Source organism: Juglans microcarpa x Juglans regia, chromosome 8D, assembly GCF_004785595.1.
Source record: "Juglans microcarpa x Juglans regia isolate MS1-56 chromosome 8D, Jm3101_v1.0, whole genome shotgun sequence".
Lineage (NCBI taxonomy): Eukaryota > Viridiplantae > Streptophyta > Magnoliopsida > Fagales > Juglandaceae > Juglans > Juglans microcarpa x Juglans regia.
In genome coordinates this window covers 35,805,392-35,870,200 of record NC_054608.1, presented here as the reverse complement: position 1 = coordinate 35,870,200, position 64,809 = coordinate 35,805,392, and the positions used below count along the sequence as shown (strand labels likewise).

At 37.5% G+C, this 64,809-nt stretch overlaps 3 protein-coding genes across 6 annotated transcripts; 1 reads left to right on the top strand and 2 right to left on the bottom strand.

Moving 5' to 3' along the window:
• Positions 1-10,191: 10,191 nt before the first annotated feature.
• LOC121243216 (calcium-dependent protein kinase SK5) lies at positions 10,192-15,654 on the bottom strand. Its single transcript, XM_041141298.1, has 7 exons — positions 14,704-15,654; positions 13,237-13,380; positions 12,958-13,110; positions 12,746-12,858; positions 11,235-11,402; positions 10,927-11,151; positions 10,192-10,573 (listed from the first exon to the last, which is right to left on the bottom strand). Exons 1-7 carry the CDS (start codon positions 15,254-15,256, stop codon positions 10,421-10,423), a joined length of 1,509 nt encoding a protein of 502 aa, XP_040997232.1. The 5' UTR covers positions 15,257-15,654; the 3' UTR covers positions 10,192-10,420.
• Positions 15,655-19,485: 3,831 nt separating this feature from the next.
• LOC121242764 (tetratricopeptide repeat protein 27 homolog) lies at positions 19,486-40,557 on the top strand. 2 transcript variants are annotated; one of them, XM_041140715.1, is made up of 20 exons: positions 19,487-19,977; positions 20,092-20,227; positions 20,599-20,930; positions 21,187-21,268; positions 21,352-21,676; positions 22,390-22,448; positions 29,172-29,261; positions 29,409-29,500; positions 29,671-29,769; positions 29,878-29,955; positions 31,079-31,163; positions 31,247-31,305; positions 31,453-31,522; positions 31,680-31,771; positions 33,129-33,191; positions 33,318-33,384; positions 38,452-38,727; positions 39,142-39,258; positions 39,926-40,078; positions 40,219-40,557. In XM_041140715.1, the coding sequence occupies exons 1-20, from the start codon at positions 19,544-19,546 to the stop codon at positions 40,312-40,314; spliced, it is 2,805 nt and encodes a 934-aa protein (XP_040996649.1). In that variant the 5' UTR covers positions 19,487-19,543; the 3' UTR covers positions 40,315-40,557. The 2 variants fall into 2 exon arrangements, with proteins under 2 accessions (XP_040996650.1, XP_040996649.1); XM_041140716.1 differs by lacking the exons at positions 39,926-40,078; positions 40,219-40,557 and adding an exon at positions 39,510-39,872 and having other exon boundaries at positions 19,486-19,977; positions 39,142-39,313.
• A 798-nt stretch (positions 40,558-41,355) lies between these two features.
• Positions 41,356-47,180, bottom strand: LOC121243221 (protein DYAD). Of its 3 annotated transcripts, XM_041141309.1 has the most exons (9): positions 47,008-47,171; positions 46,455-46,461; positions 43,498-43,863; positions 43,028-43,402; positions 42,886-42,934; positions 42,729-42,812; positions 42,201-42,577; positions 41,992-42,109; positions 41,356-41,900 (listed from the first exon to the last, which is right to left on the bottom strand). In XM_041141309.1, exons 3-9 carry the CDS (start codon positions 43,797-43,799, stop codon positions 41,775-41,777), a joined length of 1,431 nt encoding a protein of 476 aa, XP_040997243.1. In that variant the 5' UTR covers positions 43,800-43,863; positions 46,455-46,461; positions 47,008-47,171; the 3' UTR covers positions 41,356-41,774. The 3 variants fall into 3 exon arrangements, with proteins under 3 accessions (XP_040997243.1, XP_040997242.1, XP_040997244.1); XM_041141308.1 differs by lacking the exon at positions 46,455-46,461 and having other exon boundaries at positions 47,008-47,180; XM_041141310.1 differs by lacking the exon at positions 46,455-46,461 and having other exon boundaries at positions 42,741-42,812; positions 47,008-47,180.
• Positions 47,181-64,809: the final 17,629 nt, after the last annotated feature.

Below are 64,809 nucleotides of genomic sequence, written 5' to 3'. Positions count from 1 at the left end.
GATTGAGAGAAGAGATGATGGGGGGAGGGGTTTTGTCGATGAGAGAGAATCACACAATAGGGGGGATTATGGGAAGGAAGGAGAAGGGGTGGGGGAAAAAGAAAAGGAAAAAAGGTTGGGCTGGGTGGGCTGGGCTTTTGGGCTTGGGTTATTACAGCCTAAGTCTTTGAGCTTAAACTGGGAAAGCATAAAAACTTTCAATGCAGAAACAACAACATCATCATTACTTGCAATAACAATGTCATCAAAATATACTAAAAGACAATGAATGAAGAACCCTGAGTTCGTGTAAACAAGGAATAATCATTCCTGGACTGAGAAAAATCATAACGGAGCAAGGTAGCAAAAAACTTTGAAAACCATTGTTAAGAGGCTTGTTTCAAGCTATAAAGAGACTTGTTAAGTTTATAAACACGGGACTCCCCCTTACAAGTAAATTCGGCAGGAAAAGTCATGTAAACTTCTTCATATAAAGAACCATGTAAAAATGCATTGTTAACATCCAATTGGACTAAAGATCAACCATGGATGGTAGCAAGTGCAAGTAAACAGTAAACAATAACCATCTTGGCTACAAGAGAGAAAGTTCAAAGACAATCTAAACCTTTGTGCTATGTATAACCTTTTGCAACAAACCTCACCTTATACTGTTCAATAGAACCATTTGACTTATATTTGATCTTATAGACCCATTTATAGCCAATAGGGTGCTTATCAGCAGACAAAGAAGTAATAGACCAAGTATTATTTTCTTTTAAAGCTGCTATTTCAACTGTCATTGCCTCTTTCCAATGAGAAATTTTCATTGCTTGAATAAAAGAAGTAGGTCCTAAATTACTAGAGATAGTGAAAACAAAGGAGTTGTGAGTAGGTGAAAGCTTGGAATAATAAATAGAATAGAGATAGGATATGGTTTACCTGATCCAGCATACAAAGAAGGAAAATAACTTGGGATAGAACTAGAGACATTATGGCAATATGCAGATAGCCAGGTGGATGATGTAACCTAGAGGATCTTCGAGATGGTGATGGCAGAGTAGATGGAGAAAGATTAGAACTGGAAGAAGGAATAAGACTGTAAGTAACTTGAACATCAATAAGAGGATGAGGCAAAACAGAATGTCCAGAAGAATGAGCAGAAATATGAGTGTGAAAATTATGATTAGGAAAGATGTATTCATGAAAAATGACATCTCAAGATATGAAAACATAGTTATGAACCAGATCAAATAACTTGTATCATTTGACACTCTAAGGATATCCAATGAAAAGACAAGGTGCAGCTCGTGCATCAAACTTAGATCAAAGATAAGAAATAGTAGATGCATAGCCCAAACACCTTGTGATGTGAATAAAAAAGAAGTTTATTGTATAAAAGTTCATATGGAGATTTGTTAGACAAAGTAGGAGTTAAAAGATGATTGATTAAGTGAGCAGTAGTTAAAATACACTCACCCCAGAAAGAAAGAGGTAGATTAGCTTGAAATCTCAATGATCTAGCAACATTGAGAAGATGTTGATGCTTCTTTTCTACCGCAGAATTTTGTTGAGAGGTAAAAACACAACTACGATGATGAATTATACCCTTAAGAGTAAAGAAATCAGACGTCTCAAATTCTTTACCATTATTTGTCTGAATGATTTGGATTTTGGTGTGAAACTGAGTCTCAACAAAGGCAAAGAAGGACCAAAGTAAAGGTCTAGTATCTTATTTAGTTTTCATCAGATAAACCCAAGTAGTCCGTGAATAATCATCAAAGATTGACAAAAAATAATGAAAACCATCAAATGTAAGAGTGGAGAATGGACCCTAAATATCACAGTGGACTAAGGTAAAAATGGAAAGAGCAGTATGATCACTGTGAGGAAAAGGTAATCGTTTTTGTTTAGCAACATGACATATATGACAATGAACTATTTTATTACATGATGAAGGAATATCATAAATAAGTTTATGTAAAACATCCAACTTAGAGTAAAAAGGATGACTCAATCTAATATGACAAAGATCGACATGATTTTTTTATTAATGGAAACATAGTATTAGAGACGGTAGAAACAACAGGTGGAAAGAAAGAAGAAGGCTGTTGTAGAACATACAAATTGCCTCATTTTATACCCAAGTCAATCGTCCTCCAATGGATGAGGTCTTGAAGAAAATAATAATCGGAAAGAAAAAGGAAAAAGCAAGAAAATGAAGAAGTAAGTAAGTTTGCTAACAGATAGTAAATTGAATCGAAAGGATGGTACACATAAAATATCTGTAAGAATTAAAGATTCTGAGAGTTTTACAATTCCAACATGAGTAACATTTATAGTAGAACCATAGGCAATGTAAAAGTAATATAGACTGCATAAGTAATTGTAGTGAAAAAATAAATGGAAGAAATGATATGGTCGGTAGCACCTGTACCAATGATCCAAGTACTAGAAGGAAGTTTAGTGTCAAAAAATTGATTTAAACAAAACACAGAGTGAGATATACCTGAAAGAGGTTGAGAGGAAGTAGAATCAGATACTACATTAGCAGCATGTAGACTAGAAGATTCAGAATTAAGCAATGATTTGTTGGAATTGAGAAATGGTAACAGTTGTTGACATTGCTTTGGAGAAATAGGCAATTGAGGTATAACTGTTGTTGAAGAGAAAGATCTAGGCTCTTGAGACTCTTAAACAACCTGATTTGCAGCTAGTGAGTTCTTGAACTTTGAGTGAAAACTGGGAGGCTAGCCATGCAATTTGTAGTACTTATCAACAGTATGACCAACAATACCAGAACAAAGTGGTCGATCTTTACGAGTATAATATTTACCATAAACAAATTTGGAAACATTTGCTTAGTGAATATAACAGCAGACTCAAAAGTAGGAGTCGAAATAAAGAGTTGTTGTTTTTCTTCTTGTAAAACAAGAGAAAAAACCTTGTTAATTGGTGGTAAAGGATCCATTAACAAGATCTAATATTGATTGTGTTATTCACTAATTACAACACATGTCCACTATATATATGTACTGGAGAGTAAACAAACTAAATAATTTGTACACGTGGATAACAAACAAGCTAACCCAGTCATAAACTTAAAACATGCAATTTTATCTTTGATAATAGAGAAAATGTGAATATTCAAGATAACACAAAGAGCACAAGGTCAAGAATTCAAAACAAACAATATCTCCACACTCATCCATGCACATTGTAAGCACAGTCAAAGGAGTCACTTACCTTGAGCACAAGGTTTGATCTTTGGTGCGTTGGCTTCAAGTAGTTCAATGATGACCTCGAGCACCTAGGTGCGAGAGTTTAAAGCTTTAAAGATCTATGATTTCCCTTTCTGGAAAGTAAGTTAGAACTTAGAGAGAGAGAGAGAGTTAGCTTTGGGTAACTTTGAGAGGAAGAGAGAGCTTCGAAGACCATAAGTGAAAGAAAAATGATGGCAAGTGAGATAAATAAAAGGGAATTAGCATTGACATGGGTTCCCTATCACGAGTCACGAGGATTGGTCCCTTGATTAGCAAGTTTCCAACTGCCCAAGTGTATGACAGATTGAGGGGGTGGCAGTAATCATAATGGTACACCTTGCTACGCAAGCTTAGACAAGGAGAGATGAGCTCATCGAGTAGGATTGGTCCTCCAGTCTACTGCTTGTGACTGTTGTACATGTGGTGGTAAAGTTACTGACACTAGCTACGCATGGTCGGGCGGCATGTGAGTTCTTGAGTCTTCTCGAAACGGTGTCGTGTTAGCAGGGATTGAGGGTTCCTTGAGAGTGCTTGCACATTTTCAAGTACTTGGTCAGGTTTCGAGAACTTGCTCAAGCCTTTCCCAAATGGTATGGTGAAGCAAATTCTGAGCACTTGCTCAACTTCACATCATAGCACGGGAATGAATTCTGAACTTCAGCTTGGATAGGACGTACAACAGGAATGTGTTCCAAGTAATTGTTAGGACTCATATCGCTTTGCTAGTAAAGCGTGTTTTGAATACCAACTCGCCTATGTTTACATGCCCATTACTTCACTTACCCAAATTTGCTCGCTCGATACTTTGCTCACACTCTTTCGTGTATTGCTTGCCTCATGCTAATCCTGCCTATTATTTGCTTTTCCAAATGCTTTGCTTGCCTTCTTAGTTTGCCTAGTACTTGCTTGTTCGTTCCTTGCTTGACTAGCACCGTGCTTGCCTACCCATAGCTCACCCTTTGTTTTGTTCATATTCCTAGCTTGTTCTCACCATGCTCGCCCGATTTCTCTTTCCCTCAAAATGTGACCCCAAGGAACATATGTCATCACTATGCGGGGATATTCCCGCCTATATGTAATGTGGTTTCTCACAAGAATCAGTGTGAAAAACACATTATCCATATCATTGATGTGACACGATTTGATTTGCAAAATTTAAACTTCTAAATTATTCTTACAAATTAAATTCTACCATATCAATAGTGTGCATTATGTGTACTCCACACCGGCTTATTAATAGAATTTTTCAAAACAAAATTCTATAGTGATTTTTAGTACCTTGAAATTTTCACTTAACATTTAGATACAAGTTATAGGTTATTTTTTATTCTTAACATTTAGATATAACTTATTGAAGTGTTGAATTGTGTAACATGTTTTTTACAAAAAAAAAACGTACTTACCAACCAAGGTCGCGATGTAAAATTAATACCTTGATAGCATCAAATCTTCTCATGGAGAAAATTATTGGTCAATGCTTTTTCATCTGTGTCTTTGCTTGTTTATCTACTTGCCATTCGAGTTTTGCCCCTATTATGTATTGTAAAGAACGAAATCCTAGAGAGGAGATGAAAGGGCAGAGCCCTAAGGGGAGAAGAAGAGTCTCAAAGCTTGAGGGAAAAGAGAAAATATTATTTCTGTAAAATTTATAGTCCGAATAGAATGAATTGAAATAATAATACAAGTCCTATTTATACTATGTACAAAAAGCAATCAGCATTACACTTGTACAAATAGTCGAAAATACACATACAAAAGAGAATACTACAAGTTACATTGACACGTGTAAAAGGACTATAAAGTATAAAATATATATGTAATACCCCCCTTCAAGATTGAGAGTAGATGGAATGAACTCCCATCTTGGTGACTAAATTCTGAAACTGTTGGAGGCCAAGTGGTTTGGTTAAGACATTAGCAAGTTGATGATGAGAAGCCAGATGGAAGGTCTTGATAATTCCAGCTTGGATTTGTCAGGGATGAAGTGGCAGTCTATTTCTATATGCTTCGTCCGTTCATGAAAAACAGGGTTTGGAGCAATGTGTAAAGCAACCTGACTATCACAAAAAAGTTGAACATTGTTAGAATGTGACTGCCAAAATCATAAAGAAGTGTAAGAAACCAAATGATTTCACAAGTGGTGGATGCCATTGAACGATATTCAGTTTCTACTGAAGAATAAGAAACAGTTGATTGTTTCTTGGTCTTCCAGGAAACTAGAGTCTCCAAGAAAAACACAATAACCATCGGTAGAACGTCGAGTGTTAGGGCAAGAAGCCCAATCTAAATCTTCAAAGGCTTTGAGGGAGAATTAACAACTGAAAAGAAGAGACCATGACCAAGGGTGCTCTTAACATACTGCAAAACTCTATAAGCTGCTGTAAGATGAGGCTCCCTGGGCTAAGCCATATATTGACTCAACCTATACACTGAGTAAGATAAATCAAGTCAAGTCAATGTAAGGTAAAGAAGTCTCCCAATAAGTCTACGATAGACAGTTGGATCAGGGAGTAAAACTTCATCATCTTTACCTAATTTAATATTTTGCTCCATGGGAAAAGAGGCTGATTTAGAAACAAGCAAACCAACATATTGAAGAATTTCTAAAGAATACTTTCTTTGGCATAAAGAAATGCCTGCAAGAGATCTAGCCACTTCCAAACTAAGAAAATATTTGAGTTGGTCAAGGTCCTTAAGCTTGAATTTATCATTAAGCAAGAACTTCAAATGCTCCATAGAATTCACATCATTTCTAGCTATGAGAATATCATCAACATAAACAATAAGTGCAATAAAGGAAGAACTCGAGGACTTGGTGAAGAGAAAATAATCAACATTGGATTATACAAAGCCCAAATCAAGAATAGAAGAGGAGAACTTGGAAAACCATTGTCTGGAAGTTTGTTTCAAACCATAAAGAGATTTTGTTGAGCTTACAAACTTTGGACCCCCCTTTAATATGAAAATCAGGAGGCAATTTCATATACACTCCTTCAGATAAATTTCCATGTAAAAAAGTATTATCGACATCAAGTAGAGTAAGATATCATCCTTTGACAGTAGCAATAGCTAGTAGAGTTCAAATAGTAACCATTTTAGCTACAGGAGAGAAGGTCTCGGAACATTCCAAACCTTCTTGCTGAGTATAACCCTTAGCAACCAACCTTGTCTTGTATCTTTCAATTGAACCATCAGCACGATACTTAATTTTGTAGACCTATTTATAGCCTATGGGTTTTTTATCGGGAGGTAATGAAGTAACAACCCATGTGTTATTAGTTTCCAAGGCTGAGATCTCAACAGTCATTGCATTTCTCTAATGAGATTGCTTGACTGCTTGATGATGGAACTCAGGTTCAGTATGAGTAATGATGGACAAAACAAAGGATTTATGAGCAAAAGAAAGGAATTATGAGATATCATATTTGGTGTGTAATAAAGAAGGGAAAGAAGAACTTGCTGGAGAAACTGATGAAGAGTGGGCAAAGGTAGAGGACTGACATTCAAAATTCTACAAGTAACTAGGAAGTCTTCTGATTCTATTGGATCTTCGAGGGGTTGAAATTATTGGTGAATGTGGAGTTGGAATTTCGGTAGTAGAAGGGAGAGAAGTTAATGAAGAATTATCAAGTGAAGTAGAAGAAGAATCAATAAAGGAAGACACTGTTGAAGACACAAGAGAAAAAGAGTCTAATGTTGAAGATGCACAAGGAAAAATTGATTTGTAGAAGAAATTGATGAAAAAGTTTCAAAAATGAAAGGAAAAACATGTTCATGAAAAACAACATGTCTAGAAGTAAAATACTAATTTGTTTTAAGATCAAAGAGTTTATATCCTTTGATTCCAAACGGATATCCAAGGAAAACACAAGCATGAGCTTTAGAATCAAATTTGATTCGAGATCTTTGTAGAGTAGAAGCAAAACATAAGCAACCAAAAGTCCTTAAATGAGTATAAGATGAAGATGTTTTAAACAAAATCTCAAAATGAGACTTATTGTTTAAAAGAGGAGTATGTAGTCTATTAATAATGTAGGTGGCTGTTAAAATAACATCACCCCAAAATTGAATAGGCAAGTGAGATTAATACATTAAGGCTTGAGCTACATTATGTATGTGCTGATGTTTTCTCTTCACAACAGAATTTGGAGTTTCAACACAGCTGTGTTGATGTATATTCCCTTAGAATGAAAAAAATTAAAAAGTGAAAACTTTGTACCATGATCAGTGTGACATGTTTTTATTTTAAGATTGAATTGATTTTTGATCATCTTAAAAAAAAATTAATAAGAAGAGAAATCTCAGATTTATTTTTAATAAGGTAAACTCATGTAGCATGAGATGAATCATCAACAATAGTTAAAAAAAAATAAAAAATTGTAACCTTCAACCTTACACACATAATATGTTCCCCAAACATCACAATGTACAAGATCAAATGGAGCAGCAGATAACTGAGCAGTATAAGAAAAAGACAACTTTTTTTGTTTGGCTAAGGGACAAATCGTATAAGGATTATTTGAAACAACCATATTTGGAATAAAAGTATTCACAAACAATATCCTTGAATTTGAAGGATGACCCAGTATGTTATGCCAAAACTCAAACAATGAACACTTGAAAGATGCAGAACAAGTATGTATTGGTAAATGTTTAAGAAAACAGGCAGTATATGAAGTAGGTAAAGCATGAGTTTTAGAAAAAAAATAGCTTGGTTGTTGCAGTATATAAAGGCCTCCTTGCTATTTACCTACTCCAATCAGCCTCCAATGAATCAGATCCTGGATGAAACAATAGTCAGCAGAAAACAAAAAGCAACAAATGAGTGATTAAGTAAGCTTACTAATAGAAATCAATTTGAAAGTAAAGGAAGGTATACATAGAACATCATTTAAAATGAGATTTTCAGAAAATCGAATGGAACCAATATGTGTGATAGACACAGATTGGCCATTTGGAAGTTTAACAAAGGAATGTACAACATTGGTGATGGATGTAAAACAATCAATAAAAGGAACCATATGATCTGTGGCTTTCATGTCAAGAATCCAAGAATTGGAATAAAAAACAATGGATGTACTGGAAGAAAAAACAGAGTGAGAATTATGGAAGAAAAATATGTACTAGAAAAGGATGAATTCGAAGTTACTGCATTAACAACATGAGAAGATTCATCAGAGGGATTTTGAGGATGAAGTAGGGACAGTAATTGCTGATACTGAGCCTCAGTCAAAGAGAAAGGAGAAACAATTGAGGAATGGTTGTCAGAATTGGCAACCTGATTGACCATAGATTGTTGCTTAGGTTTTAGTTTGTATCTTGGTGGGAAACCATAGAGTTTATAACATTTTTCAATAACATGACTAGGGGTGAAAGCTGGTCGATCCGGACCGAATAAACCGACCGGATCGATCGTTTCGATCTGGACTGGACCAGATAGAAGCTTGGACCAGTCGGTCTCGATCCAAGGATTTCTCAACTTTCGGTCTTTGGTGCAGTCCCGAGATGAGGTTTCCTAGGACCGGACCGGACCGGATCGACCGAATTGGGAAAATATATATTTTTAATTTTTAAATATATTTTATATCTATTATTCTATATAAGAATTGTATAATTAATTATGTAAATCTCATCTAATTTATTATCATTGAACATATAAAATATTTTTTTAATGAGTTAGTTATATGATCCACATTAATAATCCACTTAATTTTAATTTAGTAATTTAAATAAAAAAAATTTATTAATTTATTTAAAAAAAGAATAAAAAAAGAATAAATAATAATTGGACCAGACCGATAACTACCAGTCCGGTCCGGTCCCTATGGATGTTCGGTCCGATCCGATCCGGTCTGGAAAAAATGATGGACTTGTCCATCACCCAGATCGACCAATTTACACCCCTAAACATGACCAGTAATTCCACAATGTCTATATACTGGCCTTTCCTTCTTAGAGAATGACTTTACATATCTGGATCCATCATTTTTAGAAACAAAAACATGAGAATGAAAAGTTGAAGAGGATCAACAGAAATTTCTCATTGTTGTTCTTATTGTAAAACAAGTGAAAAACCTTATTCAAAGGAGACAAATGCTCCATAAGTAATATCTGAGCACGAGCAAATGCAAAAAATTTATTCAATCCCATCAAAAACTGTAAAGCATGCTCTTGCTGAACATGGTAGTTCAACGTACGCATGGCTCCACAAGAACAAGCAGGAACAAGCTTGTAATTAGCTAACTCATCCCAAAGATCTTTTAGGGGAGTAAAATAAATGCTAATAGATAGTGGCTCTTGAGATAGGGCAGAAATCGATTTCTGTAACTAAAAAAAATGAGGACTATTTTTTTGACAGAAACCTTCCTTCAAATCTAACTAGATCTCATGTGCAGTAGTAATATACAAAATACTAACAGAGATATCAGGAGAAACAGAGTTTAAAAGCCAAAATATCACCATATTGTTGCAACAAAGCCATGGAGAGAGAAGAGGATCATTCGAATTGGAGGGTTTGATGATGGAACCATCAACAAAACCGAGCTTATTCTTCGCAAATAAGGCCATAGCCATGGAACGACACCAGGTATGGTAGTTGTCGTCGACGAGTGGCTGAGTGACCAGAAGAATGCCAGGGCTACCGCTGGGATGGAGAAAGAAAGGACTCGCAGAATCCTCAAAGACGGAATTGTGGCTTGGCGCCATAGAAGCAAAACGTCAGATAACCATGTAAAGAACGAAACCCTAGAGAGGAGATGAAAGGGCAGAGCCCTAAGGGGAGAAGAAGAGTCTCGAAGTCTGAGGGAAAAAAGAAAATATTATTTCTATAAAATGTACAGTCTAAATGGAATGAATTGAAAATAATAATACAAAAAGCAATCAACATTACACTCATACAAATAGTAGAAAATACAATTATACAAAAGAGAATACTACAAATTACATTGACACGTGTAAAAGGACTATAAAGTATAAAATATATATGTAATATGTATATTACAATGAAAATATAATGCTTGGAATAAGAAAAAGCTGTCTGGCATATAATTTTGCCTCACAAATACCTTACAATGGAAGAAAGATGAGGTTGCCTTCATGGCAACACCACTCTAAGATTTAATCAGTGTTTTTCTTCCCATAAGGATGCTTGCATAAGAATAAATTGCCAAAAGTTTAGTTACTTAAGGTGGACAATCAATCAGCTCATTAGACCTATTGTTCACCAGTCCGAGGGCGCTTCCCAAATTTAATTTGCTTCTCATGGTTCTCCTCCCCACTCCTCCATTGCCCTTCCTCATCATTGCAGCAAACTCCCCATAATCTATTTGTCCATCCTGCAACAAAGGATTTTAATTAGTGCAAAGTTCCAAAAGTAGAGAAAGGGATTCTTGACTCATAACACAGATTGTCGGTCCAGCTCTTCATTTACAAAAGAACAGATGCATGGTTCAGTTCATCTTCTACACAACACAAGTTATGTTTTGATGAATTCCTTCCACATAATACTACTCCTAGTCATAACATTTTCTAATTTTTTAATAGTCGCCACTTAAAAGGAATGTCCTTTCAATTTTGTTATGGCTATTGCCGCACCATGTAGCATATAAGTATAGTAAAGATTGCTTAATGAAATTTCATATGAAACTAAAACTATCTTATCATGGTCAGATAAAATGAACAAACTTACATTATCTTGATCAATTTCTTTAATCATTTCATCAAGTTGGACTTCACCTAAACCAAACTCTTTGCAGGCTTGTTGAAGCTCATCAATGGTTATGTAACCACTGCCATCCTTGTCAAAAAAGGAGAAGGCCAACAATAAATTCTCCTCTCTCTCCAGCTTATTCAAGTGCAGGGTAGCAGCAAGAAATTCACCATAGTCAATTGTTCCACTGCAGTTAATATCTGCCTACCAAACACCCACAAATAAGATTCTTATCCGGCATAAAAAATACAGCAGATTATATTGACTATGGAGATTGGTTTTCTTACTGCATCCATAAGATCCTTGATCTCGGACTCCATAAGTTCAGAGCCCACTCGCTTCAATTCATCTTTCAGTTCATCAAATGTTATTGTTCCGCTGTTGTCCGTATCTATCATTTTGAACAACTCTTTCAAACCACCAATTTCTTCTTCAGAAAGCTTCTCAGCTATGACCTATATAATACAATAGAGTTCAAAATTAATTCACATACCAATAAAACAGGCCACCCCTTCTAGGAGTGCAATCCAACGTAAGGCTTACATACATGATACATAACTATTCGTGTCATATTTATCAAAGTATTATGCATGGAAATAAAATTACTCATAATATAAAGACAAGTGCTAGGTCTACAAAAAAATGTAAAAAAGTAAGTTTATAAACTGACAAGGGTTAACATGATATGTTATATCTACTTTACAACAAAAAGTACTTAATCTACATTACTTTGTAAATTTCTTTTTCTTATATTTTTGTGTAGACTAAACATTTCTCTAATATAAAATTGGAGAACACGAAATTGACCACTGGGACATGCATGAATGTTTTAGTAATAGATGATCTCTCTACACCACATCTGTTTCAATAACTGGCCAACATCTTTGAATCTGTTATGATGGCTTTGAAAAATTGAGCGGATATTTCAAGTCTATAATAAAACCCTAATAAAAATCCTCTTGATAATTTGTATTATCAGTCTGTAGATAAGCTTGTGGAGCTTCAAAAGAAAAATTAGATATTAACTCAGTTAGAGTTATTCAACTTTCGCAAGTAGGCAGCTTTCCAGCCTAAAACTCTTGAATCAAGCTTGTCTTAGTGCCTCTTTTGCGCACAACAACAATTGGTACATATAGTCTATTCTCAAACTCCAGTTGCTTCAGGTTCCATAAATAGGTAGATGTGTGAGAGTGCATGGCGTGTATGTGAATACCATAATTGAGTTCTTTTTTTTTCCATCAAATCTTGTTCTGACAAGCTCATGAATATGGAGGGAACCTAACAACTAGCTTCATTCATTTGACTCTTGAACCAATGAACTGAGCACTAGATTATGTTTATGACCACAAGTACTGCACAGTGTAGAGAGCAGAATTTCCAATCAGGACTATTTTTCTCAAAAGTTTGTAAGTCAATGTCCCACAACAGGGTCTTGCTACAAAGAATGAAAATGAAGCTGAAGATTTACACAGCATCTCCGACTCCAAAGACTATATCAGGCCAGAAATTAATAATTTTGTACACAGACAGTTGAAACCTCCGCAAACAACATAAACGATGTTAGTTGAGCTATCATTTATAAAATTTTATGAAGCATAGCACCTCATACTAGGAAATTGTAACTTTTGCTCAACAACTTATCAGCATTTGGTTGGAAATTGTTAATTGGTAAAAATAAGTAAGAAAATGGAGTGTGTGCATGCTTTAGAAACTGTAGGGCAGTGCTCAGAAGTTCAAGAAATGAACTTTCAAAGAAATGCAAGTAAAATGTAGTGCTGCACATCTTTTGAAGCCTTACCCGCAAAGCCATCTTCTTAAGTTTGTTCATTGCAGAGAACTTCTTTAGGCGAGATAGCACTGCAGAATCAAGAGGTTTATCTGGAGCAATGTCATCTACAATCCACGGGTGGCCTGCCAAGATCATGTTAGGACTTGTTAAGCCTCACTTTCTTGTGAAACCTTAACACGTCACCTTACTTAAGACAACTATACAAGTGAAAAGAGACCTACAAAGAACTTCATGAGCTGTTAGTCTTTTCTTTGGATTCCGTTCAAGCATTTTCCGTATGAGATCCTTGGCACTTTCGGAGATCCCAGGCCATGGTTCAGACTGAAAATCCAACTTACCTTGTAAAATCTCTCGGAAGATCCCCTTTTCAGATTCTGTAGATAACAAAAGATGAAAAATCCACATTGGTACTATGACTTTGAGGTATACAACATGAATTTTCCAATGGTATATCTATTAATCCTCATTCATTGATCAATTATGAATTCAGAGATGGCTACCAGCCCAGAAAGGTGGCACCCCACTTAACAAGATGTATAATATAATTCCAGCACTCCACACATCCGTTTCAGGTCCATAATGCTTCCGCAACACCTCTGGTGCAACATAATATGGACTCCCAACAACATCACAGAAGGTTTGACCTGGGAAAACCGTAGAAAAATCAGCACTTATTCCAAACAGATAGAAAGCACTATATTAAAATGATAAAGCATTAGGTCATGTCACAAGTACATCAAAACAAGAAAGCATCAACATCCCAAAAAAAGGCCAATTTTTCAATAATCAGCTATGATTTCTAGTAACTTCTTTCCAAAAGACGTGTTGCTTGCAGATAACACTAGTTTCCATGTGTACAGACCACATCATTTCCAAACAACCTGTGAACAACCAGATATAAATTATGTGTTTTATTTTTCAATTTTTTGGGTACTCCAAAACCCCACTATAAATCCATATGAACCCAAAGCCCAGTAGAACATGTGCAAGTTGTACATAGAAATTTACAACTAGAACTACCAATCTGAAAAGAACTTAATAGCTTCAGAAGATTTGGCTACTTCTGTAAAGCATGTTCTCCCAAAAGAAAAAAGGGAGAGAGAATCTTCAATTCCATGTTATTTGGGAATATCCATCACTAGAGACTGCAGGTGGCATTGGTCATTGTGTTCTCATGTTCATGGAACCCAAGTACAGACTGCAAAAGAACAAAATATAGGTCTGTTATATTCTCCTCGGTTTTAATAAGCCATCAGAAACCAATTTCCGATTGTAAAGAGCTCAATTCTCTTTTCTTTCTTCCTCTGTTTTGTTTGGTCCGTTTCCATCAGAACTCATGAGCATCCGTTCTCTTGCTCATTAGCCCTTTTGATACATGCATTCTATTAATGCTCCAAAGCCCATATTCTACGTAGGAGGTGAAAAGAATGAGAAACAACAGGAAACGGCATTTGAAAAATATGCTTCAATCCACTGCCTTCATTGCAAGCAATGCACTAAGAAATCGACAAGAAAGATAAGTATTAGAATCTCAGAATCCCCAAAACACATTTTTCATCCAGAAAATCATAATGTCTGGAGATTTTTTTTTTTTGTGGGGGGGGGGGGGGGGGGGGGGGGGGGGGGGGGGGGGGGAGGGGCGTGAATTTCTAGAAAATCACACCTCAAGTAAGATAAAATCAGGGCAATCGACAGGGAAAGAAGTGGTATTGCAGGAAACATAAAATGCCTGGCAAATGATGGACTGGTTGGTAAATCATGCAAATAAGATGTAGGAGAGGCTGTTGCTGTCGCTAATAAGAAAAACAATTCCTGAAAAAATAATATATCAAGAACCCTATATTGGAAACCATCCACACAAATTCAAAACAACAATTACATCTAAATAAAAGAAGAAAGCCCATAAAAACAGTGCTGAAACACAGAACAGAAGAAAAATTTGAAGAAAAAGAATCCCAAGAAAGAACCTGGCTTGTAGAAGACAGATAGCCCAAAATCGGTGGCTTTAAGAGCAGCATCCTCCTCCGCACTATCAAACAAGAAGTTCTCAGGCTTGAGGTCTCTATGAATAACCCCCAGCGAATGACACGCCTCCACAATCCCAAGGATGGTCTTTATCAACTTGGCAGCCTCTCTCTCACTGAAATGACCCTTCTTCGCTATCCTATCAAAGAGTTCTCCACCCTCACAGAGCTCCATCACCAAGTGCACAGCCACAGAGTCCTCATACGTGCCTCGGATCCTCACCACGTGTGGGTGCTCAGACAAGTGGTGCATTATCTGAATCTCCCTCAAAACATCCTCGTAGTCCTCTGCATAGAGGAGCTTGCGCTTCGGGATTGACTTACAGGCGTACTTGTGGCCTGTGCACATCTCTGTGCAGAGGTATGTGATGCCGAACTGGCCCTGGCCGAGTTCTCGACCTAGTGTGTAGATTTCTCCGAGGTCTTGGGTCCTGTAGGGAAGTACCCATTTAGGCTTCGAATCTTTTGGTGGTGGAGCTGAGGTAGACTCGTTCATGATCTCCAATGTCAAGCTATTAGTAGAAGAGATATAAATAGTCGAGAGGGAAGACCCAGGAGAGACCAAGCTGACCCACCGTTTCTGCTTTTGAAGAGAAAAAATAAAGCTTGCTGTAAAGAGTATAGATTCTCCCCCAAGATCCTGTACAATCTCTCTGATCTGTCTTCTTCTCTTTGGTCTTGTTTTTCAAATTTCTTTTGGGCACTTCTCTGTTCTGTCGTCTTTGGTTTCCTTTATTATTGCCATGATTTGCTGCTCTCTAGGACTAGATTCGTTTTGCTTTGATCATTTCTTATTCTTGAGTGCGATCGCACTATGCATTGAGCTACTTCAATTTCTTCTTGTTTCCAAAGAGGCCAAATCCGAGCTTACTAGCCAAGCCAAGTTGACTGGTGCAACTTTGCCCTGTTTATAAGTGAGAGAGAAATTCTCACAAAATAAGGTAGGCTTTACATACTATCACTTATTTACTAGTTTTTTTTATTTTTTTTATTTTACTTAATAATTAAAAAAATAACTATTAATAAAATTGTATATTTTTTTAATATTTTTTAATGATTAAAGATGTTAAAAAAATATTTAAAACAATAATAAAAAAATAAAAATTTCAAATACACTATAAAATAATAAAAATATGATAAGAAGATAATAAGTCTATCATTATCCTTTTTGAATCTCAATTATTCCTTTATTGTTTCTCAAAAAATAAAAAATAAGAAATATTCCTTGATTGTTTAAACGTTGTATTCAATAATATCCATGTTATATAATGTACCCTTAATGCACGTTCGGACTCATCATCTTGTGTAAAACGTTATGTTCTATTTGTTTATTTTCACAATTTTTATCAGCTCATTTCATTTTATCTTATTATTATAATTTTTTTAAAATTTCACACAAAATAAAATAAACAATTAAATTTTTTCAAATTCAAAAACAAAAATCATATTAAAAAAATATTCTAATAATATTTTATTCAATTTTTAATTTTTATCTTAACTTATCTCATCTTATTTACAAAAACAAACGAGACAATTTGAGAGTGAGAGAGCAAGTAGCCAATGTGATTGTAATTTGCAAATGCAAAACAAAGAGATTTTCAGATTTATAAATAAATAAGAGAAAGTATATTTATAAGCCTTATTTTTTACACATTCAACACACCATTGATGTAGAAACTCATCAGCTATATAAATAAACAAAAATTTTATAGGCAACCGGCCTACGTCCCCGCCACGGCCTCGCAACTGACGTGGGAAAAAAAAAACCCAATGAATCAAAGACAGTTCTTAAAAAGAAAAAAAAAAAAGACAGACAAAAACAAAATGAAAGCGGAGGGAAATGAAATGGGTCAGCTTTGTCTTTGCTTGAGCTGTCGAAGCTCAAGCTGCTTCTTCGAAGCTATCTTCTCCTCGTCTTGGCCCAAGCTTCGTCTTCACCCAAGCTTTGTCTTTTTGGTCTGTGGCTTCTGTGTTCGTGCGAGAGCAAAACCAGAGAGTGGGAGTGAAGCATTCCGTCTGTGGTCACCGTCGAGGGTGAAGGATTTGTTAGGGACTCCAGTCTTGTCCCTAACATTAAGGACCACCACAAGCTCGCCTTGGTGTGAATGATGACCAAGTGACCTTGCCAACTTGCTTGACCTTCAATAAATGGATGGTGTTCGGGTGATGGAATGATGGAGATGATGATGAACTTGGGTAGGCTAAGTGTTTAGAGAAGGCAAATCAATGTAGGGGCTAGAGACTTGTTCTTGAGTAAGGCGTCAAGATGATGGGGCTAGGGTTGAGTGGATGAGATGAGGCTAGGTTTACGGGTTGGAGGCAACTAGGGTTGCTATGGACTATGGGAATGAACTAGGGTTGACGTGGTCTTTGAAGAGTGGCTTAGAATTATGGGTGTTTGATGCAATGTGGATGGCTTGAGGGTTACCCTTGATGTTGAGGCCTCTTGGATGATAATTAGGGCTAGTATAGTGAAGTGTAGCTAGGGTTTTGTGTTGTAGCTAAGGGTGATTTCGAGATTGGGAAGAGATGGACTAGGTTTGGAGTCTTGAATGAGATGCTAGGGTTTGGAAAGTATTTGAATGAGTCTAGGGTTGCTCCTTGACTTTAGGGATTAGGAGATGGAAGATATGATTTGAATATGGCAAGATATGATTGGGATCTTTGGTTGACTTGAGTGATTGTAGGGAATGAGAGATTTGAGGGATTAGATATGGTAGATGAGATGGAGTTTGAATGAGTTAAGGGTTACTCCTTGACTTTAGGGATTGGCTAGGATAAGATAAGGAATATAGGATTTGGTTTTGAATATGGCAAGAGGATGGAGTCTTTAGTTGACTAAGTCTATAGAATGAGTTGAGAGTTTTAAGGAATTGGATGAGTGATTGGAATGAGTCAACTTTCCTTGAATTAAGGAAGTTGCCAAATGGGACTCTTGAGTGATGGCTAGGGTTTGTGGGAGTGGATGGAGGCAAGACTCCTAAAAGGAATAGATTACCTTATAGGGACTTGAGGTGGACGGCTAGGGTTTTATGGTTGGGAAGATTTATGGGCAAGCCAAGTATGGTAAGTATGACTCACGGCTAGGGCTATGTGTTTGAGAGATGAATGGCAATTATGGGAAGTGAACTATTATGGAAAGTAGGACAACACTAGAGTTGGTCGAGTAGTGTATGTGAAAAATATGGGTAGGGTTTTATGAAGGGGGCGGCAAGGTAATTTATGGTAAGTGGACTAGGGCAAACATTATAGTGGGCAAGACTTAGTGTTTTGGTGGATCAAATGAATGCAAGGAAATATATAGATGAACAATATAGATGAACAAGTATGAACATTCAAGAACGCAATGATGAACAACTACACCAACAAGTCAAGAATGCATAAAGATGAATGGATTCAACAAAAGAATATGAAGACTCTTTTTGATTTATATGAATATTTAGATATGCAAGAAAGTATAAATGAACAAGATGGAAAATAAGAACAATGAAGATAATGGATGAACAATGGATGAACAAGATAGCATTTCAACTATTGATTCACGGATTGCACAATAGTTGAATAAATCTCATAGATTGATAAATTTGAAAATAACAAAGATAGCACAACTTGGATTCACGACTTGCACTAAGTTGCAAGAACAATATAAGTTGAATCACACATATTCACGAATTGCAAAGTGATGATTCTCTACTAGGGATTCAAGAATTGCACCCAAGTAGCCCAAGTGCTTAGCATCGAAAGGGTGATCTCAAGAACAAGTCTATCCATTTAAGAAATTTGCCAAAGGTTCAAAGATGTAAACTGAATGCCTAAGGGTCCTATTTATAGAGCTTACAAAGTGGAAACCCTAATTGGTCCCTTGATAAATAAAATAAATAAATAAATAAGTGATAGTGGCGTGGGGCCCACGACATTAGCCCTTGGTGGCCTAAGCTGGCCCATGGCATGAGCAAGTGGAAAAATGTGAGTCATGTTCTAATTGATTCGTGTCATTCTTGCAATCTTCTTAGGGCATGCACTAAACCCCTAGGGAAGTCCTCCAAGGATGGGCTTGTCCCCAAAAGTGGTCCGTTCTCGACTATCCATGCATGCCTAAGACTATGTCCTAGGGCGGTTTTTGACGGGGTCTTATCAGGATTCCAGTTGTTGCGGTCGCCGTCGTCACATAGTCCAGATCTTTGAGTCGCAATCGTCGTCGTGGGTGAGAGAGAGGTTTGCGGTCGTCGTGAGAGGTCCACTATGATTCGGAGACGATGGGGTGGGGGGAAGACAATGGCTTTTGTGTTCGTGGGGATGGGGGTTCGATGGGTCGAAGACGAAAGACTTCAAGAACTGTCTTTGATTCATTGGGTTTTTGTTATTTTTTTTTAAATAATTCCATGTGAGCCACGAGGCTGCGGCAGGGACGCAGGTCGGTTGCCTATAAAATTTATCATAAAAAAATGATTGGTATTTTAGCAAATGGATTTATGTGCAACAAAACTCAATAAATAAATGATGCTTTATTTTTCAAACATATTTTTTTATTTACTCTACCACTTTGAAAGACTTGTAAATTTTATTGTTTTGTTCCATATACTTCACAAGTTTATCAAACATTTTAGAATAATTTAAAACAAATAAATTATTTACCTAAAGTTTTCAATCCTTGGCCTTTTACGAGGGACGCTACACCATCCGATCAATGCTTGAGACTCGAAATCTTTTAAACCCAAAACAAAGGAGAACCTAAAACCTCTTTCTAGTCTCTGCGGTTCGAAGCCTCTGCTGAGAACACGACATGTCGAAACAACTCCAAACCGAAACAGAGCTGCTCCTTCGCGAGTACGAGCTCCGTCTCCTCCGCTGCACCCTCGCTTATTCACTGCCCGATTCCTCTCCTCAACCGCCCCATGCGCCGTCCGATCGAACTTCCTCTCTCCACGCACTAATCAAAGACATCCTCGCTTTAATTGAGGCAGGTGACTATCTCCGCGCCCTCTCCTCTGACGCCGCAAGACTCGTCTTCCAACTCTCCGGTGACTCTTACGTTGACTCCGTCGAGTGCGCCGACCGAGTGTACTCCAAGTCGCTCGACCTCGTCGAGTCATTTATTTTAGAAGAAAATGAATCCCAAGAGGACGAAAGGGACAAGGACAAGGCCTGTAGGATAGTGCTCGTGATGTGCGTCGCCATAGCTGCATTCCTCGGGTTTACTAGGTGCAACTTGACAGGGTGAGCCAGACCACGTACCTCTGTTTTTCATTTTTTCACCATGAACTACCAAAAGTTGCAATATGCATACTAAACAATCCATATTTTTAAAATTTTAAATTCGATTCCTTTTAGGCCCTTGAAGGAAATAATGCCGAAATGTCCATTGACATTAATAGGAGATAAGGAAGCGGTGGAATGGGAGAATTGGGCGCGTAATCAGCTTATGGCTGCTGGCTCTGACTTGCTTGGAAAGTTGTCAAATCTTCAGGTATCTGCTAATTTATTTGATCAAAATCGCCGCGTTTTGTGGTTTCCCAAGGATCCCCACATTTAGTGAGGTCCATTCGTTGTTGTGGATGGTCGAGAATTGGACATTGCCACTCGTTGTTATGAGGAAAGACATCTTCTTTTTGTTCTTTTTACTAAGTAACACGAGTTTTTAACTGGAATAGGTTGCGAAAATCCATAATTTTGAATCGTTTCAATCTGTCAATAGATTGAATATTGTTGACTGGTAATATTCTCTGTTTATCATACTTATAAAAAAAATATTATCTGTTTATCATATCATTGTTGTTGTTATTCTTGTTGTAGTTGTTAAATTGGAATTTTAAATAATTTTTTTTGGTTGCAATGAAGTATATAGTATTTGCTAAGATGTTGGTCACGAGGACAAAAGACATTTCATTTGGAGGAGGTGTGTCTTCCACTTATGGAATTAGTAGCATCTCGTGGTGGCTAGCTAGGATTGTGTTTCTTCAACAAAGAATTTTGGATGAGAGGTCGTCTTCGTTGTTTGATCTATTGCACGTGTATATGGGTGAGACTCAAGGCCATTTTGACACTTCAGAAAAAGTAAAAAGCTATTTTGGTTCAAGTTTACGTGATGGAGAGGCTTCAGCAATCGTTTCAATGGTTCATTTAGAAGCTGGAATAATGGAGTACACATATGGAAGAGTAGATTCTAGCAGGTGAGTCATCACAAGTAAGCTATTTTATTTAATCAACTTAATTGGTGGTCATATTGCTTTTAATCAGAAAAAAGAAACTTTAGTCGTATAAAATTTTATTTGAAAGCATTTAGTGGATTTCATGAAATCCACAATTTCCCTCTATAGAGGTGCTTTCAATTGTTATTTGAAGCCTTTGTTTAATGTTTAAATGGGATTTTGGTTTTCAATTATCCCAACCTTACCTTTATTTGCTGAAGTACCTGTCTGCTGTTAGGCAACATTTTGAGTCAGCTGAACTGGCAGCTGGGCTTCAGCTTTCTGTCACTGGGGTTCTTGGCTTTCGAGCTGTACATCAGGTAAAGTTTTTGAAGTAACATAATTTACAAGTTTGTTGGAGGGCTTACTTCTACTAAGTTTTTCCAATCACTCTTGGGTATAGGTGGAACCTAAGGCACAGATGGTACTTGTTGCAAACACAAGCTCATCAAACTGTGATGGTAGATGCCCCTCAGAAAGCTCTGGCCTCCAGGAAAATGTTTCCAGTAATATAGAGGATAATTCATGTCAACATCAACATGAAACCTGTGATGTCTCTGACATATTGATGACTCCAAAATTGTTAGTGAATAATAGTGAAGGAACTAGATCACAAGGGATTCAAAATGGTGGTCCTGCTGCGGCTCCTTTAATGGGAATCCAACAGGCTGTGATTCTGGCCCAATGTCTTCTTATTGAGAAGAGCACTCGGCATGATGAAATGCAAAGTGAGTTCTAGACACATACTTATGGTTGTGATATGGGCCTTAGCTTGTTTTGCATGTTTAGTGAAAAGGAAGCAATAGTTTAACAGTCATTTTGAAATGAAGGCTATATTGTTTCCTGATTATTCGTTTTTGCGGTAATGAAGGATTGTCTTATTGTACCAGAAGGGCTTAGACTTTGTTGACATTGTCATTGGATCAGCCGCATATTAATTTTGCATGCATAATTTGTTAAATACTTCTCCATTTTTTTTTTCTGATAATTTAAAAGAGAGGAAAAATAGGAGCAGTATGTCACAAATTATTTTATGCTGCTGCTTGTTTCTTTAACTACAGAAAACCAATCCATCCATTTGGTTGATAACAAATAATTGTTCAAGCAACCTATCAAAAAAAAAAAAAAAAAAAGATTAATCAAGCATAAAATGAATGACAACAACAAATAAGAAGATATGAATTTACTTTGAAATGTGAGATCCACTGCTGACTTTTACCACTGGAACCTAGCAGTTAAAATCTGCACCACTATAATGACGCAATCAATCAATACAGTATTTGCTTCTACTGTTGTCTCAACTCATTTGATATTTATCCATAGAACAAAGATTCTTTTCTACAAGAGTTCCTCTACCCATTGGTCTTATCTTAATTATTTTCTGAAGCGAGTTTCTGAAAAGGCTCTCTTTGGTTATTCAAGTGCCTAATTTCTGTTTCAGGATGGGATATGGCTCCATACATTGAGGCAATTGATTCTCAGCAATCATCATACTTCATTGTATGTATAAGATTACTGCATTATGTAATTACTCATTACATTTTCTATTTTTCTGTCTAGACCATTTCTTGCTTCAACTGTCAATTTATCAATTGTCTAAATTCTCATAATTGAAGTTTGCGCCTTAAGATATAAGGATGAGGCTTATAATGATGGGCACTACCTTCAAGTACAAGGAAGCGATAATTGATAAAGTATTCAAGGCTTCATTATTAATTGCTAGATGAAATCAACCTAGTTTACCTAGTTGAGACTCCATTATAGATGTGTATTTTAAATATTCTGATAGCACTTGACTCTCTGTTTCTTGGCTTTAGAGCCTTTTAGTTAACCAATGTCGTCTAACAGTTAATTTCACTTATCTAATGATTTTTCACTCCTATGTGACTTGTTAATGTGATGATATTTGCATTAAAAAGGAAGAGTCAGAAAACACAAATTGCCTCTCTCACACTCTTACTGATATATACATAGGTTACAATTACTGACAAGCTGCCCCTGTAACAAATTCTTTTACTAACATATTATTTTGGCCCCTAAAGAACTCTTCTTACACACCTCCTCAAGCTGGAGCATCTATATCATATAACCCTGCTTGGAGAAAATAAAATCTAACGGATATGAACACACAAAGACCTTATAAACAGATCAACTTACTGGTTGTCAGACTTCACGAAAGGTTTAGATATATCTCCAATGAGTATCTTGTCTTGAATGAAATGACAATTAACTTCAATATGCTTCGTTCTTCATGAAAATTATAGATTAGGTGCAGTATGTACAGTAGCATGGTTATCACAAAACAGTGAGAGAGTAGGAGCTGAGAAACCAAATCCTTTGTATAAAACTGTTGCTAACTGTTTCGATCAAGCAATACCTCTTGAATCATCTCTGATGATTAAAATATTATCTACATACATCACAAGAAAAATATAATTTGCATCACCATGTAGATAAAATGCTGAATGATCTATATTATCTTTGGAGACCAAACTCCAATACCGCCTCAGAGAACTTTCCAAACCATGCTCTCAAAAATTTCTTGAGACCATATAAAGTCTTTTTTTAGCTTACCACTATGTCCTCGATACTCCACTTGTGCAACAAACCAGGTGGTTGCTCTATATAAACTTCCTCATATGGATCCCCATGCATAAAAACATTTTTGACATAATTGAAACAAGGGCCAATCAAGATTAGCAGCAAGAAAAAGGGCATGAACACATGAGATAATTTCAAGAGTTTTTCTCCTTTAAAAAGTTCAAAAATCTCTTAATGCCACCTTCATTGCTCTAATCCCAAAGAAACCTGGGGCCTCTGAGCTCAAGGATTTTCGACCTATTAGTCATGTGAGTGGGGTTTACAAGATAATATCGAATGTCCTTGCTAATCGTATGAGCAAGGTGGTGAAGCAAATCATCTTTAAGCCCCAAAATGCATTTTTTCGGGATAGACAAATCCTTGATTCGGTGCTTATTGCTAATGAATGCCTAGACACTGGGATGAGGGAGGGCGCTCCTGGTGTTCCTTGTAAGCTTGATATGGAAAAAGGCTTTTAATCATGTGAATTGGGATTTCCTTTTCTATATGCTTGGGAGATACGGTTTTAGGGCAAGTTAGATATGGAGAAGGCGTATGATCATGTTAATTGGAATTTCCTTCTATATCTACTGGGTATGTGTGGTTTTGGAAAAAGGTGGAGGACTTGGATCAGTTGGTGTATATCCATGTCAGGGTTCTTTGTGTTGATCAATGGCAACCCAGAGGGTTTTTTTCCAAGTTCTCGTGGTTTGAGACAAGGGGGTTTGTTATCTCCTTTACTTTTCGTTATTGCTATGGAGGCACTAAGCAGGATGATCTCGGCTTTGATGGATAATGATTTTGTAAGTGGTTTCCAGATTGGATCTCCGAGTAGGGGTATTACTAATATTTCTCATTTGTTGTTTGCAGATGATATGCTTATTATGTGCGAGGCTGATCAAGATCAATTGCGTGCTGGGAAGGCGTTGCTTCTCTGTTTTGAAGTAGTGTCTGGCTTAAAAGTGAACTACGAGAAATCCGAGTTGGTGCTAATTGGGGGTGTTCAAAACATACGGGAGTTGGCTGGAACTCTGGGTTGCAAGATAGGTTCTTTTCCTATGACGTACGTGGGACATACGTTGGGGATAGCATTGAGGGCGAGCTCGATTTTGGATATGGTGATAAAAAAAATAGAGAAGACTGGCAGGTTGGAAGAGAATGTACTTGTCGAAAGGGGGTCGGATTACTTTGATTAAGTGTACACTTTCTAATCTACCCACTTATTTCTTATCTTTATTTCCTATACCTGCAAGTGTGGCGGGTCGACTCGAGAAGCTACAACGGGATTTTCTGTGGGGCGGCTTAGGGGATGAGTTTAAGTTCCATTTAGTCAAGTGGGAGATAGTGTGTCATCCTATCTCTAGTGGCGGGTTGGGTATTAGAAATTTGAGGTTGTTTAATCAGGCGTTACTTGGCAAATGGCTGTGGAGATATAACAAGGAACCAGAAGCCTTGTGGAAAACTATGATTGAAAACAAATATGGTGGTTTAGGGGGGGTTGGTGTACTAGAGAAGTTAGAGGGGCTTATGGTGTGGGACTATGGAAGCATATAAGAAGAGGGTGGGAGGTCTTCCTTCATCATACTAGGTTCCAGTTGGGTACAGGTTCTAGGATAAGATTTTGAAAGGATGCTCGGTGTGGTAACAATGCTCTACAAGATTTGTTTCATTTACTTTTCCAGATTGCAAGTGCCAAAGATGCCACAGTGGCTGAGGTCATGGGAATCTCGGGAGGGCGTATTCATTGGAATATCAATTTCTACTGGGCGGCACAGGATTGGGAGATGGGGAGTTTTGTAGATTTTTAGTCTCATATATTCCTTTCGTCCGAACATCCAGCATGAAGATGGTTTGTAGTGGATTCCTGCAGGGAGAGGGGTGTTCACTGTTCATTCCTTTTATAAGGCCCTCACACAAGAACTGATACACAATTTCCTTGGAGAAGGCTTTGCCGGCACAAGACAACCCCCAAAGCTTCATTTTTTGTGTGGACAACCTCCTTAGGCAAGATTCTTATCACGGATAATCTAAGAAAGAGGAGGGTAATCATTGCAGATTGGTGTTGCATGTGTAAAAGAGGGGGTGAGTCGGTGAATCATCTACTTTTACATTGTGAGGTAGCCAAGACTCTTTGGAATAAGGTGTTCAAAAGAACGGACTTAGCGTGGGTTATGCTGAAGACCGTGGTGGAAATATTGGCGTGTTGGACTTCTATTCGAGGCATACCACATATCAAAGTGGTTTAGAAAATGATCCTTATTTGTATTATGTGGTGCTTGTGGCAAGAGTGCAACAAGTGGACATTTGAGGACAGAGAGATTGATGGTGGAGCTAAAAGTTTTCTTTTTTAGAACTCTTTGTACTCGTGCCATTGCTGTGGACTTTAATGGCATGGACCTTCATGATTTCTTAGTTTCTACTTCGCCTACTTAGATAGGGCATATGACTTTTGTAATTGGCAGTTTTGCCCATTCTTTGATCAATAATACTTGTTTACTTATAAAAAAAAAAAAAAGAAAAGAAAAAAAAAGATGCGGTTTTGGGGCAAGGTGGTTCTCATGGATTAGGCATTTTGTTTCTTCTGCCTGATTCTCGGTATTGGTTAATGGAAACCCTGTTGGTTTTTTCCGTAGCTCGTGTGGATTGAGACAGGGGGACCCCTTATCTTCCTTCCTTTTTGTCATTATTATGGAGGCATTGGGTCGGATGGTGGAGGCTGCTGTAAGGGAGGGTTCCTTTCTGGCTTTTCAGTTGATAATGCCATTAACAGGTCTATTACTCTTTCGCATCTTCTTTTTGCATATGATACCCTCATTTTTGTGATGTGGATCGTGGTCATATTCAAGCCTTAAGGGCTTTAATATGTTTTGAAGCTGTTTCGGGCCTAAAGGTGAATCTTGGAAAATCGGAGTTGGTTCTAGTGGGGGAGGTGCGAAACATTAATAGTTAGGCAAGCTTGTTGGGCTGTAAAATTGCCTCTCTTCCTATAAAATATTAGGTCTCCTGTTGGGAGCGCCTTTCAAGGCTCGTGTTATTTGGGATGGGATTGTTGAGAAAGTTGAGAGAAAGCTGGCTGGTTGGAAGCAACTATACTTATCTAAAGGGGGTAGACTCATTCTTATTAAGAGTACTCTCTCTAATCTTCCTACTTATTTTTTATTGTTGTTTCCACTGCATGTAGGAGTGGCAAACTGGATTGAGAAGTTGTTTCGTGCTTTTCTATGGGGGTGGTATGGGCAAAGCTACTAAGTTCCATCTTGTTAGTTGGAATAAAGTTTGTTCTTCCATTTCGGTTGGAGGGTTAGAAGTTCATAATTTGAGGATTTTCAACAAGGCATTATTGGGAAAATAGCTATGGAGATATCAATTGGATGGGGAGTCGCTTTGGAGGGAGGTCATTGATCGGAAGTATGGTAGTGCATGGGGGGGTTGGTGTTTTAACGCCATTCGGGGGGCTTATGGTGTGGGGCTTTGGAAGTTCATTAGAAAGGGCTAGGAGAGTTTTGTTAGTCATGTGAACTTTGCTGTTGGTGAGGGATCGAGGATCCGCTTTTGGTTTGACATTTGGTGTGGTGAGCGGGCCCTTAATAGGGTGTTTCCGGCTATTTTTAGATTGGCTTCAGATCAGTATGCTACCGTTCAGATCTGATTTGTCGTTCTAATGGTGCGATTCAGTGGGATATTTGTTTAACTTGAGCTGTTCAAGATTGGGAGATTGATGAAGTCTCAACGTTTTTTAGTTTTTTGTTCTCACTGAGGTTTGATGGTAATGCTGTGGATAGGATGTTGTGGATGTCGAAGGGGAGTAAAAAACTCACTGTTTGTTCATATTATAAGCTATTGTCTTCTTAGGATAGTCCTTCCTTCCCTTGGAAGCATATTTGGAGGCCACATGTGCCTTCCAAGGTGGCCTTTTCATTTGGACAGCATCTCTTGAGAAAATCTTGATGCTGGACAATTTAAGGAAGCAAGGTATTATCATTATGGAGTGGTGCTGCATGTGCAAAAAGAATGGGGAAACAGTGGATCATCTTCTTTTTCATTGTGAGATGGCAAGGGCTTTGTGGAATGGCTTTTTTTGTAGAATTGGCTTGGCTTGGGTGATGCGGTTGAGAGTGGTTGACCTACGTACATGTTGGAATGGGATTCATGGTTGTTCTCAAGTAGGCTCAGCTTGGCACATGATCCCTTTGTGTCTTATGTGATGTATTTGGATGGAAATGAATGAGCGGTGTTTTAATGACAGAGAGCGTTCTTTAGAACAAATTTGGAACTTTTTTGTACATTCCTTACTATCTTGGTCTTCAGCTTTAGGGAATAACGGTTCCTCCGTTCATGATTTTCTGATGTCACTTTCCGTTTTCTAGAATGTATTTTGGTGTTTTCTCTTGTATACTTCCTGTGTATACATTCATTTTCAATCAAATCTCTAATTACTTGTAAAAAAAAAGTCTTGTTCTAATACAAGGTCTCTATTCCCATTTCTATTGTTTGCCTCCACCCAAAGTCAGAGAAGGCATCTTGCATTTTCTTTGTGATAGAAACACTAGAGAGATGTGAAATAAAGCAGGAAGTGGAATGAGGCAAAGAATGAGTAGATACAAACTAACTAATAGAATATTGGGTGGTACAAGAATGTTTACCTTTTTGAATCACAATTGGCAATATGTCAGATGTAGGTAAAGGCACTAGATCTGAAGATTTTGAGGATGATGATGGAGGTACATGAATTGATGGCCAAGGGTGATGTGTATATACTTGAAGTGGATCGGGCAAATGTGGTGTAGAAGGTGACTTTAGATGACAATTAGGAATGGGACCATGTCGAGATGGAGCTAGGAGCAGAAAGAGGGAAACAATTGGCGAGAGAGTATAATGACTTGAAGAAGGAATGTATGAAAACCTGGGAGTGGATTCAATGAACGTGACGTCTGCACTCATAAAGTGCTGTCGAAGAACAGGGCTGTAGTATCGAGATCCCTTTTGTGTTGTAGAATAACCTAGAAATACATATTTAGTGGCACAAAGTTCAAGCTTATCAAAACCTGGACCCAAATGATGTGCATAGAGGACACACCCAAAAGCATTCAATGGCAAAGGAATGAATTTGAAGAAGGAAATATAAGAGAATGAGGAGAAGCACGATATAAGACAGGAGACATTCGTTTAATGAGATAGCTAGAGTAGTAAGAACAACGTCACTTTAACACTGTTTGGGAACAGGCATATGAATTAAGAAAGCGCAGGCCATGTCTAAGAAATGAAAATTCTTGTGTTCAATCATACCATTTCGTTGTGGGGTGTGAATGCTTGAGGTCTCATTAATAATACCTTTATTTTTTTGATGAATATGAATAATACCTTTAGAACCCAATATACATAACTTCTGATCAATTTGAATCTTAGTGGTGGTGGACCCATAACCCATAGCTCCTAGGACCAGAATCTGGCTCTGATACTATGTTACCAAATTTCCAGGGAAGGAGGCAGAAAACTCACGTTTCCTCTCTTAAACTCTTATTGAAACATATAAGTTACAATATAGTAATGTGACAAAACTACCTTTGGAACAAATTCCTTGACTAACATATTATTTTAGTCTCATTAAACCCTCAAACCGTTGATAATATTTTTCCTCTTCAGATACAATCTTTCTGTGACATCTTACGTATTCGATGGGAGTCAACTCGTAGTCGCACAAAGGAGCGTGCTTTGCTGATGATGGATAAATTGGTATGATGTTTATCATTGTTCACTAGATATTAAAGAAATCCAGTTATGTGATGTGCATCATTGTTTGCTAGATCTTAAAGAAATCCAGTTATTTATCTACTACTGTACAACAACAGCTTCTCACAAATAATTTTTGCACTATTGCAGGTCCAGAGGATCTGTGATCCTTCTCTGGGAGTGGCACAACGGATTCCTTTTTGTTTTGCGGTTTATAGCCCTACTATTCCTGCCTTGCGAAAGTATAACTTCACCTTTCATTATCCTTAAATGCTATAGCAGCCCCCCAACCCAAACAGAAAAAAGAAAAGAGAGAATTTACTACATTTTTCATTGATCAGATATCATCTTTATTCCTTCCATGTTTACTTAACTGCTATTTCTTTGTGTTCCCTTTTGCTGTTAATATTAGGGAATATGGTGAACTTTTGGTGCGCTGTGGTTTGATTGGAGAGGCAGTTAAAATTTTTGAGGATTTAGAGCTATGGGATAATCTAATATTTTGTTACCGGTATGTTAATATTTGACCACCATTGTACGAGTTGATTTTTCCTTCCTCAAATTTTTTTATATGTATTTCTTGCTGTGAGTTTCATGGGAGATACAAAATGTAAAACAGCTTATTGGAGAAGAAAGCAGCAGCCGTTGAACTCATAAAGAAACGGCTATCTGAAATGCCAAATGATCCCAGATTATGGTATGCTAGTTGTTCATTTGTATTTTATTTCTCCTTTGGTCGAACTCAAGGGGATTTGTATCCAGTTAACATTTTGTTCATACAATTGTAGCATGTACATGTATTTTTCTAGTTAAATTATGCAAGACTTTTTGGTAAATGTCTAGAATGGAAATAACTAAAGTAAGCAAGAAAGTGGCAGGTGGATTGATGTTTAATTATTTGCAAAACCGTGTTATTGTGGTGGTGGCATCATGTCGAAGATTTCCTTGCTTTCTTTTTTTTTGATCGGTAATCAAAGAGAATATATTCATAGAAATAGGCATAGCCCAGGTACACAGGAAGTATACATGAAAACACGCCTAGCTAGAGGAAACAAATTTCCTAGCTTTCTAACCCTATAAGGATCTATCTCAGTTTGATTATTGGATTAATTTATTTTGAGTACTGTACTATTTGACTATACATATATGTGCATTTATTTGTGTATTTTAATGACCAGTATAAGGTCACTTACAACAATCCTTTATCTCTCTCTTGAAAATAATGAATAATCAGCAAAAGGTTTGCAGCAAAGACCGTCTTATAGAGGCTATGACTACCATTACATAGAGCCTGCTCGAACCAGCAGTTACTTATCTTTCAACTACTTTCTGGAAAACACTCAGCTGAATTTCATGAGGCCTTAACTAATGGCGGACTCCCACCAGTTGATCATTGATTTTGACATAAAGTTTGCCTTTGAAGTCACACATTTTCTCACTAAAAGTTTCATTTATAGGTCATGGTCTTTCCCTCTTTGTTATCATGCTGGAGCAAAGTCATGTTTTTTGCCACGCCTCTTGTTTTTTTATAGGATCTGTACATATTATGGCCAAACAGAACTCTTAACTTTTCTTCAAGCAACTTCTGTAGCTAGTAGTTTTCCTTAGAATGGTACTAACTTGGGTCTTATCTGCTCTTTGCCTTTTTGTTTGTTTATCTTGAGGCTATATCTCCTCTCTTATGTACCCTCACTGTTGTTGTCTCCTTGCATGAACCAATGCATGTGAGTGATGATCCTAAGCTTTAAAAAACAGAATTACGAAAGAGATAGCCTATGGGTTTCCACAATCTATCTCATTTGCTCAAAATTTATGTCTAGGTGTTCATTGGGTGATGTTACAAATAATGATGCTTGCTACGAAAAAGCCTTGGAAGTTTCAAACAGTAGGTCCGCTAGAGCTAAGGTGATTCCATTCCTCGTAAACAACTATTAATCAGGCTGCTTCTATGTGGATTTTTTATTAACACGATTGAGTTGGTTTGACAGCGGTGTCTTGCTCGCAGTGCATACAATAGAGGGGACTATGAGACATCAAAAGTTTTTTGGTTAGTTTGCTTTAGTGCCTTCTACATACTGTTTCCATTATTTGGCATTGAATGTAAGCATAATTATTTGGGTTTACTACTTAATTTATCAAAAAAAAAAAAAAAATTATTTGGGTTTACAACTACATCCTTCTTGTTTTGTTTCAGGGAGTCTGCAATGGCCCTGAATTCTTTGTATCCAGATGGTTGGTTTGCCCTTGGTGCGGCTGCTTTGAAGGTAACTTATGCAATCTGCATTTGTGTTAATTCTCTGTTCTATGGGATTTTGCACAAATTTATGTGCATAGGTTCTACCATCTACCAAAATGGGCGAAGTCCTTTTATATTTTAGCTTATCAGAAATTTCTGAAACTATTGCTGATGAATTTTTGTAGGCTAGAGATGTTGAAAAGGCTCTGGATGGGTTTACTCGTGCTGTTCAACTTGATCCTGATAACGGGGAGGCTTGGAATAACATTGCTTGTTTGTATGCTCTTGTTTCTGTACTTCATCTTGCATTTTGAGCTATGCTTTTTTTAGTTTTATTTCACATCTGTACAGTGTTACCATTTTAATTTTTTATTGACCTAAGCTTTTTGCATACATTATCCTTCTGTCAATCAGATAGCTTCTTTTTTTTTTTTTTTTTTTGACAATAACCTCGATCATTCTTTAGAATTTTATGATGGCCTCGGCTGTCATAGGAACAGTACCACTTTCTTGTGTCAGACATCCCCCATTCGCTAGTGAAGAAGATTTTGTCTAAAGATGAAACCTGAGTATATTTTCTGCTCTTTTGCCGGGCCCTTTTTTTTTTCTATGTTACAAACTGCCAAGACTGGATTTTTTAATGTCATGTACTGCATGGTCTTGTGTTTTGTTATTGCTTAGTCTCATATATCCTGATTACAAAACTTATAAGTTCCATATTAGTTCGAACAGAATGTATGCTGTTAGACATTTTTAAATCAGTTGGAATATGTGAGGGACTTGGAGTACTAGGGATAAGGGAACCAAGATTTTGTATAAAGGCTTGAAATGGTGGGAGAAACGAAAGAGTGTTTTTTCACTGCTTTCAGTAGTGCTTGCTTATTTGTTTTTTAGCATCTCACCTTATAGGATTTTCTCCTATCGTTCCAGAACATAGGCTGTTTGCATTGAAATACTTTCCTTTGTGAGAATCAGAAAAGGAATTGGCAGAGAAATTTTATGTTATATATGGGCGAGTTCGGTGCAAGTGTTCATTGATCGGCGGGCATTTGCTCCGGTTCCTGTCTGTGACGAGTGAATTGTCATTTGTAACTGTTTCATCTCTTAATAATAATTTGTTATGCTCTATTACTTTGAAATATTAATTAGTGTCTCTCTTAATAACATCAGACATCAAGGGTTATGTTTTGAACCATTAATGAAGAATAGGAATCATTTTTTCATATTTAAAAGTCTTTTTTTGAATGGCTTGTCATTTATCACTTTGGATATTTATTTGTCATTTAATTCCTCCATCTAGCTTTAATAAAGGGGAAATTACACTTTTTTACTGACAAACCACCATTGTTTTTCACCATACATGCCAAACTGCTAAAATCTTTATTTACTGATAAAGAAACTACTGAAAGTTTCAAATTGTACCCTAAATTACCGAGATATTCTATTTGCACTCTCTGTTAAAATAAACTAAAACTTGGCCACGTGGTACAATCTTAACCATTAGTTTGGGAAATAAAGTGAAAATCAGGTTGTACTTTTTGCAGAAAAGTGTAATTCCCCCTTTTAAAATTATATGCACACTTACTTCTTTTCTGTTTTTTGCATAAATTATATGCAAGTTACCAATTATGCAGGCATATGATCAAGAAGAGGAGCAAAGAGGCTTTCATTGCTTTTAAAGAGGCCTTAAAGTTCAAGTTGGTTTTTCTTCCCATGAATAGAATGCCATTTCTCCACACACACCTGCATGCAATTCTCACACACAATTTCACTTTGTGTTTTAAAGGTATGATATGTAGTGACCATACATGATTTGGTGACAGGCGAGACAGCTGGCAATTGTGGGAGAACTACGGTCATGTTGCTGTGGATGTGGGCAATATTGGTCAGGTTTGTGCTTTCTTTTTGCAAAATAGCACATCTGTTTTGACATTTAAGGCCGGTCTTTTCCTAAGCCTTTCTTTATATGCTTTATGCCTTCAATTGAGGAGTTAACAGAAAGGAAGCACTTTGTCAGGCTTTCAAACGATGAATGCTTGTAGGCAGTTGGCATACACATACCATACACACTCCACTTTATTAAATAGACAAACCTGATAACTTGTTACGCTCATAACTTAGCTTAAGGTCGTTTTGGGTATATGGCTGCACATTATATGTCAGTATGCTTACATATAAGGCCACCCTCTGTGATTGAGATGGCCCTAATAAACATTCATACAAGGTTTGTGGATTATGGATATGGGGAGTTACTGGTTTAAACAGGATGCTGTTAGTTGGACTGCACTTAATCTAGGTTATACAGCAACAATTCCTCTCTCTCTCACTCTGTGTGGAATAACTCAAGCAATAGTTCCATTCTGCTGCTGTATGATAGTTCCATAAAGAATGTGGCAGTGGATGCCTCCAAAACTGCTCTATTGGATCCAACATCTGTAACTCCCCAATGGGGAATCCCAACATCAGATGAGACTAATACGTCACACTGCCTGCTTAAATTTTTGGGGAGGGTTTATATAATATTTATAAAGATATAAAGTGCTACCATGTTTAAATGTGGCATGATGGAAAATTAAGAATTAATAGATTCATCTCGGATTCCCTTTGTTCACATTCATAACAATACTCTTTTTATATGTAATCTGAAGTCATTCCTGTGTACTTGGGCTACTCCTATTTATGCATTCATGTCAATAAAATGCTTCTTATAAACAAATAGTAAACTTCATTTTCTTGGAATGGGTCCAAAGGCTATTATCTGTGTGTCCAAGACATGATCTAGTAGAGTACAGGAGATTGAAAAATTCTGTGTAGTCATCAACTTCCAACCATGATCTGCTCTGACAAAACTAGCATTCGACTCAGGAGAGCCACCAGAAAATACTAATAAATCAACCAGTAAAGCCTTCTGCATATGTGTGAGACTATAAATCTTTAGGAAAACTTCCTTGAGGGTCCAATCTCCACACCATAAATTGGGCTAAAATTTGTTCTTGGAGCCATTACCTCCCCATTTAGTGTGCTTAGAAAAAGTCCTTCACCCTCTTCTGATTTTTTCAGCAATCTCTCACCTATGTGACCCATGTACTTCGCTAGAACACCACTCACCCCAAGCACAATCAAACTTGGAATCCACTACGATTTTTCACAATGCCTCCATTCATGTTGATGATTTCAAGCTCCCAAACCTCCTTCAAAAATCAGAGACCACGCCTTAGCCCAATTTACTAGGTGGAATTTGAACTCTTACATGTAGTCTACTTCATAAAAAGCCCCACTGTAGCTTATCAATTTGATTGGCCACATTGGTGGGGAGAGGAAACAAGGATGGGAAACATATAGGCAAATTTGAGAGAGTACTCTTGATCAAGGTGACAGCCAAACTTTAGCTTGGCCAAATTTACTTTCAACCTGGAAACAACTTCAAAGCATAAGAATAGAACCCTCAAAGAGCAGATGTAGTCACCGTGCAGACTGGAATGCTAAATAACTGTGGTGTCAATCACTTCCATTCCTCTCCATAGACCATCACAAGTTATCAGTATCATTTGCAAATAATAGGTGAGAAATGTTAAGTACACCAAGATTAATAGCCCCACTGACAAGCCAAAGAGAAAACCTCCATCAACGATAGTTGATGACATTTTGCTGACAACCCATGATCATAACAAAAGGTGACGGAGATAGTCGATCACCCTGTTTTAATCCATGAGAAATACTGAGCGGGGGAGTGCCATTCACCAATATAGAATGATGCTCTAAGAATGCCATTTCTCCTCAGAAATGCAACTCCCAAGAATAGTACAAAAACTCCCAATTGCCGAATTTCTTCATTGCTCTACTGCTACTACTAGTGTTTTTTTTTAATATATATATATATATATATATATAAATACCTAGAGAAATATCACTTAAGGGTTACATCTCGACCAAAAGTATAAAAACTTATTACCCACCAAATGATCATTTACAACGAAGATGTGGTAGGCCTATTTTGTCTAGTTTTATAACCCCTTGCACTTTTCGCGGGATATCCGACCAACAACTTTTTTTTTATCAATAAATAAGAATTTTATTGAAAATAGGCGAAGTCAAGTACACGGGACATATACAAGAGACACATCTAGGCATGACTGTCTAAATTTACAAGAAAATCATGTACGTTCATGCTATTAAAGTCTATTACAATCGACCAATGGAATAAAGTGTGAAGAAAAAAAATTCCAAGCTCGTCCATTGTCCATTCATGATCCTCAAAACTCCAACCGTTCCTCTTCATCCATATGCACCACCATAGGTAGGTCGGTATCATCTTCCACATAGCTGCAATTTCATAATTATCCCAGATGCCTTGCCAGCTGGCCAAAAAGTCAGCAACTCTTCTCGACATTACCCAAAAGAGTCACTCTCGCAAAGATATCGTTCCATAAGCTCTTGGCTACATCACAATGCAATAATAGATGATCTACAAACTCGCCACTTTTCTTACACATGTAGCACCAATCCAATACAATGAATTGGCGTTTTCGTAGATTATCTAAGGTGAATATCTTCCCTAATGAAGTTGTCCATACAAAAAATACAAAAAAGAAGCTTTTTTTTTTAGTTGGGGGGGGGGGGGGGGGCTTTAGTCTTCCATATGTTCTTCCATGGGAATGTTCTTGTGGAGTGTGTCACAAGAGACTTATAGTACGACTGTACAATAAATTTCCCCTTCTTGGATGGTGACCAGATCATCTTATCTGCTCCTCTAGTCACTCTACAATTGTACACAAGATTGAAGAAATCTATAAATGTGTCAATTTCCCAATCTTGGGCAGCTCTAAGGAAAATAATATTCCACTAGGGAGAGCCACTAGAGATATCCATAAGCTCTGCTATTGTCGCTACCTTTCTTTGTGTGATGCTGTATAGTATTGGATAGGCTTCTTTGAGGATTCAATCTCCACACCATAAGTCATACCAGAATTTAATTCTAGAGCCATCCCCAGCTACAAACCGTGTTATTCGATGGAGATTGGTCCAGCCTCTTCTTATGTGTTTCCAAAGCCCCACCCCATGTCGCTCACCTCATTCAAGCACTATCCTCCCCACAGTCCACCATATTTTAAATCTATGATCACCCTCCACAAAGCGCCCCTCTCTTCATGATATCTCCATAACCATTTACCCAATAAAGCTTTGTTGAAAACCAACATATTCCGAATTCCCAACCCACCTTCAGGTATTGGGGTACAAACTGTAGCCCAATTCACCAAATGAAATTTAAGTTCTTCGTCTATTTCCCTCCCCCCATAGGAAATCTCTTTTCAATTTCTCTAACCAGTGAGCCACCTTACTTGGTATTGGAAATAAAGATAGGAAGTAAGTAGGCCGGTTGGATAAAGTGCTTTTGATTAACATAACTCTGTCACCTTTGGACAAATAAAGCCTCTTCCAACTCGCTAGTTTGCACTCCATTTTTTCCAACACCCCATCCCAAATAGACTGTGATTTATAGGTGGCACCCAATGGAAGACCGAGATACTTCATTGGTAGAGTGGAGACTTTGCACCCCAAAATGTTGGCCAAGCTCAAAACACTTGGAACATTTCCAACCAGAACTAATTATGACTTAGTAAGATTCACTTTCTAGCCCGATATTTCTTCAAAGCACAGTAAAAGATCCCGCAAAGCTTGAATGTAATGTAACTACGACTAGCCCCACAGAATACAAGAGTGTCATCTGCAAATAAGAGGTGGGTCATCTCAAGCGTGCCGATTCGTGCATCCTCAACAATAATGCTAGATAGAAATCCCCATTCCACAAGACCTGCGATCATTTACTAAAAACTTCCATTATGAAAACAAATAGTAATGGAGATAAGGGATTACCTTGCCTCAAACCCCTCGAGTTGCTAAAGAAACCCATTGGAGTACCGTTCACCAAAATAGAGAAACATGCGGGGGAGATGCTAACCCTCTGGCTCAGTTTAACACCTCTCAAGCACGTGTAACAAAAAATTCCAGTTTACACGATCATATAGAATCTGATTCTTACCTCAACATCTAGAAAACCCTTCTGTATACATATCATTAATCCCTCTAGCAGTGCTCTCATCTCTGGCTCAGTGTTTGTGCCCTGCCCCCATAAAAGGTTGAAAAAGCCACTAATGGTTGTCCAAGATCATTCCTCACTATACCACGACCTCCACAATTTCCAGGATTTCCATAGAGCAACCATCTACATTGAGTTTTACCTTTCCAGCTTTTGGTTTAGTCCAAATCAAGGTTTGTGTGATCTGTCTCATAACTTCTACGATGGGGAGTTGAAATTGTAGTATAATAAATCTGTCATAAGAGGAAACTTTTTTCACTTGGCTGAGTTTAGAGAACATCTCAGCTAACATTTCTCTAATTTTTAACCACACAGACCTCAGATTCTGGTGGCATCCTTCCATTCTAGCTAGACGCTTTCTCAACCATAAGTTCCAACTAATAATCGAGGGTAACAGCCCAAGAATTATTCCAGCTTGAGAGGACTTATTTGCTACTGGAACCAGGTACTAACATGAGCCCACCAAGTCTGATTACAATTATTTCTGATCCCTAATCTATTACCAAAGTAGTTCCATACTCCTTTTGCCAATTCACTTGACATAAAACATGATCCAAGGATTCTATTTGGGGCTTAGAACAACAATTGCTTTACCACCAAGTGAGTCAAAAGGTAAAGCCAAATGAATGCTTTTCCACATAAAAACTGATATTTTAGGAGATAGTAGTTTGTACCAAACCCATTTACTCCATCCCACTACATTAGAGTGTACTCTGATTTTCTCCCAAGCTGATTTTACTGTGAACTCTCCCGATGTAGGGCTTTCAATTGTTAAGACCTTTTTCACATTTGTAACCTTTTTTGGTTACGTCATCCTACTTGATCCTTCTTGTTATTGTTTTGTATATTCATTCCTTCAGGCTCTGGAAGCTATACAGAAGGTTTTGGAGATGACTAAGAATAAAAGAATTGATGCTGAAATACTAAAGAGAATTATGATAGAGGTGGAAAGAAGGGCTTCAACTGATCATTCTAGATCTCCTATGATTACAAATGATGATAATTGTGCTGATCAAGGTTGTACAGATGATTGTGGAGTAGGCGGTCTTAATGAGTCAAGACATGCAGACTCTGGGTTGGGAAGGTCACGTGAAACTGAGTATTTGTTGGAGTTTCTTGGAAAAGTTCTCCAGCGGGTATGCAAATTCTTCATGATCATCATTTTGCTTTCGCTTTTCAACTTGCATGTATATTCTAACCATTTCATATTTCAGGTTTGCTTATTTTATTTGTCCTGAACCTGTGGATAATGTATGTGGCCATTCTAAAGTCAGTCCACCCATTGCATCGATTCCCATGCTATGATGAATACATATTAGTGCTTACAGGCTTACAGCTATCAATCTGTGTGCATCTGTGCCATGGCTATTCTATATGGTTTCTAACTTGTATCGCAACTTCGTAATTATATGATTTGGGGTGGACAATACTTGGTGTCTTTGGCTTTGTTCTCACGATGCTCACTTGTATCTTTTGAGTGAATTTACCAGTCAGGTTAAAAATATGATCTTGTTACATATTTCATATTTTAGTATCTCTTTCTGACACAGATAGTTCGAAGTGACTGTGGGGCAGATATCTGGGGCTTATATGCAAGGTGGCATAAAATCAAAGGAGATTTGAGAATGTGCTCTGAAGCCCTCTTAAAGCAAGTTAGATCATACCAGGTATCATTGTCAACGTCCAGTACATGTGTCTCTCTCATGTTACCCCATATGATTACTTTTAAGGATACACAAAACATCTCATCTCATCTCATTTTATCATTACAATTTTCCCAAATTTCCATACAAAAATATAATAAACAATTCAACTTTTTCAAATTCTAAATAAAAATAATATTAAAAAATAATATTTTAACAATATTTTATTTAACTTTCAACAAAACATCTCATCTGAACTGTCTATCCAAACCCACCTTAATGGAATTCAATTTTTTATTAAAATTCCGGTTAAACATTATCATACTACTTGTATCATACCAATTTATCCATCGGGAGAAGACGTGTGATTTGTGGGAGCTCGGCTTGGATGTCTTCCCTGTGTACCAGAGTTTGACCCCATAGTGCTTTCTTTCTGACCTTGTAAATGTTTTTTAAGGCTGTAAATTTAGAGGAGAGTTGGCCCAATCTCTGCCACATGTAAATAAGAATTTCTGTTCACAGAACTCTTCTTTGGCCATGAGACCTTATTGTGATTGCCCAAGTAGAAGTAGCTCACTTAGTAATTTTTTCTTTGTTTAGTGGTGGATATTAATGCCAGCTATAGTTGCGTTCTCTGAGACAGATTTAATATTAATTGAGAAAACAAAATGGTTCTCTCTCTCTCTCTCAGGGATCTGATCTATGGAAAGATGGAGATCGTTTCAAAAGTTTTGCACAAGCATCATTGGAACTTTGCAAGGTGTATGTGGAAATTTCTTCATCTACTGGTAGCGTTCAAGAACTCCATGCGGCTGATATGCACCTAAAGAGCATAATTAAACAGGCAAGATGTTCATCAAGTGTAAAACCGTTGATAAGGTTTATCTGTTGGTGTATATTTTTGCATGGCATGAATTTTGTAAGATCATCTTTGTTCTTTACTTGTATGAAAATGGATTATAAGTTTCATTTATAAAATATCAGGCGAGCAGCTTCGCAGACACAGAAGAATTCAGAGATCTTCAGACTTGCCTTGATGAAGTGAAGATGAAGCTCCAATCTCCTCCTGTGGCTCCTTAAAATTTCGTTTGCCAGACACCCCACTTGTACGTGTCTGTGGTGTTACCGAGAAGGCAAAGTCCATGGATGAGTATCTATTTCGTGAGAGAAGTGGATATCACTCGAAGTTTTGTAATATTAGCCAAATTTTCTTTTAACTAAAGTGAACTTCTACTTCAGTGAAAATGGTTACGGAGTAACTAGTGGAGAGCTGTGCGATGTTCTTGAATATCTAAATTTATTAAGTGAAAACATTTCATGTAACAAAGTTAGCATAGCTTGTGTCGTTATACTTGGTGTTGACGTTAACATCTTGATTTTGAAATTTTGTTTGAGCACTTTGATCTTCTCTTTTCTCGTTTTTTTTCCTATGGTAGTGATGGTAAATGTCACAATTGGAGAGGGGGACTAAGAGTTCTATTCTAAGGCCTCGTTTGTTTTCATAACTTTTCAACTTATTTCATCCCATCTAATAACTTTTTCAAATTCTCACAAAATAAAATAAATAATTCATCTTTTTCAAATCTTAGACAAAAATAATATTAAAAAAATACATTTTAACAATATATTATTTAATATTTAACTTTCAATTCATTTCATATCATCTCATCTGCAAAACCAAACGAAACATTCTAAAGTTTCCTTAGCCATTAAAAATGGATACAGTGTTGACTTGTCATGATTTAATTTGCAGGAAAAACCCATTCAATATAATTTTAAGAAGATAAAAGATTGCTGAATTCTATTTCGGTCCTTGAATGAATTACAGCTTTATGTCTTTTTATCTTATTTTTACTTTACTAACACTACGAATATGATTTTATTTATGATCCTGGATACATATATCGCCAATGAGCATGATTTTCATCATCAATCATGTAAGTATAACTCTGGTTTTCGTGTGTAGTTTGCGTGCACAAACCATTGAAGCCATGGCTTACCCCATGCTTCCAATGTGTAACTATCACCCATTCCCTGCCATATTAGTAGTATCATCTATCACCAATCTACCACAAGTCATAAAAAATTCCAAGCTGATTTCACCAATATGTAGTATAGCACTGCAAATAAAACATAATTGTATATCACATCATCCAAAATGAAGAAAATAAATAAGCTAGGTCGACAGGTCATTGATTCCAGTACAAAAAAAACAAAAAAAGCCCATTCAAAGAGAAACTACACCATCCATAAATGGAACCAACTTCTTATGCCCCATCCCAGTTAAAAGGCGGAATATCCACAATTTACACCGCCTAATTAAGTCAAGGTTTTTGAGAAATTTACTCATTAAATTAGCAGGTTGACTCATCATGTAGGTTAGACAAGGATCCTACCAGCTAAAAGTTTGAACTAGGGAGTCATGCATTCGACTTGTAAATGCTATACAACGTCTACATCCTACTAGTCTAAAAGCTATCTATGGCTTTCCAGAATATGGAACTAACGACTGACATCCTATCCTATTTTTTTTCCGTCTTCTAACAGCTGAAGGGCATAAGAAAATCTATTTGGTTTGATGCCTGCATATAGCTCACAGAATTTGATATCTGCTCCAGGCGCTGCTCCATCTTATCCTTCCACTTAAACAGCTCCATAATCATTTCCTGTCCAAGAAGATAATTCCACATAGCTTCATTGAGTTGACATGAATTTATGTATCAAACTATTCAATATTAATCTGCTTTTCAAAGTCACCTGAAATGGAATTAATGAGTTATCAAGCTCTGACTTTGAATTGGCAGTAGCAGAAGAATCTGGGGTCACATTGGCATGATCTTCCTCTTGATTCTTGGGCACCATCTCTCGCACGTCTCTATATTTATGCAAGAAAAGGAGGGCACAAGTAAGATCAACCATAATTAAAGCACTATAAAAAATTAAGTTGCCTAGTACCATTTTCTTACCTCTTTGTTTTGGCCATTTCATCATTAAATAGCTCTAGATCTCTTGCACAAACAGGGTCCTCAGAGGAGCTATCACCAGGCACCATCTGAGGTGGTAGGGCTGAGAATGGATTTTGCACTGCAACCGCTTGCTTGACATTAACTGGATCTGTGTGCTTGACATTAACTGGATCTGAGCTCTTATAAAAGGGTATGAGTTCATACCCCTGGATATTATTCAGATTACTACTCTCAAGCCAATCTTCCCATCTTTCAGAAGCCGGAGGACTAAAATCAGTGTCCTGCTTTAATTGCTCCATACCGCTCAAGGAGTTTTTAATTTCAACCAGCTGTCGCTCAACTTGAGCTTTCCATACTATCAATTCCTCATGCATCCCCTGTCAACAAATAAAAATCATAGGGAGCTTTATCGAGCTGAATTTAGATACCGATCTAAGAGTGAAAAAATAAATCACTAGGATCCTTCTTATCTTTTTTATCTATCACATGCTCAGAAGCTGAGTGAAAGACTTGTGTATTTTTAAGTACCTTCATACCCACCAAAGAATTTTTAATCTCCTTCAGGTGTTCATCGACTGTAGCTTTATATTTCACCAAATCCTTATGTATCACCTGTCAATAAAACATTAAAAATGGGGTTACAAACGGCACTATTAACAATATACATGAGATGTTCAAAATTAACCTCAGCTTGATCTTGTTCTTGATTCTTGGATACGAGCTCCTGCATATCTCTGTTTATGAAAATGAACCAATATAAGGGGCGCACCGAATGACAATGATCATGACCTTTTTATGATTAAAATTTAATAATTCCAGTTTGCTACCTTTTCAGGTTGACCATTTCTGTTTTAAGCAGCATCAGTTCTCCAGCAGAAACAGAATCCTGGGAAGGACCACAAGTTGGCCACCTATTTGGTGGAACCCAGAAAGGATCCTGCCAGCCAGCTTCCTGCCGAATTTTAACCAGTTCAGCACTCTCTAGCCAATACTCCATCACTCCATTTGGGCTGAAGCAACGGCGGAACCGCTCAGTCCCTACCACTTTACCATCAATATGCTTCAGTAAGTGGTCTAGCAGTCCAGTGTCACCAATGCGTTTACGAGCAGCAGTTCTCAGTGCAGGACGAGAAATTGGGTTCCCAAAAGTTGCTCCTTCAGCCTTCAAGACTTCAAACATACTCTGCTCAGCCAAATTATACCTGCATGATATATATACAGGATTCAAAAACCACATAGAAGATGAACATAAACAGCAATTTTAGAAAGAAAAAAAAAAATCAGAAATTGGCTTGACCTCTCAGCAGACCATCTTTCTACACCCTTGAGCTTCTTTGAATCTCGCTTACTTTGCCTACTACCGTAGCTAATGCTTTGCCTTTCCTTTACACGTTCTGCTGCTTTCATCTCTCTAAGTTGACTACGGCCCAGTCGTTTTCTCTTCCTAATTTCTGATATTGCCAAAGATTCATCTTTAATGGCTTCTTTAATTTCATACTTTGACTCTACTTCCTCAGCTATGCTTGATAAAAGTTGAGGTTTGATTTCTTCCTTCTCACTCATGCACCCAACTTGCTTGTGACCAGACCACTGTGCCATCCCAGTCTCTTACTTCTAATGAGTTCCTGTCAAATCCCCAGAACTTTTGTGTGCCACAAAGAAACTGCAACATGAGAGTGCTCAAATACTTCAGTTATACATTTACTGACTTCAGAAAAAAGCTCTATGTTATATACTTATTAGCATCAAAGGGCAATATTAGCACATGTTTAACACTTGAAAAATGACTTCCTTGCTAATCGTCACAAGTAAACACCTGAGGAATATGGCATAATAAGGGAGAGTTCAGTGGCAGAGATGGTGAAAGCGCCAGTTGCACTTAAGCACAAACACCACCCAATGCCTAGGTGCAAGTGTGCACCTGATTGAAGTTAAGCATACACTTTCAATAAATAATTTATAGAAACGAAATACTCATAAAATGAAATACAAAAATCTTTAAAAAAAAAAAAATATTATAACGTATTTAGACTATATTAACTCAATTTGTTAGTATTATGCAACAAGGCAATCAAATGATAAACTAATTGAATTGAAGTTAATTCTCATACTTTGCAAAATATAGATGATAGTGATATTTGATTGCCAAAATTACAAAAGTGTACATGATTGAATCTAAATATACCCAAACAACAATGACTAAAAAACCATAAGAATTGTAGGTAGTGACTTCTCTACAAGCATAAGAAATACAATGCAATCCTAAAGTATATAGTTATCCTCATCATTGAGCATAGGACCATCATCTTAATAAAAAGATTTGTAACGATCATCATATATCTCCAGTAGTCACCTTAATTAATGATTGAGACAAATATTTTATATTTGTTTTTCAAAAAAGTATAGGACACCTTGCACTTTAAGTTCACTAGAAACTTTTTGATAAGCGAAGTGCTTCTGCCTTTCTTAAGCTCACTTTTACCAACATTGGTCGCGGTCATTATTACATAAGCCTATTTTGTCTGAAATTATTTTTATTGTATATGAACTGGACACCTATTACATAATTCCTCAGCCTGACAACCAGTACTCCTATCCTAAAAGTTATCATTTGTTTTATAACCCTACCAATATAAATCCATACCAATAAGTTTCTTCTGATGATCTCTCTCTCTCTCTCTCTCACACACACACACAAAAGAAAAGACAAAAAAGGTTTTCTTTTGATAAGAACAGGTATCATTGCAAAATATTTCTTTTGATAAGTACGTAAATAATTTATTGATAATCATAAGAGAGTTATCAGTATACACAAGGAGTATATAAGATAAACATCTAATTAGAAAATGAGAATAATAATAGAAAATCATTTTTTTTAATTGGCACCGGGTGTCCAAAACAAAGTCCAAACTAAACCCGTGGGTGCACAGGCCTCTTGCAAGGAGTTTCCTACAAGTGCACTTTAGATAATTGGGGAAATCCCCCAATCCGATGGCCATTAGAAATTGTTTGCACCCAAGGGTTAGAACCTTAGACTTGGAGGGAGCAAACCACCAAGACCAAGGCTCTTACTACTTGAGACAACCTCTAGTGGTTAATAATATAAAATCTTGAAAACTAGAAACTAGAAAAAACAAGAGCGAGAACCCAACCATTGGTAAAAGATTCTAAAGAAGAGATCCTCGGCTTCTAGCATCATCTTCTCATAATTCTCGAATTTTGTATTGTTCCTTTCTCCCCATAAGCACCGCATTAAGGACAACGGTACCAACTTACATAAAGTAACCCTCTTAGACCTAGCACACTTTCATTTCCAACATGCCAAGAGATCCACCACTCCATATGAAATAACCCAACCAAAACCAAACAACGGAAAAATAATGTTCCAAAGAGCATTAACTGCCTCATGGTGAAGCAAGAGGCAATCAATCATAAGTAAGGATCTTTTCATGAGCTGTTTTCCAAACAAACAAAGACACTCAACAGAGCCTTTCCTCCAGATTTGTTTCCAAGGGAAGAGGATATTGCTCTGAGGTAATAACACTTGATGGAACAATCTGACTTGATACTAACCTTGCTTGGATGGAATCCAATGACGTGCTCTCATTGCCACTTCTCAATGCAAAGAACAAAATTAAAATCGCCATCTCCAAATCATGAGCCACTCAAATAAAATCAACATCCCACTACTGAGTACCATCAAACAAATATAAATAGTCTGCCACTCAAGTGTCCTTACAACTAGAAATATGAAGAAGTGCTGGATAAACTATCTTAAGAGCGTTATCACCACACCCCACATCAGGCTAGAACCTTATCATAGAATGTTTCCCACCTCAAATCTAGTAAAGTGGGAAAACTCCCCCCAACCCCTCCAAATGCTTTTCCAAAAGACCGAAACAACAGGAACCATTAACTTCAGGACAACAGTTAATGATACCAAACAGGTCCCAAACATGTAGAAAAAAGTTATGGTATATTAAAAATCATAATCTGTCCCCATTCATGATGACGTATGTTTTTTAGTGGATCTTATCTTATTGTTACGGTTAAGTATGATCAAATGCAAAGTCTCAGAGTAATCCACCACATAATGCAAATTTCATCAAACATCTCATTGCTGAAGCAAGAGTACTTCTTGAAAAGTCAGTAGCGGCCACTTATAATTTCAGATGAAACCACTAAAGCCAGAGCCTTGAGGAGGTTGATAAATAAGGTGGGTTCAGATTAAAAATATAGAAGATAGGAACCGACCTTTAATCTGCACCGACCAAGATTAACAAGGACATCAACACCATGTATATGGTCTACATTCAGCTCTAACAAAATCAGCCTAGACAGAAAGCTATATAGAGTAATTACCGTATTGCATTAAACAAACTGCTTACATCAATAGTAAAAGAACAAAACAAACAACATAAATCACGTGACTTTTATTTTTCTTTATATTCTTGCGTTTTCTCAGCAAGAATACAGAACCATAGGAACAATCTAAGTAATAACACTGAGAAAGAAAACCCCACAAAATCCAAAACCCTCGAAACTGCAAAAACCGGCAACTTCTGTATTGAACGTTTAAAACCAAACGCGACCGTCTAGAACAGAGCACGAGAACAGCATAAAACCCTAAACTGGTACCAAAAAAACGACATTGGGTTTTAGAGAATGCCCAAAACTCAACAGGTTCGGAACCTTCATGTACTAAAATATCTAAAAGAAACCGTAAGGCAATAAAATCACATGCAGAAAAACAATCTTGACATTCGCATAAAAACCCACAAACAAACCCACAAGGGAGACAGATTACCTTAGCGATGATCTGGGCAGGGAAAAACGGCAATGGGTTTTGGACTGTGGGGAAGAGGAAGAAGAAGAAGAAGAGTAGGAAGGAAAGGGTTTTAGGAGAGCCCGACGGCCCGACACAGTAGGCTAGTATCCCGGAGAAAATAGTGAATTTCTTTATAATTTATGCCTTTAAAACCCAACCGAATAAAATAGTATAAAATTTAAGTACCTAAACCCTGACCGCCAAATTCTCGTAAACCCTTGAATTTGTTTTATTTTTTATTTTTTTATTTTTATTTTTATTTATCGGAAGGGAATACTTACATTAATCTAAACTCAATGGTAAAAGGTATTACAAATGTAAATCAGTCCAAATGACTTAGGGCTCGTTTGTTTTTAGAGATAAGATGAGATGAGATTAAAATTAAAAAGTTAAATAAAATATTGTTAGAATATATTTTTTAATATTATTTTTATTTTGGGATTTAAAAAAGTTGAATTGTTTATTTTATTTTGTATTAGAAGTTGGAAAAATTATAATGATTAAATGAGATAAGATAAGATGAGATGTTTTCTGAAAGCAAATGAAGCCTTAAAGAATGCAATTTGGACTAGAATCGTACCATACATTTGTATGTTCTACATTTCTAGCGAGTAGGAATTTGGTTCATGAGTTTTTTATTTATGAAAGCTCATGAGTTGCTTGATATCTGAGATTATATTACCAAGCATACTTGAAACTTTAGCAGTTGTTATTGCTTTCACTGAGAGAAGGGAATCACTTTCAAAATTCAGTACTTGTAGTCTTAAGGGAATACAAAATTGCAGTCCCTTTAGAATTGCCAAAAGCTTTATGTCCATAGGATCCATAACTGCTTGTTCTTCCATGCTTACTGACTGTAAGACCTTTCCCTCATGATCTCTTGCAATGATGCCTACACTTGCATTATTTCCTTCATGAAAAATGGCCCCATCCACATTGAGCTTAAAAGTCCCCTTAGAAGGTGCCTGCCAGTAAAGTTGTCTCTGCATTGGATCTGGGTTAAGGCTCTTAATTTTCTTGAATGAATGATACAGAGAAATGGTAGAGTTATTCCATCTTCAATATCCCTTTGTTCTCTCTTAAATATCCATAAGTTTCTTCTTCTCCAACAAGCCCATGCTATCATAATAAAGGTCTCGAAGTGTTCTTTGATGCTACACTCCTGCACTTTGATCACCACTTCAAGGAATAACAATGTTGTTTCTTCTATTGTAAAATCAGGAATATGTTTCTGTCATATGTGCCTCAATAAAGAATAAGAATAGTGAGCATGTAAGGAGTTCTCTACCCCAGATGAACAAAGTTGGCACAAATTATCCTCTACTACTCTTCTTTTATGCAAATTCTCTTTGGTTGGTAGGCCATCTAACACTGCTCTCCATGCAAAAAGCTTAACCTTGTGGGGTATCTGTAGCTTCCAGATTGTTTTAAGAACTTGTTTCTGTCTATTTGCTGAAGAGCTCTCCCCTTCTGATATGCTATTGTCCTTTTCCCTTAGAAATCTGCATATACTCTTGACACAAAAACATCAACTTCTTTCCAGTGCCCAAATCAGCTTGTCATCGTGGTTATTAGAATTTCTTACTATCTTCAAAACCTCATTTGTTGTTGTAGGTGGAAGTAAACATCTTACTTTAAATATATCCTACCAACCACTATTCGTATCAATGAGGGACTCTACTCTAGTATTATAATCAATATTCTGCCTAACAACTATCTGTTTGAGATCTTTTATATCAAGGATCCAATTGTCCTTCCAAATTCTAACCCTTCAACCATTGCCAACCCTCCATTTATATCCCTGCATCAACTTGTCTTTTACTCCACAAATGCCCCTCCACACAAAAATTGGATTGTGTCTGAAAAAATAATAATATATGATATATATTATGATATATGTCTTTATTATAATAATAAAGATGGAGGGTTTAGATGCCCCTCCATCTAAACTCTTGAAATTCTAAATAATATAATATAAGAATATATGATATATATACTATGCATTCCTTAAAATTCTCACCATCTTTTTATTTATAAAAATCCTACTAATTATTCTTATGCTACAAGTCACACATGATTTTTTTTATTTACCAAATGTGTAGCATATGGGTGATGAGTAGAAGAATTATTTTAGTTTAACAAGAGTAAAACAAAAAATAAATAAAAATATAAAATCATATGTAGTATGATGTAAAGATGATGAGTAGAATGATTCTTTTATTTAATTTCTAGTCATCTCATAATATAATATTAAATTACTAAAATTATCTATTTTAAATAATTGAAATTTGATATCACATTACAAGATGGTAAAAGAACAATAAATAACATTTTAAAAATTCGAATATATGTATATATATATATATATACACACACACACACAAGCTAATGTATCAACACGTCACTATCTATACGACCAAAGAAATCATTAAAAGATTATGCTATATTTTTTATGTTAGTTGATTTCCATATTAGTAATATGTTTGATATATTAGCAAACAAAATTGAAATAAAGTTTTTCATTAGAAATATAAAATAAAGGTTTATGCTGTCAAAAGCACTCACACACTAAAATGCTTCCAAACTAAGGTTATAAATGAATCAGTCTGTTCGATAGCCTGCTCGGTACTTGTCCGGTTAAATTCAAATTGAACTCAACTCATGAAAAAAAGATCACTTGTGAAAACTGATATCCGCTCGATTAGTAAATGACACATATCTGACAAAACTCAACTTGACTCGGCTAAGACTAGTTAAAGCCCACTCGTTTATACCTGCATCGACTCGTTAGTTTGACTCGATTAAAGTTCATTCATATATTGACAAATATATACATATACCTATTTATATATACATATATATGTATTAGCTAATAATATAAGCATAACATTTTTATAATTAAATATATAATATGTAATCTAATTACTTATGTCTATATATTGAATATACTTCATAGCTATATTTTATAATTTGTACAATAATTAGTCGATAAGATTTAATAATTTCATATACTAGTATGTTGGAACCATATATGAAATTAATATATGCTATCATATTATGTGTATGTATTAATAATTTTTGTAGGCATATAATATATTGTTATTAAGGAAAAATATTAACTAGTTATTATTTATAAATTTTTTAAAATCTTATAATTTAATAAAGGTTCTACTTGTTAGTTGTACAAATTCAATATTATATTTTTTATTTCTTTATTTATCTAATTTATTAATTATTAAATCTTATTCAAAAAATAAAAAAAATAAATAAACAATTCGAGCCGAGCTCGAACTCGAGCTCAAATTGAAAATTTAGCTTACCGAGTCGAGTTTGAACAAAGAATAAATAAAAATCTCAAGCTCAACCCTGAGCTAGAACTTGGGTATTTTGAGTCGAGCCAAGCTCGGCAAACCAAAGACCAACTCAGCTCAATTATAGCCCTATTCCAGAAACTCTCCCAAATCCTACACTGCCAACAATCATTGAACAAAGGGAGTGAAGAGATTCGGCTCCCCTCCCTTTGATCCTCTCTCTTCTCTTCCCCATGTCCATACCACCTCTGTATTTATTTTTCAGTTTTTATGTTTTTTCTTCCAAACCTTAGAACATTCTCAACAAACACACGTATATATAAAATGTTAGAAAGTACAGCGGAAAAATACCTCAAGCTCAACTTATAAAATTGCTCTACAAGTTTTTTCAGATTGACAAATCTCCAATGTTTCCTCTTAGTGGTGAAGTGTACTATGTAATATAAAACTAGAGTAATACTTAACAAATCCACAGCCTAAATATCTTATCAAGAGAGAACAAAAAAGAGAGAGAGCTTTTGTGTATTTCAGATGGCTCCAAAAACCAATTGAGAAGGACTATAAATAGTACGGTTGGCCTTGAAGGCCAGCCATTACACTGCAATTATTTTTGCAGATGTTGCAAGCTGCAACGGTATGTAACGTATGGCATTAAGCCATCCGTTACAAGTCAAGTAACGTATGGATTAATGTCATACGTTATTACAAGCTGAAGGGAGGGGTTGGGGTCAGCCCATGTGGGGGCCCCTCCTGCCCTCCTATTAACATCTCCCACTCATACACAGTGGGCATGACCCCAGGTCTGTATCTCTCAAATATTCTCAATCTTATTTAGACAAGTAAATAGGTCGTGCGACCACCAAGCACATCTGTAGAAAGGTGGGAGTACATATACCAAATCTCTCACAGAGAAGACCAGCATAGTAACATCCCTAAAGTGTCTAGTCATGTCCTAAACTCATCTGATGGTATCAAGATCAAGCATTTTCGAACCCTCTTGAGTTAAAAAAACTCAGGACAATGCTTGATTAACTCCAAATCATTTCAATGTGTTCACAACCTTTAGCCGCTACCAAGATGTAACGTCATAGTTTGACGTCAGCAAACACTATCAAAGATACGATATTAAAGAGTCTTCCCTTTGCACTCATATCACTCAATTTTGATTGAACCGCTTTCCCAGCAATGCCTCTTTAGACTGTATCAATCATGGCCATAGACAGCATGCCAAAGTAGTAGACATCACAACCTCCATCTTGTGACATAGTCAAAAGTAAAAGGCATTTAAAAAAAAATGAGACTCACACAGTGAGAAAGATGGGAACATTTTACTCACTTACTCATATGGTCGTATAAGCATATGTAGTATGAAACACATGCTACGGTGGATTTCTCTTTCTCAAAGAGTATATGTCTATATCAACACCGTACAGATCTTAGTTTAGCCGCTCCTTAAGCGTCTAACCCGAATTCCTCTATTTGCACGCCTCCAAGGCGTCAAAGAGGAACTCGCATCTGGCTAATTACAGGCTACATGGATGGTGGGGTAACCCATGCATAGTCCTATCAATAGACTTCATCTTAGCTCTCACTAAGGCGACTTAACTTTGTGTCAACCAACTTATCACTTTGGACAAGTACCTAGGGACACAATGTCTCATCTCTACTCACTACTCAAGCGCTAGAGGCGATCGCTCGTGTGAGTGAGCCGATCTAAGCCTGTTGACATATCTTGCATGTGTATTAGAAAAAAAAATACGATAAAGACAAGAATTGAATCATATTGTATTAATATCCCAAAGGAAATGTTACATCTCAATGTCATTTGAAATACAAATTACATTTACAGTCTACGCAGTCCTAGATTCCTAACATGAGCCTTAAAGACATCTCTTGCTACAGGCTTCGTTAAGGGATCAACAACCATGCGACTCGTAGAAAGGTGTTTCAGAACCACTTCCTTTTGCGCTACCTTGTCTTTGATGTAGTGATATCTGATATCTATGTATTTGGTTCTTCTATAATACTTTGAGTCCTTAGCATATGCGAGAGCTACCATGCTAGCGCAGAATATCATCACCGGATCTGAAGTATCCGTGCCAATGTCTAAATGTTTGAGGAACCTCCATAACCAAACAGCTTCTTGAATTGCTGCAAAACAAGCTATGTATTATGCATCTATGGTGGATAAAGCTATACAGGGTTGTTTCTTGTTGCTCCATGTAATGACGCCTTTGTTGAGCATAAATACATACTCATTGGTTGATTTGCCCTCATCTAGGCCGCTGCCCCAATCGGCATCACTATAACCTCTTAGCTGCAAATCTGAACCCTGATAGCACAGCATATAGTCCGCAGTTCCCTTGAGATATCGCATAATCCTTTTGACTGCTTTCCAGTGAGCCAGTCCGGGGTTAGATTGGAATCTACTCACTCAGCCAACTGCATAGCATATGTCAAGCCGAGTACACATCATTGCATACATCAGACTACCCACAGCAATAGCATAAGGGACACGAGCCATCTTTTCCTTTCCTCTTTGAGTCTTAGGACATAACTCTTTAGACAAGTTCTTGCTTCTTACAACAGGGATGTCAATGGATTTACATCCATTCATTAGAATGCGTTCGAGGACTTTCTTTATGTAAGTCTGTTGGGACAAACACAAAAGTCTTTTTGAGTGATTTCTATAGATTTTAACTCCCAGAATGTATTCTGCCTCACCCATATCCTTCATCTCAAAATTGAAGGATAACCACTCTTTTGTGGCGACTATCAACCCTTTATCATTTCCAGCTAGTAATATGTCGTCAACATACAATGACAACATAATGAAACTCTTCTTAGACCTTTTGACATAGACACAATGATCCTCTGTGATCATCATAAACTCATTCGAGAGAATGGCTCAATGGAATCTAAGGTACCATTGGCTAGATGATTGCTTTAGGCCATATATAGATCGTTTGAGCTTGCACACTTTGCGCTCTTGACCTTTGACCACAAAACCTATTGGTTGATCCATATAGATCTCCTCATCTAGTTCTCCATTGAGAAATGTTGTCTTAACGTCCATCTGGTAGAGTTCCAAATCCATGTTTACTACTATAGCTAGAATCAGGCAAATTGAGGCAAACCTCACCACTGGTGAAAATATTTCTTCATAGTCTATACCCTCCTGTTGAGTATATCCCCTTTCGCCACTAAGCGAGCTTTGTACTTATCTATTGATTCATCTTACTTGCGTTTGACCTTAAGAATCCATTTGCTCCCAATAGTCTTACGCTCTATCGGTAGATCAACTAGATCCCAAACCTGGTTAGTCTTCATAGACTCAATATCATCATTAAGAGTTTTCATCCACTCATCTTTAGTAGAAGATGAGAGAGCTTCATGAATTGTCCTAGACTCGTCATCATCATGCGGAGCTATCATAAAAGATTCCCCTTCAATCTCAAAACGACGATGGGGAATACTTTCACGTGTGCTTCTACGTGGGTAAGGTTGTTGTGATTGATTGATAAGTGGTGTGCTCTCACTCGGATTCAAATCCTTTTTATAATTTGTAAAAGTTTGAAGAATTTTTTCCTCATTCTCAACTAAATTCCTTGGAGCACTTTCCTCTTGTTCCAAAATCTCATGAAGTTATAAACTCCTATCAACCTCACATCTACTTGGAAACTCATCTTCAATGAAATCCACATCTCGTGACTCAATCTCAGTCACACTTTCATCAGATTGTTCACCTATTAACACATACTATTTACAGTGTTCTGAGTACCTTATAAAGATACACTTCTTCCCTCTAGGGCCTAACTTCTCATTCTTATAAGAAAGATCGTGAACAAAACCCGTTGAACCCCATGGCCGCAAGTTACTCAACTTGGATTTCTTGCCGGTCCATAGTTCATATGGGGTGAAAGTTATTGATTTGAAGGGCACTCGATTAAGAATGTAGGTAGTAGTCAAAAGTCTATCCCCCCAAAAAGAAATTGGTAGGTTTGCTTGCGCCATCATCGACCTAACCATTTCAAACAGTGTTCGATTTCTCCTTTTCGCCATGCCATTTTGCTGCGGCGTACTCGACATCGTCAACTGTCTTTTGATTCCTTTTTCATCACAGAGCCTTTTAAATTGCTTAGAGAGATATTCTTGTACTCGGTCAATTCTTAGAGTTTTTAAACTCTTGTCTAACTGATTCTCAACCATTCTTAAATATCGCCTAAAGCATTCCAATGCTTTAGACTTATGGGAGATTAAGTAGATATGACCATAACGTGAAAAATATCTATAAATGTGATGGAGTAGACACCTCCGTGTCTTGTCCTCACACTCATTGGACCACAGATGTCTGAGTGGACTAATTGCAGTGGAAAAGATACCCTAGTGGCTTTTCCAAACGGTTTTTTCTTAACTTTTCCCATTAGACAATATTCACGTGTGGGCAAAATGACCTTAGCGAGATTGCCTATAAGGTCTTTTCAAGCCATTCTATCTTGCCCTATATGGCCAAGCCTAGCATGCCATTTATTTGAATTCAAATTATTAGATGTAGAAAGAAAAGCAATAGACTCATTTATATTTGAATAATCCAAATTCAATATCATAAAACCATCTTGAAGAAAAGCATTGTCATAAAACACATGACCCAAATAAAAGGAAACATAATTGTTTTCAAATACAATTCGAAAACCAAGTCTTAATAGAGTGATTACAGAAAGTAAGTTTCGTTGTATCTCGGGAGCGTATAGCACATTATGGAGGAAAAGAGTGCGGTCACCCCTCAAGTCTAGCTTGTAGGTACCAAGTCCCTGTACCTCCACGCTAGCTCCATTCCCCACCTTGATATCACAGCTCCCAGCTGGAATCCGGTGATACTCCACAAATCCGACTCTATCTTGCGTTATGTGTTCGGTTGCTCTTGAATTAACAGTCTACACAGGATAGGAGTGAGCAACCATCACATGGCTAGTTACAAAAACAATGCGAAAAAAGTCAGAGTGTACCTTCTTCGGCTCAGTGCAGCCACGAGCGAAGTGACCATTCTTTCCACAGTTGTAGCACTGTAATTTTAACTTGTTCTTCCTGCGCTTGCCCCTCTTGCTGCGTTGAGAAGTTCCTGACACCTTCTTAATTTGTCTAGCAGCTACCTCATTCTTGAACTTCTTGCGCTTAGGCTTTGATGCCTTACGCGAACCAGAATCAGCCACATAGGCCGTATGATTGGGCTCAGCAGCATCTAGGTGCTCAGCCTCCAATTCTAAGTGACGCAAAACATCATCAAAGTCTTTGATATTCTTGTTATGCGTCAGGTTCTGGCTCATATTCTCCCAAAAATTCGGCAGTGATCTTATCACTACTTGGACTTGCTGTTCATCAGTCAGGTTGTTTCCTGCCGGCTTAAGTTCGCGGATCATGGTCAACATAGCCCTAAGATGATGCTTCATCATGTGGTCTGAGCGTATCTTATAGGAGTCAAACCTTATGGTTAATCCACGCAATCTAGTGGCTGAAGTTCCACCAAACTTCAACTGCAAAGCCTCCCATATGCTTTGGGTAGTGTCATAGATCTCGAACTCACACATTAGATCATTGTGCATGCTGTTTAACATTATTATGCGTGCGCACCAACTTTTCTTAGCCCATTGAGTATAGGCTAATTGATCTATTTGGTGATGTTCAGATGTCCCTTCCCCAGGCGCAGTAAGGGAGTGAGATAAGGCCTCCAATACCTCTTGCTCATCTAAGACATATTAGATCTTGCGATGCCAAATGTCGTAGTTCTCCCCATCAAATTTCTCCCTTTTGTTTAAATCGGTAATTATACTCTTGGATGTCATTTCACTACAATACGCAAAGAAAGGATATTGCACACACACCTAAGAAATCTGCCGCGTCCATCCAAACTAAAAAAAAAAAAATTTAGACATGTTGCAAGATCGAAAAATCCCTACGCTTCAGAATCATCTCTTGTGCCACTATATTCAATTATTAAATTTCTAACCTAATTCCCGCGCAAATTTAAAAAAAAATATGGAAGAATTAATCATTATAAATCTCAACCATACTCCCACTATCTTAAGTAGTCATCTAGCCCTAGTCACATGTAAAGACATAACCTACTAAAATCGCAATAACCTTTTGGGCCAGTCTACAAAGACATCTACTCCAACCACATCAACCTATTGGGCCAGTCTACAAAGATGGTTCATATAAGACCATTACAGTCTATTTTTCTTGTTCCATCAGTGCATTTATAGTTCTTACTGGGGCCACCATGGTCTTTTGGTTATACAGTGCATTTACAGTTCTTTCTGGGGTCACTACAATTCTTTCATCCTATCATTTATACTGACAATTCTAACTAAGACTATTTAGCGGAAATTTTTCTATTTTATCATTAAAGACTAATGTATAAACATTCAAGCCTAACATTGATAGATGATAAAATAATCACATATCCACATGTTCAATTCACATATACATGTAATCACATTTAATCTAAAAAATTAAATAAAAGATCACATATAATATAACATAATGGAATAAAAAAAATAGCATGAATATAACCATATATTCACATGTAATCACATTTAATCTAAAACATTAAATAAAAGATCACATGTCATATAACAATATATCTAAGCATATATTAAATCATGCAAACAACTTTTTTTTTAATATAAATGAAATAAATGTATAACAAATACATTTAAGAACCCCCCACCTAAACCATAGGTAAGTCGCAACCCAGTGGTGCAAGCTGCCTTTGACTGGTGGTCCTGGGTTTGAGTCTCAGGGGTGCCATTTTCATCTCTTTCTTTTTATTTTGTGTTTAAAAAAAATGGGTTTATACAATGTTGGGCTTCCAATTTTTTTTTTTAAAAATAAACACAGAAGGGCCGAATGGCCCAGCCCAGATTTCTTGATTTAAAAAAAAAAACTAATGGGCCGTAAGGCCTAGACCCAGTGGAAAAATCAGATGGTGCGGTGCGCGCGGCACCACTGGGTGCTCGTGGGACCCCTGTGGTGCGCGCAGCAGCCCCCAGGTGCACATAGCACCGCTGCGTGCGCGTAGCACCTCCAATGGAGGTTTTTTTTTTTTTTTTAAATCCAGATAAAAAAAATAGGATAAAAATGACACCCAGACAAATCTTAAGCATATGCGAGAAAATCAAAAAATATAAACTAGAAGCAACTATAAAAGCTCTAATACCAATGTTAGAAAGTACAGTAGAAAAATATCTCAAGCTCAGCTTATAAAATTGCTCTACAAGTTTCTCCAGATTGACAAATCTCCAATGTTTCTTTTTAGTGGTGAAGTGTACTACGTAGTATAAAACTAGAGTAATACTTAACAAATCTACAGCCTAAATATCTTATCAAGAGAGAACAAAAAAGAAAGAGAGCTTTTGTATATTTCAGATGGCTCCAAAAATCAATTGAGGAGAACTATATATAATCCTCCTATACACGGCTGGCAGCCATTACACTGCAATTACTTTTGCAGACGTTGCAATCTGCAACGGTATGTAACATATGGCATTAAGCCATCTATTACAACGTTACTACAAGCTGAAGGGAGGGGTTGGGGTGACCCCACGTGGGCGCCCCTCCCGCTAACATAAAATAACTTGGTATTTGTCCAGAAAGGAGCCCCAATGGATATTGTATTTTATCTTCATTCTCCAAACCGCTACATTTGTAGCATATTGTTCATATGTGTAAAACATTTTAATTCGTTTCTCTTTCCTCTGAATTCCTTATCTCCCACTGCATTGCTTTATTCCTATTTTCATTTCAACCCCCCATCGTTTGGTGCAAGCTTCTTTTGTATTTGACACCATTTTCTGTCGTGCTTTCTCAACAAATTTCGTTGCTCCTCCAGTTCCAATATATGTTCAGATATGCTTCTCTTTCAATCTCTTTATTCTCTGACTCTTGAGCTATTTTATAATTCTAAGTGATAATATCTGATATTTTTGAAGTTACTAATCATGTTTTTGGATATATTTCTTGCGCAAGTATGAGAATAATTGCCTTTTTACGGATTTTTATTTTATTTTCCTAGGTTCAGCATCTTCTACCTCTTCAAACTAAATCTTCTTGTTTTATGTATGTTTATTTTTATGGGTTTAACTCTTGAGATGCTTGGATCAAATTAAAATAGAAAAGATTGCATATATTTATTTGCTTTTCTGGTTAGAATATGTCGTTGTCATCTCCATGAATTCGTGCCTTAAATGGCATATGAAGTTTTGACACTTTTCTTCTCAACAGGGATGCCATTTAGCTAATATGAAGGCATTTAGCATTTTACAACTATATAACTCCAATGTATATGTTAAAGAAGCTATCTTAGAAGTTATTCAAGTGATCATAGTTCAGTGTCTTTGATATTCATTTTAGTTCAGAATATAGATGAATGACTTTTATCTGCAATAATCTAAGTTTGTCTATCGCCTCTGTTTTTTATTGTAGCAGTTGTAGGTATTGGCAAGCCATTGTCTAAGTTAGTCTAAGCTTATTGTAGAATGCATATTTGTCTTATAATTTATGTTACAACTATATAACTCTAAGATTATGTTAAAGAAGCTATGTTGGAAACTAGTTGAGAAACTATAGTTTAGGTGGTTGCATGGAATCAAGGCTTTGAGATTAGGATGCATTCGAAGCCTTCACCAAACTTTTGAACATGACCATGAAGATTACTTTGTCATCTGATCAACCAAGGAAGCTACATTTCTGACATGTAGCTCATCTCCTTGTGATAGACCACGACGTTCGGAGAGGGGCCATAAACCGAATCCCAAATATGTTGTATAAGCGGGAACGTGAGGAGTTAATGCATGCAAACGTGACACAGAGAATCGCATGCAAACGTTACACGTAAGGAATAGAGAAGGGACTGAGTCTTCACAGATGAGAATCTTACATGAAAGTGGAGCTGCAGAAATTAAGGAGTTTTACCGAGTCTTACGTTTCTTTTCGTTAAGTTATTCTGTTTTACGAACGTGCTCTGTTTCTAAGGGCGTGCTCTGTTACATGCTTTGTTTTAGGTAAGTTGTTAGTAATTCAGTTTTTCTTCATATTTGTTTGTAAGGGCTTTTTGCCTATTTAAGCAGCAACGCGATTAATGAAAAGGCAGAAAAAGTTTACGTTTAAAGGTGGTATTATTCTCACCCGAAGAGAATTCAGTTTAGTTCTTTAGTAATTTTTATTCTCTACATTTGGGACCTATCAATTGGCCTCAGAGCCAGGTTAATATGGGAACCAATAAAGAGAGAATTGAGCATCTGGAGGTTGGACTCGGTGAAGTTCAAGAGGGGCTACACCGGATGGAGCTGGGCATGGCAGATCGACTACGGCATGTTGAAGAGACTCTTAACCGTCTCTCTGATGTGCTCCTTGCCAACCAAGAACCTCCAAACCAAGGTATTCAATACCGTGAAGGTCACAATGGGGGACGACTTGTGGTATCCTCCAAAACGGCAAAGTTAGAATTTCCTCGATTTTCAGGAGATGATCCGACGGAGTGGTTCAACCGTGTGAACCAGTTTTTCGAGTTCCAAAACACTCCCGGCAACCAAAAGGTTTCTTTAGCATCTTACCATTTGGAAGGAGAAGCCAACCAGTGGTGGCAATGGATTCGCAGGACTTTTCAAGAGGAAGGTCGAGTTCTTTCATGGATCGATTTTGAAGAGGAACTATGGGCGCGCTTTGGGCCATCGGACTGCGAAGACTTTGACGAGGCTTTGTCCTGAATTCGGCAGACGGGTTCCCTGCGGGATTACCAACGGGAATTCGAACAATTAGGCAACAGGGTCAAAGGTTGGACACAGAAGGCTCTGGTGGGCACCTTCATGGGTGGTTTGAAGACAGAAATTTCGGATGGAATCCGTATGTTTAAACCACAGACTTTGAAAGATGCTATACGTTTCGCAAGGATGAGAGATGACCAACTAACAAGACAAAGGAGGTTCTTACGACCTGCACCACCATTACGAGCTCCCCCAACTCTTCCACCAGCAAATCGGACAGCACCTGTCGCTCCAGTTCGACGACTGAGTTGGGAGGAAATGCAGCGACGACGTCTCCAAGGCTTATGTTTCAATTGTAATGAACGTTTTACTGCAGGTCATAGATGTCAGGGGCCACGGGTACTCATGTTGGAGGGCTACGAGGACGATAACAACGTTATCTGTGATGACGTCAATGAAAAAGAAATACGGGAAGACACCAGGAGGAGATTCTCGAACCAGAGATTACGTTGCATGCATTAACGGGTTGGTCAGCGCCCAAGACCATGCGAGTAGCAGCTAGAATCGGAGCCCACGACGTCATTATATTAATTGACAGCGGATCGACTCACAATTTCATTAGTGAGCGCTTAGCGAACTTGCTGCGATTACCGGTGGTACCAACAGAGACCTTCACCGTCCGAGTGGCCAATGGAGAAAAGCTTAAATGCCAAGGGAGGTTTGAGGAGGTACCAATCAATTTACATGACACCAAATTCTCATTAACACTTTATTCCTTACCACTCACAGGATTAGACGTGGTTTTGGGAATTCAATGGCTTGAAACTCTTGGTTCTATGGTGTGCGATTGGAGAAAATTAACTATGGAATTCACACGGAACAACCAGACCAAGAAGTTGGTAGGCATCGACGGGCAAAATATTCAAGTAGCATCAATTGAAGAGATAACTAAGGGAATTCGTCCTAGCATGCTCTGTTCGCAGTGTGCCTCCAGGTTGCCCATACGGAACTGCAACAGAACATTCATCCAAGTTTGCGTGAATTATTGCAGGAATTCTCAGACTTGTTCACTGAACCTTCAAGCTTACCACCAACACAAGAGGTTGATCACAGCATCACCCTCAAGGAAGGGGTCGAACCAATTAATGTGCGGCCTTACATATATGCACATTATCAAAAAAACGAGATCGAAAAACAGGTCCAAGACATGCTGCAAGTCGGGCTTGTGCGACCCAGCACTAGCCCCTTCTCCTCACCCGTATTACTGGTAAAGAAGAAAGACGGGAACTGGCGATTCTGCACAGATTATCGCGCGCTCAACGCCGTAACCATTAAAGACCGATTTTCGATTCCAACAGTGGACGATATGCTGGATGAACTCTACGGTGCTTCTTATTTTACCAAGCTTGATCTGCGGGCAGGATACCATCAAGTACGAGTTAAACCAGGTGATATACATAAAACTGCTTTCCGAACGCATAATGGACATTACGAATACTTGGTTATGCCCTTTGGCTTATGTAATGCGCCTTCCACGTTTCAAGCTATCATGAATACCATCTTCCGAAAGCAACTTCGAAAATTCATATTAGTTTTCTTTGATGATATTCTGATATATAGTCCGGACTGGGATCAACATGTAGTACATGTAAGACAGGCCTTCGAAATACTGAGGCAGCACAAATTCTTTGTTAAAACAAGCAAATGTGCATTTGGGCAACAAGAATTGGAGTACTTGGGTCATATCATCACTAACCAGGGAGTGAAAGTAGACAGACATAAAGTTTCTGCTATGGTAGATTGGCCTCGACCTACTAACATTTCGGAATTACGTGGGTTTTTAGTCTTGACAGGTTATTACCGGAAGTTTGTCAAAAACTATGGCATTATAGCACGGCCTCTCACCAATCTTCTCAAAAAAGGCCAGTTCGGATGGCATGCAGAAGCTGAAAACGCTTTCCGGGATCTCAAACAGGCCATGACAACCACGCCGATTTTAGCTATGCCAAACTTCAATGAAGTTTTCACCATGGAAACAGATGCATCAGGAGAAGGGATTGGAGCGGTCCTATCTCAACAAGGCAAACCAATTGCTTACATGAGTCGAGCCCTCGGAATGACAAAAAAATCCTGGTCGACGTACGCAAAAGAAATGTTGGCTATCGTCGAAGCCATACGCACCTGGCGGCCTTATCTTTTAGGCCATAAATTCTATATTCAGACAGACCAGCGCAGCCTCAAATATCTTCTGGAACAACGAATAGCAACACCGGAGCAACAAAAATGGGTTGCTAAGCTCTTGGGCTACGATTATGAAATTAAATACAAACCAGGCCGTGAGAATTCCACAGCAGATGCCCTCTCTCGAAAACAGGGTAGTCCCACTCTTCTTAGAATTTTCTTTCCGCAAGTTAATTTATGGGAAGAGATTAAAAAAGCTGCAGAAAAAGACCAATACATTCAGTCAAAGAATCGCGAGGCAACAGAGCAGCCAAAGGGATCATATATGTGGCGTCAAGGTCTATTACTATACAAAGGGAGGGTCATTGTTCCAAACAATGCGGCCTTAAGGGCAAACCTGTTACACGAAATGCACGACACTAAAACAGGTGGTCATTCGGGCGTCCTACGAACATTCAAGAAGCTGGGACAACAGTTTTATTGGCCAGGGATGCATAAGTCAGTGCAAGACTACATAAAAGGGTGCGAGGTATGCCAAAAAATAAAATCCGAGACATTAGCTCCAGCTGGTCTCCTTCAACTGCTGCCAATTCCGTGCCAAGTATGGGACGACATAACGTTGGACTTTATTGAAGGCCTCCCAACGTCGCAAGGAAAGGACTCTATCATGGTAGTTGTCGATAGACTAAGTAAGTCCGCTCATTTCGTTACTTTGAGTCATCCCTTCACTACAAAAATTGTAGCAGAAAAATTTGTGGAGAGCATCATCAAGCTTCACGGCATGCCCAAATCAATTGTTAGTGATCGGGACCCAATCTTCATTAGTAACTTCTGGAAAGAGTTTTTTTAAACTATCAGGCACCAAATTACAACTCAGTTCTGCATACCACCCCCAGACGGATGGCCAAACGGAAGTCATCAACCGCTGCGTCGAACAATACCTTCGATGTTTTGTTCATCAGTGGCCACGGAAGTGGAGCAGCTATTTACCTTGGGCAGAATACTGGTATAACACAACATATCATATTTCCACTGGGATGACCCCGTTTCAGGCACTGTATGGTAGATTGCCACCAACCATTCCAACGTACCAAGAAGGACTCTCATCGGTACAGGAAGTGGTCTAGTAACTCATGACGCGAGATGAACTTCTACAGCAATTGAAAGCAAACTTAGCACGCTCAGTAAACAGAATGAAACAAATGGCGGATAGAAAAAGAAGAGACATTTCGTTCAATATCGGAGAACGGGTTCTGTTGAAATTACACCCATACCGCCAGCAAACGGTCTTCAAGCGAGTTCATCAAAAATTAGCTAGCCGTTTTTATGGACCCTACCAGATTTTAGAGAAAATCGGGCCTGTCGCATACAAATTACAACTGACGGAAGGGACTCGCATCCATCCAGTGTTTCATGTATCATTACTCAAACCGTATCAAGACAATGGAAGGAACGCGGACCAGCCACAAATTGAGTTACCACCTTTCACAGATGAAGGAGTGGTTTTATTAGAGCCACAAGCTCTTTTAAACTTCCGCTGGGTCAAACAAGGAACTCAATTCATCGAAGAGAGCTTGGTGCACTGGAAACACCTACCCCCAGAGGAAGCCACATGGGAGCCCATAACGAAGTTACGGCAAATGTTTCCGAATTTGGACCTTGAGGACAAGGATCCTCTTCCTGGGGGAGGTATTGATAGACCACGACGTTCGGAGAGGGGCCATAAACCGAATCCCAAATATGTGGAATAAGCGGGAACGTGAGGAGTTAATGCATGCAAACGTGACACAGAGAATCGCATGCAAACGTTACACGTAAGGAATAGAGAAGGGACTGAGTCTTCACAGATGAGAATCTTACATGAAAGTGGAGCTGCAGAAATTAAGGAGTTTTACCGAGTCTTACATTTTTTTCGTTAAGTTATTCTATTTTACGAACATGCTCTGTTTCTAAGGGCGTGCTCTGTTACATGCTCTGTTTTAGGTAAGTTGTTAGTAATTCAGTTTTTCTTCATATTTGTTTGTAAGGGCTTTTTGCCTATTTAAGCAGCAACGCGATTAATGAAAAGGCAGAAAAAGTTTACGTTCAAAGGTGGTATTATTCTCACCCGAAGAGAATTCAGTTTATTTCTTTAGTAATTTTTATTCTCTACATTTGGGACCTATCACCTTGTAACAGAGAATATTCTTCAATTGTGAACTGAGTATTTATAGAAAATATTATTTTAGTTTGCTTTGCTTATCTTCTCAAAGGAAGAAGAGTTTAGGGTGTTAAAAGCTATTCCATGTTAGAAACTAAAAGGGGTATCCTATGTCAGTCTTCTTTTCCTTCACCAAAGAAGGATGAAGGTCTAGATAGATGACTAGTGTCATTTGCATGATGACTGGGAGCAGTATCATTGCTGTCTAGATGTTGCTCTCAATGTACTTTCCATATAAGAAAATAAAGATGGGAGGGGGAGACAGGCACGTGTGTGAGGGGTTGGGGGGTGGGGGACCTTTGTTTTTGGCTTTCGATTTTGACTAAGA

Excerpts from the sequence above, each read along its gene's own strand:
- LOC121243216 (XM_041141298.1), bottom strand. The coding sequence starts at position 15,256 with ATGAACGAGTCTACCTCAGCTCCACCACCAAAAGATTCGAAGCCTAAA. Across the intron at positions 12,859-12,957 it reads AACAGCTCATGAAGTTCTTT|GCCACCCGTGGATTGTAGAT; the intron begins GTAGGTCTCTTT and ends TGATCTTGGCAG. Across the intron at positions 10,574-10,926 it reads AAGAAATTGATCAAGATAAT|GATGGACAAATAGATTATGG; the intron begins GTAAGTTTGTTC and ends CCTTTGTTGCAG.
- LOC121242764 (XM_041140715.1), top strand. The coding sequence starts at position 19,544 with ATGTCGAAACAACTCCAAACCGAAACAGAGCTGCTCCTTCGCGAGTAC. Across the intron at positions 20,931-21,186 it reads GGAAGAGTAGATTCTAGCAG|GCAACATTTTGAGTCAGCTG; the intron begins GTGAGTCATCAC and ends GTCTGCTGTTAG. Across the intron at positions 29,262-29,408 it reads TGCTGATGATGGATAAATTG|GTCCAGAGGATCTGTGATCC; the intron begins GTATGATGTTTA and ends GCACTATTGCAG.
- LOC121243221 (XM_041141308.1), bottom strand. The coding sequence starts at position 43,799 with ATGGCACAGTGGTCTGGTCACAAGCAAGTTGGGTGCATGAGTGAGAAG. Across the intron at positions 42,578-42,728 it reads ATTCTTTGGTGGGTATGAAG|GGGATGCATGAGGAATTGAT; the intron begins GTACTTAAAAAT and ends ATTTGTTGACAG. Across the intron at positions 41,901-41,991 it reads ACTCATTAATTCCATTTCAG|GAAATGATTATGGAGCTGTT; the intron begins GTGACTTTGAAA and ends CTTCTTGGACAG.